The following is a 71,183-nucleotide window of genomic DNA, read 5'->3' on the forward strand; positions in this document are numbered from 1 at the left end:
GGAGAAGCAGTGTAGAGTAATACTGGCGCATGGTTATAGCTCTCTCATAGAAGAGATGGGCGGCCCTGAAAAGGGCCTTTGTGTGCGGATGATATTAGATGCGCCTCAGTGTTTAGCCTCCGAAGCCATACAGAGTGCGTCCCTGGCGCTTGAGAGCATAGACCACATCCATAGCGGTGACAGTCTTCCTCTTGGCGTGCTCGGTGTAAGTGACGGCGTCCCGGATCACGTTCTCCAGAAACACCTTCAGCACCCCGCGGGTCTCCTCGTAGATGAGGCCGGAGATGCGCTTCACGCCTCCTCTCCGTGCTAGACGGCGGATAGCAGGCTTGGTGATGCCCTGGATGTTATCCCGCAGCACCTTCCTGTGGCGCTTGGCGCCTCCTTTCCCGAGCCCCTTACCGCCTTTACCTCTGCCTGACATGTTCCTTCCTGATCACTGCTGTAACTACAACAAACAGAGAATGTCACTGCCCTGAGATCCTCCTCTTATAATGTTTGGGCGGACTTAGAAGAAAACCTCTGTGCTATGAGGGCGGGGTCATTTTCAGCGTCACTTCCTGTTCTTTGTGAAACTGTTTCAATAGGGACAACATTTCGAGTCCAAATCCTCCTGATACATATATTGGAGCTTTCCTACAGATCTCACCCCCCAAACATACACTGATTGAATAGCAGCGTCCATGTGTCTAATGATACGCGTGTCCCTATTACATGGTAAATATGACATCACTGTAGGGATGGACATCGAAAGCAAACCATCATATGATGGCAATGTTCCACCATTGAAACTTTCGATGCAATGGTTACTAACCATCACATCAAAAGTATTCGATGGTGAAAACTATTTATATGACTAGTTCATGCGCAAAAGCCTGCATTTTCGTTTGCAATGTGGGAATTGGGATCGGGGGCAGGGCCAGACTCTGGGCAACATATTACTTTATCACTGGACATTGTGTGTATAATATACATATATAATATACACACACAATGCCCAATGATGAAGTAACATTGCCCCCTCAGTGCCAAATATACAATGCCCCCACTGTGCCAGATATACATTGCCCCCCTGTGCCAGATATACAATGCCCTCACAGTGCCAGAGATACATTGCCCCCACAGTGCCAGATATGCAATGCCCCCACAGTGCCAGATATATAATGCCCCCACAGTGCCAGATATACAATGCCCCCACAGTGCCAGATATACAATGCCCTCACAGTGCCAGATATACAATGCCCCCACAGTGCCAGATATACATTGCCCCCACAGTGCCAGATATACAATTCCCCCACAGTGCCAGATATACAATGCCCCCACTGTGCCAGATATACATTGTCCCACTGTGCGCTCATTGCCCCCCACCCCTTACCGCTGGCTCTGTTTCTTCTATGTGAGGGGAGGAGAGCGTAGCATAACGTCTCTCTTGCCCCTCAATTTTCTTTGATGCCCGGTCTCACTCTCCAACGGCGGCGGGGTCAATCTGAAATGATGCGCCGGTTCGTTAGCCAATCAGAGCTCGCGGACCGCCAGCCAATCAGGAGCCGCGGCTGCCGGTCCATGAGCTCTGATTGGCTAGTAAACCGGTGCCTTATTCAGATTGACCGCGCCGCCGTCGATGGAGAGTGAGACCGGGTATCCAAGAGAATTGAGGGGCAGGAGAGGCACTGCGCTGCGCTCTCCTCCCCTCACACAGAACGAAGCCAGCAAAATGCAGTATTGTGGACGACCCGGCGGTACGGCGTACCGGCTGGGAATTTCTTACAATAATGTGGATGGCAACTTGCTCAGTGCGCGGTTTGCCTTGATGTCTCACATGGGACCAATTCCGATGATTATGGTGTGGAGTTTGTATGTTCTTTCCATAGTTTTTGTGTTTTCTCTTGGTTTTTCCAACAGTCCAAAACATACTCAAGCAAGGACTTTGTCCATAGCCCTCCTAAATTATTCCCCCTGATCAGTGGTGGTGTATAGCTGGAGTGATATAAAGATCAGTGAGGTCACTCTGTCTCCTCTGAATCCTCCTGAGCTCCGAGTGTCTGTGGCTTCTGCTGCTGCAGGGTAAGGTCTGGGATCTGATTGGCTCTCTGAGTCAGTGAGAGCCAATCAGAGCTTGCAGTGGGCCCTGTTGCCTAGCAGCAACCTAGAGAGGGGAGGGGGTGAGGGGACTGCCTGAGCAGGCTCATGTCTGAAACAGACAGCCTCCAACGGACTTAGGAAGTTTCCCTGATAGACACAGCAGCAAGGGGAGGCATAGCTATTTGGAATTAGAAAAAACAAGCCACCATCGGAAGACCATCGAATGACTATCATTCGATGGTGAAAAACATCGGGAGGGCACCATTAAATGCTAAAAACACTACCATCGAAACGAAAACATCGATGGTTCGGAAACATCGACCATCGATGTCCATCCCTACATCACTGTCTCTATGGAGCTGCTGGTTCCCTCCCATCCCCCCTTTCTCATTTTGAAATATCACTTCTCTAGGTGTGAATGAGAACTTGCCTGTGATGGTCAGCAGTCTCTGCGGAGACCTGAGGCTTCTCCTGCGTGTCCATCTCTAGACTGCAGGGTGACCATCATTTCCTGTATACCTGGGTATAGCCTGTAGTACAGATTTCATCATACGATCAGATAGTCTGTGTGAGTGAGAACCTGTACTGGAGGTGTACTGTAGGGAAGGTGTTGGGAACATGTCCTGCTCCCTCAGCAGGAAGAGGATCCACACGATGGGAGGGGGGCACAGGATTTACAGTACACAAAGGTGGGGACCAGCAGCACAATCACGGGTCATTGTGTACTCGGTTCTTCCAGCCATACAATGCGAATCTCACTAAAATAAAGCAATTAGATAACCCTGCACATTATATATCAGCACAAACACATACCCCATATGAAAGAGACAGGGAGAGGTGATGTGTAAGTCGCACAGGATTACATAGTCACTAGACACAAATGTGCCCCCTACAGGGCATGTCGTGTGCCTACAGCTCTGCTGAGAAAGGGTGTGTAGCAGATATTACTACTCTCAGCCCTCTGTCTCTCCAGCTCTCCAGTACCCATCTAGGTGCTGTCAGCTCTCTTCTGTCTCTACAGCCATCACCTCCCCCTTTTCTCTCCTCTGACAGCCCCTCTCCATCTCTCTCACCATCAAGCAAACACCCCCCCCCCCTCCCACTCTGTATCCTCAGACAGGCCACATCTTTCTGTCTCAAAAGGCCCCCCCCCCCCCCCCCCAACACACACACTTTTCTCCCCAGCTACCCAGTCTTCCCCGGTCTAACCAGTCATCACTCTACTGTCTTTCCAGCCACAACCCTTCTTTCTCTATGGCCCTGCATTGTTTCCCTAGCCCCATCCAGTCCCTTTCTGTATCTCTAGATCTCTCAGCCAACACCCCTTCTGTCTGCTTTATCTCTCATCTCAAGCCCTAGTGGGCTCCTCGTCATGACTTAGGGGTAAATTTACTAAAGCTTCTAAACCAGAGATTTGGTGAAGTTGCCCATAGCAACCAATCAGATGCTGTCTATCATTTTCTAATAGGCAATAGAGAAATTATAGCCAGCATCTTACTGGTTGCTGTGGGCAACATCACCAATACTCTGTTTTAGATGTTAGTGTAAATTTACCCCTTAACATTCACCTTCTTTTCTTTCTGCTACTCACCCATCTGTCTAATCAGCCGGCACCCCTTCTGTCTCATCAGCCGGCACCCTTCTGTCTCATCAGCCGGCACCCCTTCTGTCTCATCAGCCAGCAGCCCTTCAGACTCATCAGCCAGCAGCCCTTCTGTCTCATCATCAGGCACCCCTTCTGTCTCATCATCCGGCACCCCTTCAGACTCATCAGCCAGCAGCCCTTCAGACTCATCAGCCAGCAGCCCTTCAGACTCATCATCAGGCACCCTTTCTGCCTCATTAGTCGGCACCCCTTCTGTCTCATCAGTCGATACCCCTTCTGTCTCATCAACCGGTATCCCTTCTGTCTCATCAACCGGCACCCCTTCTGTCTCATCAACCGGCACCCCTTCTGTCTCAATAGAAAGGGTAGACTAGATGAGCCAAGAGTTTATGTGCCATCAAATTCTATGTTTCTATGTGTAAGGCCGCCATTCCCCTTGTGTACAAGTGTGCGACTACAGGTGCAAGGCCTGAGACACCAACATTGTGCAATACTCCTAAATAATTATAGTAACAAACAACATAGATCAATAGATCTGCATATAATGTAAGATTCAGAATGACAGGTTTATCATTTGATTATTAATGCATTAAGAATACATTTAGATGGCAGGCATCAGTTGTCATATTGTGAGTAGCTTTAGCATTGAGAATGAAACCTGCATGAATTGGGGACAATATGATACAAATGGGAAACAATAAATAGTGTTATACAATTGTTACTATTCTGTTGAAACATTAGTGGATACAATATGTAATAAAGTATCACCTTAGGCCACAAGCTAAACATAGAATGTTCATGTAGAAAATACAGGGCTACATCTGTTTAGTAATTTGGATTACACTACAGAGTCTCTTGGTGGAAATATCAATAGTGAGTGCACCGTTTTTCCCCTTGTATTTGCACCCAGACTATGCACTTTATTTAAGAAAGATTAAAAGTCTTGATAGCATTTCTGGCTCAGGTCTGTAAGGGATTGGTACCAGGAAGGACCCTGGTCATGGTGCAGTGTAAACGGGTAAGCCAGGTCAATGCGACCCGGTACCCATTTACTGCAGGATGATGCTACATACAAGTAGCTAAAGGACCCTTGATGTCAGGAGGAGAAGTAAGGCCCAGGGATAGTACTTTCACTACCCACGTCAACAACTACTCCCTTTAGTAACCTTGTGTCAAGCAAAGTCAGGCATGGAGCCCGAAGTGATAGCACCTCTTGATATCTTTAGGTATCTTGATATCATGCTCAGTGCTATTGGCACTCCTCCCATTCACCCTCAGGTGTTTAATTAGCTGGATTCCTGCATTTCAGATCACACACTGATAAGGCCCTATTTAGAGGTAAGTCTTGAATAAATGTATAGAGTGTGATAGTATCAGGAATGTTAGGGACCCATGTGATGAAGTCACCTGGCCGCGGTACATGGGCCCGCATATTTGCCCAAATGTGTGCTAAGAACTTCAATTATACTCCATGTTAATTGTGAGGGTTTATTTAATTTTTTTACTATCAGTGTTCTTAGTGCTAAGAGTGTGCATCTGGATCTCTCTTCCTCCAGCATAGTATTCAGGGTTGGACTGGCCCATAGGGGCACAGGGGAAACCACCATTGGGCCCCACTGCCTGGGGGCCCACCTCCTCCTCTAGTGATCAAATTCCAGACTGTGCACTTGAATTATACATTATACATATGTATAATACTTATACTATATGCTTATAATTAAACTGTAAAGTATATATTTATCAAGGGGCCCAGACTATGCACTCTCTAATATTTAGTCAAGCCTCCGTGGCAACTGGCTAACCCCATCTGGAGACTGGCCACCCCCAAAACATGGGCCCCTACCTCCTGCACCTCCGGTGGGCCCTTCATGCCCCAGTCCGACACTGATAGTATTAGAAGCCTCAGCATGATAGCACCTCTTGATATCTTTAGTAATAGGATGTGCAGTGCAGTCCAGGTCCCCTCCACCCCCACCCCACATCTTTCTGGTTTCGTTTGGTGCATTTGAAATGTCAGAGCTGAGTCACAGTTTTGCAACTTGTGTGAAGTGACATCCAGTCCAAAAGAGTCCAGAGCAGAAGTAAGGGTGCCATTGTAGATGGAAATGGTTATCAGGGCGAGATACAATGGCAGTGGTAGAGAGAAGAATTTTTAGCAGTGATGATGAGGTTTTAGAGCCAGACTTCTTACAGACAGCTTTCTTATAGGATGGGGGCAGAGAGGTGGTGTTACTGCAGGATGGAGAATGGGTGCAGGGATAATTATATGCTAGAAAATTATAGTAAAAAAGAGGGACTTCATGCAATAGTGGTTGGACACACTTAAGCAGAAATTCAAGACTGTTTCAAACATAATTTCATCCAAACAGACTGTAATGGCAGTAGTGGCAACTGCAACCAGGGCCGACTTAATGGCAGTATGGTAAGCCGTGACCACACAAATAAACTAAGGCCACAACTCAAGCTTATTTACAGGATAGCATGCCAGGAGAGAATAAATAAAAAAAAAAAAACATAATAATAATTACCCTTCCTGCATCTACTCTCCACATGTGTCCATACATTAAATTGCTGTCAGCACTCTTATTGGTGAAAAACTCAAGCAATCCACCAATCAGCATGCTGACAGTCATTACACCGTCTGGCTGCATTCATGGAGGCATTATTATGGTTATTTGTTATTATTGTGTGATAAATGGAGGCACTGTAAGGTAATTTTACACTGTCACAGTCTCCTTTACTTAACAATATCTATTTTGCCAGCAAGGTAGGTATCAAGCATAATTTAAACCTGCTTTTGGTTGGTGCAAAGAGATGCAGACTGAGTAAATTATTTGATTATACAGTCCTAATATAGAGTATAGTACACTAAAAGAGGAGTTGTAACTCCAAGTCAACCTTTTCCAACGTTTATGTAGCCTGGTTCCGGCCTATCATGGGGCCTGCTGGGTGACCTGAGCCTAATGCCCAGGGTCACCATATTCCCTAATGGGCCACACTTACACTAGGGCCTAATGCCCTCTATTACAGGCACAGGTCTAATGCCTGCTATTGGCCCCGTGCCTAGTGCCTGCCTACTCCGCCCACAGGCCTGAGGCCTGATTTATCCCCCACGGGCCTAATGCCCGATCCCTGATGGACTAGGGAGGAGAGGGGAGGGTGACAGATGCCATCTCCAAGGGCCTACCAGTCCCGGTGGGAGAGGCACCGGGAGGAGCTTCGTCAGATCTTTTGGTTTCCACCCTTGGTGACCTCTCCGGTGTGGTCCTTCACTCTTCTGCCACTGTCCCATCCTGGCCAGCAGCGCCATCACCTCTTCTCCACGTCCAGCCAACAATGGACATCTTCTTTGGTGTGCCCGGCGTCTTCTGGCCTCTTCCGCGGACTCAGGAACACTTCACGCTTTTCTGTGTGCCCTGCTGCGCTGCTCCTCTTCCTCTGCGGCGTCCACACTTCTCCAGGTCTAGGTGGCATCTGCCATCATGGGGGCGGGGCCCATCAAGTGGCGAGCACTAATTGTCTCGCCACAGCCGTCCGTGATTGGCTGGTGCTGGATTTGAAATGCTGCATCCAGTGCTTCCCATTGGCCGCTTCTGGTTCGGTGCAGGGAACCAATGCATGGTCCCAGCACCGGACACCCGTCACCACTGCACAAGCAGCACTGGGGACAGACAAATTTAGGTTGTGCAAGACATTGCAAAATGGGCATGCAAGCACACTTAAAGATAAAAAGCAGCAATTGTCTATTTTTGGATTACAGAACAGGAAAGGTGCACTGGTCGTGGAAGTACTGCAATATGTGGTTAAAGCATAGAGTGGACATAGCAAGCTCTTTTCCCATCTCCCTGTTCTAAAAATCCATTTAATATATGGCCTCCAGATAGTGGGCGTATCAGAGATTAAATTTATGAGAACAGATACAGTACTACACTTGATCTTAGCCAAAAGCATCAGCGGCCTACCTGCCTGCTTGCCAGTCCCTTCTAATGCCCTGTTTGGATTTTGCACACCGACTCCTATCTGCCTAAGAGACAAGCAGGAACAGTCTTGTGTTTGTCACTTGCTAGCTGGAGGCACAATTTGCATGAGCTCCACCTCTTGCACCAGTGGCAGAACTAGCGAGCGGTGGGCCCAGGTGCGACAAAATGCTTTGGGCACCCCATCCCATCCAAGTCCACCTCCTCACCCCTGGAGAGGATCTGGTGAGGGGGACCTGCTCAGGGCCAGAGAAATGGATACCTAGCAACAGTGCGTAACTAGGCATTTTAGCACTATGTGCAAGAAACGGCATCGGAGCCCCACCACTAGATTCAGAACAGGGGCAGTGCGCGCCGTAGGGCGCGCGCAAAAATACATACTGGCGTGGCTTCGTGGGGAAGGGGTGTGGCCACAAAATAATACCAATTCATAAAACAGTGCACAGTAGTCTCCATTATTCAAATTAAGCTGCACAGTAGCACCACTATACCAGGTAGAGACCCTTTTACAACTTACGGCGGACAGATTCCTCTTTTTACACATTACGGCAGACAGCGTCCCCCTTTTTACACATAACGGCAGACAGCGTCCCCCTTTTTACACATTACGGCAGACAGCGTGCACTTTTTACACATAACGGCAGACAGCGTCCCCTTTTTATACATAATGGCAGACAGCGTGCCCTTGTTACACATAGCGGCAGACAGCATACACTTTTTACAAATAACGGCAGACAGCGTGCCCTTTTTAAACATAGCGGCAGACAGCGTACCCTTTTTACACATAACGGCAGACAGCGTGCCCTTGTTACACATAGCGGCAGACAGCATACACTTTTTACACATAATGGCAAACAGCGTGCCCTTGTTACACATTACAGCAGACAGCGTGCCCTTGTTACACATTACAGCAGACAGCGTGCCCTTGTTACACATTACAGCAGACAGCGTGCCCTTGTTACACATAGCGGCAGACTGCATCCCCTTTTTACACATAACAGCAGACAGCGTGCCCTTGTTACACATAGCGGCAGACAGCGTACACTTTTTACACATAATGGCAGGCAGTGTACACTTTTTACACATAATGGCAGACAGCGTGTCTTTTTTACACATAACGGCAGACCGCGTCCCCTTGTTACACATTACGACAGACAGCGTGCCCTTGTTACACATTACAGCAGACAGCTTCCCCCTTTTTACACATTGCGGCAGGCAGATTCCCCCTTTTTACACATTACGGCAGGCAAATTCCCCCTTTTTACACATTATGTCAGGCAGATTGCCCCTTTTTACACATTATGTAAGGCAGATTCCCCCTTTTTACACAATACGGCAAGCAGATTCCCCTTTTTACACATTGCGGCAAGCAGATTCCCCCTTTTTACACATAGCGGCAAGCAAATTCCCCCTTTTTATACATATCGGCAGGCAGATTCCCCCTTTTTACTCATTGCGGCAGGCAGATTACCCATTTTTACATATTGCGGCAGACAGTCCCCCTTTTTGAAGAAAGAAAGAAAGAAAGAGAGAAAGGAAAGAAAGAAAGAAAGAAATAATTATACTTACCCTCTCCGCTTGCTCAGGCTCCTCGGTGCAGCTTCTGGTCACGATTCCCGGGCAGGAGAGAAGTAGGAGGAGGGAGGTGGAGGAGGGAGCCGCAGCAGCGCTGTGTTATTGGTGGAGGCGCTGCTGCTGCGGGTCTGGGACTCAGGGTCGACAGCACAAAGGTCGACACACTTTAGGTCGATGCCAATTGGTCGACACACCTTAGGTCGACATGGACAAAATGTCGACATGGTCAAAAGGTCGACAGGAACAAGGTCGACATGGAAAAAGGTCGACATGAGTTTTTTATGTTTTTTTGGTGTCGTTTTCTTCGTAGAGTGACCGGGAACCCGAATTAGTGCACCGCGTCCCCTCGCATGGCTCGCTGCGCTTGCCATGCTTCGGGCATGGTGCCTTCGCTCTGCTACCGCTTCGCTCGGCACACTTTACCGTTCCAATCGTAGTCCACGTGGATCGTTAAGTATGAAAAGGTTCAAAAAAAGAAAAAAATCGTGAAAAACTCATGTCGACCCTTTTCCATGTCGACCTTGTTCCTGTCGACCTTTTGACCACGTCGATCTTTTTATGTGAGATTATGTGAGAATGCAACAACAGAGCGACTAAGTACGATATTGCCAGACAAAGTACAACACATGTGAATAAATCCGGTATTATGTGACTGAGTACACAGTAGAACAAGGGTGGCCAACCAGTCAGAAACAAAGAGCCAAAAAATCTTGTTAGGCACGTCAAAGAGCCGACATCAAGCCGCAGGCGCAGATGCAAACATGTGGTGTGGACATGAGCCTGCTAGGCCACGCCTCTGGTTTAAAATATATTTAAAATGCCAGAGCCACATAAAATACATTTTTAAAGCCAGATTCAACATAAAATACATTTAAAAATCCACTTCCACATTAAATAATTGAGAAAGAAAGATCCACATTAAAATATATTGAAAAAGCCACATTCACATAATATACTTCAGCTCCCCCATGTGTCACTCCAGCCAGTACCCTGCTGTGTCACTTCAGCCAGCTGCCTCATGTGTCACTCCTGCTAGCACAATCCTATAGTACAGGCCTGGCCAACCTGTGGCTCTCCAGATGTTGTGAAACTACACATCCCAGCATGCCTTGCCACAGATTTAGCATTCCCTAATAGCAAAACTGTGGCAAAGCATGATGGGACTTGTAGTTTTACAACAGCTGGAGAGCCACAGGTTGGCCAGGCCTGCTATAGTATGTCACTCCAGCCAGCTCCCCCATGAGTCACTCCTGCCAGCACTTTCCTGTGTCATTCCTGCCAGGACCCTCATGTGTCACTACAGACCCCCGAAAACACACCTCGTGCCATTGCAGCAGCCCCTTATGTGTCCTCTGTTTGCCAGTGGGTGTCTCACCTCTAGTATCTGGCTCTCCGTTCTCACAGTCCCCATAGTGCTGCTGCTGCCTGTCTGGCTGGAGTGCAGCCGTTTCCGGATCTGCTGTGGTCACGTAACTTCGAGTGTCGGGAGCCACATTTGAATAAAGAAAAAACCGCATGAGGCTCAAGAGCCACAGGTTGGCCACTGCTGCTGTAGAATATACGTATTGGATAAATACTGTGATGCACTATGTTAGCAGACCCACACACACCTAACCTCTTAGGGTACAGAATATAGTGACAGTTATATCTGGGAAACAGAGTGAAACCACACAGCAGATGCAGGCACACACAGTCATAGGCAACACAGAAATTATTATCACAATAAAGCTGCACTGAACTAATGTGTGCATGTGTGTATATATATATACATATATAAAATCTATCTAACAAAAAAATATGAAGAGGGGCGCTTCATAATGTAAAACAGTTATATTCAGCTGCACTGAACTAGTGTGTGTGTGTGTCTGTGTATTATATATATATATATATATATATATATATATATATATACACACACACTGCTCAAAAAAATAAAGGGAACACTTAAACAACACAATGTTACTCCAAGTCAAACACACTTCTGTGAAATCAAACTGTCCACTTAGGAAGCAACACTGATTGACAATCAATTTCACATGCTGTTGTGCAAATGGAACAGACGACAGGTGGAAATTATAGGCAATTAGCAAGACACCCCCAATAAAGGAGTTGTTCTGCAGGTGGTGACCACAGACCACTTCTCAGCTCCTATGCTTTCTGGCTGATGTTTTGGTCACTTTTGAAAGCTGGTGGTGCTTTCACTCTAGTGGTAGCATGAGATGGAGTCTACAACCCACACAAGTGGCTCAGGTAGTGCAGCTCATCCAGGATGGCACATCAATGCGAGCTGTGGCAAGAAGGTTTGCTGTGTCTGTCAGCGTAGTGTCCAGAGCATGGAGGTGCTACCAGGAGACAGTCCAGTACATCAGGAGACGTGGAGGAGGCCGTAGGAGGGCAACAACCCAGCAGCAGGACCGCTACCTCCACCTTTGTGCAAGGAGGAACAGGAGGAGCACTGCCAGAGCCCTGCAAAATGACCTCCAGCAAGCCACAAATGTGCATGTGTCTACTCAAATGATCAGAAACAGACTCCATGAGGGTGGTATGAGGGCCCGACATCCACAGGTGGGGGTTGTGCTTACAGCCAAACACCGTGCAGGACGTTTGCCATTTGCCAGAGAACACCAAGATTGGCAAATTCGCCACTGGCGCCCTGTGCTCTTCACAGATGAAAGTAGGTTCTGAGCACATGTGACAGACGTGACAGAGTCTGGAGATGCCTGCAACATCCTCCAGCATGACCAGTTTGGCAGTGGGTCAGTAATGCTGTGGGGTGGCATTTCTTTGGGGGGCCACACAGCCCTCCATGTGCTCGCCAGAGGTAGCCTGACTGCCATTAGGTACCGAGATGAGATCCTTAGACCCCTTGTGAGACCATATGCTAGTGCAGTTGGCCCTGGGTTTCTCCTAATGCAAGACAATGCTAGACCTCATGTGGCTGGAGTGTGTCAGCAGTTCCTGCAAGACGAAGGCATTGATGCTATGGACAGGCCCGCCCATTCCCCAGACCTGAATCCAATTGAGCACATCTGGGACATCATGTCTCGCTCCATCCACCAACGCCACATTGCACCACAGACTGTCCAGGAGTAGGCGGATGATTTAGTCCAGGTCTGGGAGGAGATCCCTCAGGAGACCATCCGCCACCTCATCAGGAGCATGCCCAGGCGTTGTAGGGAGGTCATACAGACAAGTGGAGCCCACACACACTACTGAGCCTCATTTTACTTGTTTTAAGGACATTACATCAAAGTTGGATCAGACTGTAGTGTGTTTTTCCACTTTAATTTTGAGTGTGACTCCAAATCCAAACCTTCATGGGTTAATAAATTTGATTTCCATTGATAATTTTTGTGTGATTTTGTTGTCAGCACATTCAACTATGTAAAAAAAAAAGTATTTAATAAGAATATTTCATTCATTCAGATCTAGGATGTGTTACTTTAGTGTTCCCTTTATTTTTTTGTGCAGTGTATATATATATTAGTGATGTGCACCGGAAATTTTTCGGGTTTTGTGTTTTGGTTTTGGATTCGGTTCCGCGGCTGTGTTTTGGATTAGGACGCGTTTTGGCAAAACCTCCCTAAAAAAATGTTGGCGGATTCGGGTGTGTTTTGGATTCGGGTGTTGTTTTTACAAAAAACCCTCAAATCATATAATTTGGGGGTCATTTTGATCCCATAGTATTATTAACCTCAATAACCATAATTTACACTAATTTTCAGTCTATTCTGAACACCTCACACCTCAAAATATTATTTTTAGCCCTAAAATTTGCACAGAGGTCGCTGGATGGCTAAGCTAAGCGACACAAGTGGCCGACACAAACACCTGGCCCATCTAGGAGTGGCACTGCAGTGTCAGACAGGATGGCACTTCAAAATAATAGTCCCCAAACAGCACATGATGCAAAGAAAAAAAGAGGCGCACCAAGGTCGCTGTGTGACTAAGCTAAGCGACACAAGTGGCCGACACAAACACCTGGCCCATCTAGGAGGGGCACTGCAGTGTCAGACAGGATGGCACTTAAAAAAAATAGTCCCCAAACAGCACATGATGCAAAGAAAAATGAAAGAAAAAAGAGGTGCAAGATGGAATTGTCCTTGGGCCTTCCCACCCACCCTTATGTTGTATAAACAGGACATGCACACTTTAACGAACCCATCATTTCAGCGACAGGGTCTTCCACACGACTGTGACTGAAATGACTGGTTGGTTTGGACCCCAACCAAAAAAGAAGCAATCAGTCTCTCCTTGCACAAACTGGCTCTACAGAGGCAAGATGTCCACCTCATCATCATCCTCCGATGCCTCACCCCTTTAACTTTGTACATCCCCCTCCTCACAGATTATTAATTCGTCCCCACTGGAATCCACCCTCTCAGATCCCTGTGTACTTTCTGGAGGCAATTGCTGGTGAATGTCTCCGAGGAGGAATTGATTATAATTCATTTTGATGAACATCATCTTCTCCACATTTTCTGGAAGTAAACTCGTACGCTGATTGCTGACAAGGTGAGCGGCTGCACTAAACACTCTTTCGGAGTACACACTGGAGGGTGGGCAACTTAGGTAAAATACAGCCAGTTTGTGCAAGGGCCTCCAAATTGCCTCTTTTTCCTGCCAGTATACGTACGGACTGTCTGACGTGCCTACTTGGATGCGGTCACTCATATAATCCTCCACCATTCTTTCAATGTTGACAGAATCATATGCAGTGACAGTAGACGACATGTCAGTAATCGTTGCCAGGTCCTTCAGTCCGGACCAGATGTCAGCACTCGCTCCAGACTGCCTTGCATCACCGCCAGCGGGTGGGCTCGGAATTCTGAGCCTTTTCCTCGCACCCCCAGTGGCGGGAGAATGTGAAGGAGAAGCTGTTGACGGGTCACGTTCCGCTTGACTTGACAATTTTCTCACCAGCAGGTCTTTGAACCTCTGCAGACTTGTGTCTGCCGGAAAGAGAGATACAACGTAGGTTTTAAATCTAGGATCGAGCACGGTGGCCAAAATGTAGTGCTCTGATTTCAACAGATTGACCACCCGTGAATCCTGGTTAAACGAATTAAGGGCTCCATCCACAAGTCCCACATGCCTAGCGGAATCGCTCTGTTTTAGCTCCTCCTTCAATATCTCCAGCTTCTTCTGCAAAAGCCTGATGAGGGGAATGACCTGACTCAGGCTGGCAGTGTCTGAACTGACTTCACGTGTAGCAAGTTCAAAAGGTTGCAGAACCTTGCACAACGTTGAAATCATTCTCCACTGCGCTTGAGTCAGGTCCATTCCATCTCCTTAGCCTATATCGTGGCCAGATGTATAGGCTTGAATGGCCTTTTGCTGCTCCTCCATCCTCTGAAGCATAAAGAGGGTTGAATTCCACCTCGTTACCACCTCTTGCTTTAGATGATGGCAGGGCAGGTTCAGGTATGTTTGGTGGTGCTCCAGTCTTCTGTACGCGGTGCCTGAACGCCGAAAGTGGCCCGCAATTCTTCGGGCCACCGACAGCATCTCTTGCACGCCCCTGTCGTTTTTTAAATAATTCTGCACCACCAAATTCAAGGTATGTGCAAAACATGGGACGTGCTGGAATTTTCCCAGATGTAATGCACGCACAATATTGCTGGCGTTGTCCGATGTCACAAATCCCCAGGAGAGTCCAATTGGGGTAAGCCATTCTGCGATGATCTTCCCCAGTTGCCGTAAGAGGTTTTCAGCTGTGTGCCTATTCTGGAAAGCGGTGATACAAAGCGTAGCCTGCCTAGGAACGAGTTGGCGTTTGCGAGATGCTGCTACTAGTGCCGCCGAAGCTGTTCTTGCAGCGGGAGGCAATACATCTACCCAGTGGGCTGTCACAGTCATATAGTCCTGAGTCTGCCCTGCTCCACTTGTTCACATGTCCGTGGTTAAGTGGACATTGGGTGCAACTGCATTTTTTAGGACACTGGTGACTCTTTTTCTGAGGTCTGTGTACATTTTCGGTATCGCCTGCCTAGAGAAATGGAACCTAGATGGTATTTTGTACCGGGGACATAGTACCTCAATCAAGTCTATAGTTGGCTCTGAATTAACGATGGATACCGGAACCACGTTTCTCACCGCCCAGGCTGCCAAGGCCTCAGTTATCCACTTTGCAGCAGGATGACTGCTGTGATATTTCATCTTCCTGCAAAGGACTGTTGGACAGTCAATTGCTAACTGGAAGTAGTACAAGTGGTCTTCCGACTTCCCCTCTGGGATGCCGATCGACTCCCAGCAGCAACAACAGCAGCGCCAGCAGCAGTAGGCGTTACACTCAAGGATGCATCGGAGGAATCTCAGGCAGGAGAGGACTCGTCAGACTTGCCAGTGACATGGCCTGCAGGATTATTGGCTTTCCTGGGTAAGGAGGAAATTGACACTGAGGGAGTTGGTGGTGTGGTTTGCAGGGGCTTGGTTACAAGAGGAAGGGATTTAGTGGTCAGTGGACTGCTACCGCTGTCACCCAAAGTTTTTGAACTTGTCCCTGACTTATGATGAATGCGCTGCAGGTGACATATAAGGGAGGATGTTCCGAGGTGGTTAACGTCCTTACCCCTACTTATTACAGCTTGACAAAGGCAACACACGGCTTGACACCTGTTGTCCGCATTTGTGTTGAAATAATTCCACACCGAAGAGCTGATTTTTTTTGTATTTTGACCAGGCATGTCAATGGCCATATTCCTCCCACGGACAACAGGTGTCTCCCCGGGTGCCTGACTTAAACAAACCGCCTCACCATCAGAATCCTCCTTGTCAATTTCCTCCCCAGCGCCAGCAATACCCATATCCTCATCCTGGTGTAATTCAACACTGACATCTTCAATTTGACTATCAGGAACTGGACTGCGGGTGCTCCTTCCAGCAATTGCAGGGGGCGTGCAAATGGTGGAAGGCGCAAGCTCTTCCCGTCCAGTGTTGGGAAGGTCAGGCATCGCAACCGACACAATTGGACTCTCCTTGGGGATTTGTGATTTCGAAGAACACACAGTTCTTTGCTGTGCTTTTGCCAGCTTAAGTCATTTCTTTTTTATAGCGGGAGGATGAGTGCTTCCATCCTCATGTGAAGCTGAACCACTAGCCATGAACATAGGCCAGGGCCTCAGCCGTTCCTTGCCACTCCGTGTCGTAAATGGCATATTGGCAAGTTTACGCTTCTCCTCAGACGCTTTTAATTTTGATTTTTGGGTAATTTTACAGATCTTTTGTGTTTTGGATTTTACATGCTCTGTACTATGACATTGGGCATCGGCCTTGGCAGACGACGTTGATGGCATTTCATCGTCTCGGACATGACTAGTGGCAGCAGCTTCAGCATGAGGTGGAAGTGGATCTTGATCTTTCCCTATTTTTTTTAACCTCCACATTTTTGTTCTCCATATTTTAATGTGTGGAATTATATGCCAGTATCAATAGCAATGGCCTACGACTATTTATACTGCGCACAACTAAAATGCACCACAGGTATACAATGTAGATGGATAGTATACTTAATGGATGACGAGTGATGACACAGAGGTAGGTACAGCAGTGGCCTACCGTACTGCTATATATAGTATACCGGTGGACACTGTCAGCAAACTGCTAAACTAGTCTAAAATGCACCACAGGTATACAATGTAGATGGATAGTATACTTAATGGATGACGAGTGACGACACAGAGGTAGGTACAGCAGTGGCCTACCGTACTGCTATATATAGTATACCGGTGGACACTGTCAGCAAACTGCTAAACTAGTCTAAAATGCACCACAGGTATACAATGTAGATGGATAGTATACTTAATGGATGACGAGTGACGACACAGAGGTAGGTACAGCAATGGCCTACCGTACTGCTATATATAGTATACTGGTGGACACTGTCAGCAAACTGCTAAACTAGTCTAAAATGCACCACAGGTCACAGGTATACAATGTAGATGGATAGTATACTTAATGGATGACGAGTGACGACACAGAGGTAGGTACAGCAGTGGCCTACCGTACTGCTATATATAGTATACCGGTGGACACTGTCAGCAAACTGCTAAACTAGTCTAAAATGCACCACAGGTATACAATGTAGATGGATAGTATACTTAATGGATGACGAGTGACGACACAGAGGTAGGTACAGCAGTGGCCTACCGTACTGCTATATATAGTATACCGGTGGACACTGTCAGCAAACTGCTAAACTAGTCTAAAATGCACCACAGGTATACAATGTAGATGGATAGTATACTTAATGGATGACGAGTGACGACACAGAGGTAGGTACAGCAGTGCACTCTGCACTGTACTCCTCCTATGTAATATTAATTATACTGGTGGTCCCCAGTCCCCACAATAAAGCAGCACACTGTGAGCACAGATATGGAATGTTTTTCAGGCAGACAACGTATACTGGTGGTCACTGTCAGCAAAACTCTGCACTGTACTCCTGCTATAGCTGCTCCCCAGTCCCCACAATTAAGCAGTGTGAGCACTCAGCACAGATATATATGCAGCACACTGAGCACAGATATGGAGCGTTTTTTTCAGGCAGAGAACGGATAAACTGGTGGTCACTTATTATCAGCAAAACTCTGCACTGTACTGAGTACTCCTAACAGCTGCTCCCCAATCCTCCCCACAATTAGCAATAAACAACCAATCAAATCAATTGTCTTTTACTATATAAACGGAGAGGACGCCAGCCACGTACTCTCCCTATCATCTCCAATGCACGAGTGAAAATGGCGGCGACGCGCGGCTGCTTATATAGAATCCGAATCTCACGAGAATCCGACAGCGGGATGATGACGTTCGGGCGCGCTCGGGTTAGTCGAGCAAGGCGGGAAGGTTCGAACCTGCCTCGGACCCGTGTAAAAAGGGTAAAGTTCGGGGTGGGGGGGGTGTTCGGTTTCTCGGAAACCGAAACCGCTCATCACTAATATATATATATATATATATATATATACACGACTAGCACTACACTATAATTTATTTTAAATAATAGATTACTTTAATTAGCACACTGTGTTGTTTTTAGACTGATTTATATTAAAGTAAAAAAAATAAATAAATAGAATTTATCTGCTTAATAATATTTATTTTAAAAAAATTATGTCTTGAGAATACGGACATATGCTACACTGTTTTATTATCCTTTTATATATATATTGTTCACATAAATAATAAGTATATACTAACAAATGACCTGCACAACCTCTTTGGGATTGGAAGATGAATTTTCAAAATGGATAAATGAGTCGACCTGATATCGGCGGCAAAATATAAATGCAACGCAATGGCACACAACTTCTCTCTGGTTACTATAACGACTGCTGTAAAAGAATCCCCAGCTCGGTCTGAGTGTCAGCTCTGCGCTTCAGTCTCTCTTCTCCCTGTAATAATGAGCGCCGCTGATACTGCACTCAGCCAATCCCGCTCCGGAACACTGCGGCTCAGCCACCCCTGTATCTCTGTTACTATAGGGAGCACGGCTGGCATGTGTGCCTAAGCCAGCATTGTATTGTGCGATCATAAAGATCTCCTTTCATTAAATGCAGCTAAACGGAACCTGATGTCTTATAATGGATTCGGTGCAATATACCTGCAGTGACACCGGAGATTGGATCCCGGTGTTACACGTGCAGTGATACAGTAACAATAGCATTCTACACAGGGCATCTTGAAAGACAAACAACCTTTTAACAACTGTGTTTATAGGAGAGTCAAAGTGATACGAACAACGGGACCAATTGCTACAATCTACTGATACTTTGTAACATTGGAATAAGATACAATAATTCTCTAGTTCTGCAGCAGCTACACGGGCAGTCACTGCTCTATGGATTGCTTTATGTAAGCACTAATGCTGACATCTGTAATATGATGACTATATATGACCGATCTACATCAGGAACTGAAATACATAAGACAGATTTGCAAGCAGCACATATAATAACCATGATAGTCACAGCCCGATTAGAGGAGGTGGGTGGCTCTTAGAAGAGCCTTTGTGTTGATGTGGGTTAGAGAAGGGGGTGATTACTTGGCGCTGGTGTACTTGGTGACAGCCTTGGTGCCCTCGGACACGGCGTGCTTGGCCAGCTCTCCCGGCAGCAGCAGGCGTACGGCGGTCTGGATCTCCCGGGAGGTGATGGTGGAGCGCTTGTTGTAATGAGCCAGGCGGGAAGCTTCCCCTGCAATACGCTCAAAGATGTCATTGACAAAGGAGTTCATGATGCCCATAGCCTTGGAAGAGATGCCGGTGTCAGGGTGCACCTGCTTCAGCACCTTGTAGACGTAAATGGCGTAACTCTCCTTCCTGCTCTTCCTACGCTTCTTCCCATCCTTCTTCTGTGTCTTGGTCACCGCTTTCTTAGAGCCTTTCTTAGGCGCTGGGGCAGACTTTGCTGGATCAGGCATTCTAGAGGATCTTTTCGGCACAATGCAGAAAATCTGTGGGTCTGCTTACCACATCTGTTTTATTTATAGGCAGCTTATGCAAACGAGGCATCACCAATGCAAGCTACACTATTGGGTAGACGTGTCATGTGACACTGGTTGGCATCTTAACCCCTCCCTTCTTTTTGCGGATTGGTCTGTGGATGAAGTTGAGTTGCATTAGTTAGCTTGTAAGCAGACCGTCACCAATCACAGAGCAAGCAGCATGTCGCTTCTGAGTATATATGTAAGAGGAGGGCGGTGTTTTCACAAAGTGTTTTTGTTAAAAAAAGAGCTTTTAATCTCATTGAACCTCGCAAGTATGTCTGGAAGAGGAAAACAAGGCGGCAAGACCCGGGCTAAGGCAAAGACTCGCTCATCCCGGGCCGGTCTCCAGTTCCCAGTCGGTCGAGTTCACCGTCTGCTGAGAAAAGGAAACTATGCTGAGCGAGTGGGAGCCGGTGCCCCGGTCTATCTGGCCGCGGTGCTGGAGTATCTGACGGCTGAGATTCTTGAGCTCGCCGGAAACGCCGCCCGTGACAACAAGAAGACCCGCATCATCCCCCGCCACCTGCAGCTGGCTGTGCGCAACGACGAAGAGCTCAACAAGCTGCTCGGTGGGGTGACCATCGCCCAGGGAGGCGTTCTGCCCAACATCCAGGCCGTGCTGCTGCCCAAGAAGACCGAGAGCCACAAACCGGCTAAGAGCAAGTGATTTTACTGCTAGATACTTGTCCCCGCAACACAAAGGTCTTTTCAGAGCCACCCACCCTGACCCCAAAGAGCTGATTCATTGCTTTGATCTGGGATTCATTAGCCAAGTGTAGCGGGATAGGAGGGAGTGTCATTGTGTGCGCTATAATACTGAAGGGAAGGAAATTAGAAGTAACTTGTAGCATTGCTTTACTGTCCCGCAAACATCCAGTAATTTATTTTATGTAGCGATCTTCCTCCAATACCACTCAAGTCGCTAAATAGAATGAAAATAATATAGCACAGAAAAGCTTTTCATACAATACCGAGAGCAGGAGATCTTGAGTCTGTTTCGAAAGACACTAGAGTGGGGGCCTCTCAAACTATGCGGGGAAGTTTCATAGAGTCGGAGCGGCACAGCTAAAAGCTCGGCCCCCAGATAAAGTACTGGAGAGCCTAGGTGCTAGAACTATAGGTAGAGATCTACTGTAGCTACATCTAGACCGTGTGGATAGCTCTGTATAGCAGACCCCTGACTGCCCATGTGCCCTGACTGCACGCCGTATAGAGGAGGCTCCTTACTGGAGTCAGGGCAGCGGCAAGCTGGAAGGAAGGACGGTGAGGATTATTACAGATCAGGGGCCAGGAGCTGTGTGACTACTAACTATAAGGAAACCGTGCAGAGAAAGGATTTAACATTCTTCCTATTAAACACCAATATGTAGCTTATGCTTCAGCTAGGTTATAGAAAGATTTGGTGGCTCTGAAAAGAGCCTTTGTGTTGTTGCCGTGTATAGGAGTGCCGAGTATCTATGCCCTCTCCCCTCGGATCCTGCGGGCCAGCTGGATGTCTTTGGGCATGATGGTCACCCTCTTTGCGTGGATGGCGCACAGGTTGGTGTCCTCGAAAAGCCCCACCAGATAAGCCTCGCTGGCCTCTTGTAGGGCCATGACGGCGGAACTCTGGAAACGCAGGTCGGTCTTGAAGTCCTGGGCGATCTCCCGCACCAGCCGCTGGAAGGGCAGCTTGCGGATCAGCAGCTCTGTTGACTTCTGGTAGCGGCGGATCTCTCGAAGGGCAACGGTCCCTGGACGGTAACGGTGAGGCTTCTTCACACCGCCGGTAGCTGGAGCGCTCTTCCGGGCGGCTTTGGTTGCCAGCTGCTTTCGGGGAGCTTTCCCTCCAGTAGACTTGCGAGCGGTCTGCTTGGTCCTGGCCATTTTTCTATACTCTAACTCTACAGACTCAGAGCTATAATAAAACGAAGCAAGAATGAAAAGGAACGTCTCTATTTATGCACAGTGTTGAGTTGTCATTGGATAAGTTAAAGACGCCCAATTTCCTGATTGGTTTATGCATTGGGCGTTGTCATTAAAAAAAAAAAAACCGCCAAGACTTTCTGTTGCTCCTTTATTTTATATAACCGGCAGGCGCGGGAACGAAATGAGTCACGAGGTATTATCACGATTCAGCCATAACGATTACACTGTAATCACAGTAAACCTGGAAGTAATTGCTGTCAGTCCAGCATGAAGAGACAACCAGTCAACATACATAGCACACGGCGCTGATACAGGACTCTAGTCTAAGGAGTCTTGGAAAAGAAACGTGATTATAAGCAGTGCTGAATAGCCCCCATCGGCGGGAATAGTATTGTAAGGAAACAACAGAAGTTCCTTACAAGCTGTGCTCAGACTCCCTTCTCCCTGTTCCTCTTTCTTCTCATGGCTTCTGGGCTTTACCTTATTTCGCCAGTCACACCCATTATATTCTATGCTCTGTTTTTCTCATGTCACTATTTTTTGCACCCTTCTCTCTATTTTTATAATCTCTCCTCCTTTTATCAGCACCCACACTTCCTTCACCATAACTCTTTACACAAACATTCTTTCTCAATACCCATTTGTCTTCTCTCTGTAAAAAGTTGGTTGTTCTGGAGATATAGTGTGTATGTCTCAATGTGGGTATGGTGCATACACTACAGGCACTATGGAGACTGTCCTTATGTGGAAATTAAATAACCTTGAACTAACGTTGGGGTGGGGATCCTAGAGCTCTGAAGGGGTGTGGATGCTGGCTACCCTCATTCCTAGTGAGCAACAGCTAGACCAACAGATGTCTGGTACCCTGGTCCTGCCACCGTGGTGGGCACCTCCTTCTGTAACTTTCCCGTGAGCGTCTTGTCCGTATTGGCACTTGGCAGCATGATCAGAGTTTCTGGCACAAGGTAATTATTCTTCACTAGGGGTTTATTTCCTGGCAGTCTGAGAGGAATGGGACCAGGGCACCACAGCCATCTTCCTAGCTATAAGATCGTTGGTGGGAAGTGCCAACCGCACTCTTCACAGCCAGAAAAACCCCAGGGATGTGTAACCAGCAATTGTATCTACTAAGCATACTTACCTTGTCCTAGTAGCTATGATTCATAGACAAGAGCGCCAGCACCGTGTGAGGCATCATGCCTGTGCTATGTACCTGTGTGTTCAAGAGCCAACACGTCATCTTTATGTGTTTTATTATGCATCCTACTCTGCACAGAGTGTGCTGCAAATCACCTTCATTATCTACAGGGCCAGGAGGAGACAGATAGGTCAGAATGGACGTATTAGCCTCACAGTAAAGGAGAGATGTGTTACAGGCCGGGCACTTCCATCCTGCTGTGGGTGAGCTTCCAGTCGCTATGCCTGTCCTCCTTCTCAGCGACTAGGCCAGCAATGGCCATATAGGGTTCGAAGAGACTTGGAGTACGAGTGCGGTACAGAGAGCCGGCTCGCCGCTCTCGTCATGCCCTATAAAAGACTGTTTTTCTGCGCTAGAGAAACACAAGGTGAGAGCAGATCCCCCCAAACACTCAGGAAGGAAAGAGTTTACACGGCTGCTTATTCCGCCAATGGGAGCACAGGAGGCGCCAAGCTCAACAGCCAATCACAGCACAGCAGGCAGTGTATATTAGAGACATCCAGATCTGAGAGAGAGTTTTACTTAGTACTTCTGTATTAGGTATTTTGTTGTACGCTAACATGGCAGAAACTGCACCAGCCGCCTCCGGTGTCCCTATATCAGAGGGCGAGGCCAAAAAGAAGAGGCAGCCGAAGAAAGCTGCAGGGGGAGCCAAGAAAAGCTCCAAATCTTCCGGACCCAGCGTCTCCGAGCTGATTGTAAAAGCCGTGGCCGCCTCCAAGGAGCGCAGTGGAGTTTCTCTTGCCGCCCTGAAGAAGGCTCTGGCTGCCGGAGGCTACGATGTGGAGAGGAACAACTGCCGCATCAAAGTGGGGGTGAAAGGATTGGTGACCAAAGGAACGCTCACCCAGGTGAAAGGCACCGGCGCTTCCGGCTCCTTCAAACTCAATAAGCAGGTGGAAAGCAAGAAGGCCGCCCAGAAGCCCAAGAAACCAGCGGCAAAGAAAGTGGCCAAATCTCCGAAGAAGCCCAAGAAAGCTCCGAGTGCAGCCAAGAGCCCCAAGAAGGTGAAGAAACCCGCAAAAGCGGCTGCTGCCAAAAGCCCAAAGAAGCCTAAAACTGTGAAGCCTAAGAAGGCGGCCAAGAGTCCGGCCAAGAAGGCACTGAAACCCAAAGCGACAAAAAGCCCGGCCAAGAAGGCAGCTAAGCCCAAGAAAACTGCGGCCAAGAAGTGATAAAAGAGCCGCCGCAGCCTCGCTTCCATGTTATCCCCACAAAGGCTCTTTTCAGAGCCACTCACCCTGTCCCGGCAGAGCTGTAGGCGCACGACGTCACCTGTAGAGTGATTAATAGCATACTTGCCTACCTGACCCTCTCCATGAGGGAGAAAATGCTCTGGTCCTGGACTTTCCTGGTAATGTATGATTGCCATCACCTGTGGTGAGCTAGTTAATTGATAAGAAAGGTGTTTCACCACAGGTGATGGCAATCATACATTACCAGGAACAGAGCATTTTCTACCTCATGGGGAGGGTCAGGTAGGCAAGTATGATTAATAGTCGCCAGATATGAATGATTTATTGTCTCAGAGAACACTAATGGTGGCGGTATTATAGGGCAGATACAGTATCTCAGCGCATGAAGGTCGTTATACCCATCATGCAATTTGTTTCATGTAAGTTCCTAAGGTCTCCATTGAATTGTCTCAGACAGGCAGTGGTCTAATCAGTAGACTAAACTAGAATTCGCATAGACATTATTCATGCCAGCAGCAGAGAGCTATTATTCCTACGATCAGACGCTGCTAGTACTGGACGGGTTATTTTTATGCGTGGCAGCTGTATAATGAGTACAGGAGGTAGATGTATTGCAGCGCTGCTCAGTATGACAGTGTTCAGCGCTAATCACACGCTACATAAGCAATGTGTCTGCTGAGCCGTGGTACAGAGAGCAACAGGAGAAAGATCGTGTTACCCAAGATACGCCAGTCACCCGCGCTTATCTACACTACACAAGCTCGCCTCACACAGCGGCAGCTGATTTCTCGTTTCCTCTGCCACACCGTCACAAAGCAGGTCCTGTTCAGACCATCTAATTAGGCTTTATGTTCCCAGAGTACAAAGGGAAGGAATCTTATTTACCTCACGTCTAAATAAACAATTATGGTAAAGGAAGAACGATACATAGAAGCATTTCTTGATAAGTAGTGACATTTCATCTCTCTAAAATGATAAATAGCGTGTTTCTCGGTGGATACATTGTAATGAAACCTACACTGCCGCCTTGGGATAGGAGGGAGATTATTCAAAATGGACCAATGACAGCCGAGCAGAAATCGGCGGGAGGGGAAAAAAATACATTCGCCGGAGTCAGCAATTCAAATCGCAGCCTGAAAAAACCTCCTCTCTCCCATTCTCCCACCGACATTGCCGCTTGTGCCTGGGCCCTATGTGACGGCTAGCAGTATTCCTGGCGCCTGGGTTTGGTTATTCTGGTTAAAGCTCCCAATTGATAAGCGCTAGGGCATTACAGCTGTTGGTCCCTTTTATATCACTGTATAATGCGCCATTTATCCGCATGTGGTATTGTATATAGGGCCAGCTCAATATAAACCTGAGCGCTGCAGCTACTATACTCAGCCGAGTCTCTATCCAGGTCACTGCTGCACAAATAACCCTGGAAGCGGTGTTACTGTTATTCCAGTATAAGGAGCACTCAGAGCAGGTGTGCCTACACAGGAATCACGTGGTGTCATCACTAAACACATTGATACATCTAAATGGATCCTGTTCTCATGAAACTGACTGGGAACAATAGAACCGCAGTGACACCGGAGTTTGCGCCCTGGTGCTATTTCTGCAATTATAGGAATAGACTGACACAGGTCATCGTGCAGTAATTATCTCCAACTGTGTGTATCCGAGATGCAGAGTGATCATAATACTGGCACCAATTGTTAGTGTAAAAAGAGACTTTGTAACATTTTAATCAGATCCAATAATTTTCCAGTTCTACAACTACACGGGCAGAGTATGGCTGTTTTCTGTCAGCACCTACAAGGAACTTTTCTAATGTAAGGAATATCGAGAAACCGTTTCTGAAGGAACAAGAATTATAAACTGCAAGACTCAGTCTATACAGCCTGGGGTACTGTGATCCAGCCAAGTAGACACAGCACAAACCATCATAGTCACAGCCGGATTAGAGAGGTGGTGGGTGGCTCTTAGAAGAGCCTTTGTGTTGATGTGGGTCAGAGAAGGGGGAGATTACTTGGCGCTGGTGTACTTGGTAACAGCCTTGGTGCCCTCGGACACGGCGTGCTTGGCCAGCTCTCCCGGCAGCAGCAGGCGTACGGCGGTCTGGATCTCCCGGGAGGTGATGGTGGAGCGCTTGTTGTAATGAGCCAGGCGGGAAGCTTCCCCTGCAATGCGCTCAAAGATGTCATTGACAAAGGAGTTCATGATGCCCATAGCCTTGGAAGAGATGCCGGTGTCAGGGTGCACCTGCTTCAGCACCTTGTAGACATAAATGGCGTAACTCTCCTTCCTGCTCTTCCTACGCTTCTTCCCATCCTTCTTCTGTGTCTTGGTCACCGCTTTCTTAGAGCCTTTCTTGGGCGCCGGAGCAGACTTCGCTGGATCAGGCATTCTAGAGGTTCTTTACAGCACAATGCAGAAAATCTGTGTATCTGTTGTATTTATAGGCATCTTATGCAAACGAGGCATCACCAATGCAAGCTACACTATTGGGTAGAAGTGTCATGTGACACTGGTACGCATCGTAACCCCACCCTTCTTTTTGCGGATTGGTCTGTGGATGAAGTTGAGCTGCAATTGGTCAGCTTGTAAGCAGACCAATCACAGAGCAAGCAGCATGTCGCTTTTGATTATATATGTAGGAGGAGGGGGATGTTTTGGAGATATTTCTTTCAGTGTTTCTGTTGAAAAAGAGGTCTTTTTTTGTTATCTCATTGAACCTCACAAGCATGTCTGGAAGAGGGAAACAAGGCGGCAAGACCCGTGCTAAGGCAAAGACTCGCTCATCCCGTGCCGGTCTCCAGTTCCCAGTCGGTCGAGTTCACCGTCTGCTGAGGAAAGGTAATTATGCCGAGCGAGTGGGAGCCGGTGCACCGGTCTATCTGGCTGCGGTACTGGAGTATCTGACGGCTGAGATTTTGGAGCTCGCCGGAAACGCCGCCCGCGACAACAAGAAGACCCGCATCATCCCCCGCCACCTGCAGCTGGCTGTACGCAACGACGAAGAGCTCAATAAGCTGCTCGGTGGTGTGACCATCGCCCAGGGAGGCGTTCTGCCCAACATCCAGGCTGTACTGCTGCCCAAGAAGACTGAGAGCCACAAATCGGCCAAGAGCAAGTAACGTGATGCTGGCAGCTTCCACCACAGATCCGATATGTACCCGACACACAACACAAAGGCTCTTCTCAGAGCCACCCACGTCTTCCCAGGAGAGCTGTGTGTACTACCATTGTCATTACTGTATCGCTAGCCGCGCTTTTATTAACCACACTTCATTCACAGACTGTGGTGCAGGGAACAGGATCATTCTGTATTATACATTACACATGTATGAGCTTTAGCTGCTATATCATTTGCTAATGTTACGATGCTCTCACTTCCGGCGCTCTTTCCAATTGTGGTTTAGTCTAGTGATCGCATAAATGTTCCCTCTGCTATCACTGCATTCTGCCATTGAGGCCCCTTCAGCTTTTCTGGGACGTGCACTGATCGTATAGAGCCGGGATTTCCTACCTAAGCTCGGCTTTGTGTGCGAGTGATCTATCTTATCACACGGCGCAATGAGAAAACGGATTCTGCGGGCTAGCTGGATGTCTTTGGGCATGATGGTCACCCTCTTGGCGTGGATGGCGCAGAGGTTGGTGTCCTCGAACAGCCCCACCAGATAAGCCTCGCTGGCCTCTTGTAGGGCCATGACGGCGGAGCTCTGGAAGCGCAGGTCGGTCTTGAAATCCTGGGCGAACTCCCGCACCAGACGCTGGAAGGGCAGCTTGCGGATCAGCAGTTCAGTGGATTTTTGGTAGCGGCGGATCTCTCTGAGAGCAACAGTCCCGGGGACGGTAGCGGTGAGGCTTCTTCACGCCGCCAGTAGCTGGGGCACTTTTCCGGGCGGCTTTGGTGGCTAACTGTTTGCGGGGAGCTTTCCCGCCGGTGGACTTCCGCGCTGTTTGCTTGGTCCTGGCCATATTTCACAAGAAGCAACTGCAAATACTACTGTACAGCTATAACAATGAGAGAAATGGCTACATGCAAACCTATTTATACACAGTGCTGCACCCTGATTGGATAACGCCGCCTCCACCGATTGGTTTTAAATAACCGTTTGAACTATGGGAAAAAAACCGCCATTTCTAGTAGCAGATAATTGTTACAAAAATCGACATGAGAAGGCGTTGATTGTTTTATATATAATTTAACCACTTTAGCCGGACTGCGCAATTTATTTTTCAGTGTGAGCTGGGAATACACCAGCCAGTTGTATCCAAGTCAGTTTAGTTCTTTAGTTAATAATGTACACATTGTGTAGGTTGTAACATGGCATTGGATACAATGTGTATATATACGGTAATGTATTTCCGCTTATAACTCATCGGCTCATACCGCTGCAGCTCAGCTTCCAACTCTGCAGCTATTACATGAGACCTGGTCAAGGCGAAATAAATGTATTAGAGGTGTAATGTCCCGGTGATCACACAGTATAGTGCTATGATCATGTAATGATCTATGTTACTGGGGCAACAGCAGAGTTATTCCTCTCAATTCTGAGTCCATATGAAGGATATATTTTACTATTATTTTTTCACTTCCACAAAATATAGTAGTTCCCCTCCCCAGACCAAGGATTTTTTTTGTGTCTTTGATGAGAACAGGGATTTCTTACATTCAATTGACAAAAGGAACTCAGCGCCGAGAAGACGAAAATCTGTCGAGTTGCGAGCGTAAAACTATACAATCAACAACAACCCGGTGCAAACATCAAATCAATCGATATAAAAGACAAAACAGTTCATTTTGGTGTTGGCACCGATTTGAAATAATGATATTTTAAAGAATTGATAATTTTATTGAATTAATTTTTATATTCTATTTTTTTCCTTCCAGCGCTTATTTTTATGGTAGATTTCTTCTGAAGATTTCCTTAGGGTTATATCTATAGGAGATCACACATTCCTCCTCACAGCTGTGGGTCTATTAAAACAGATCTTGTTATCTAGCAGCGCCCAAAAGGTACCATTTGTTTTATGCAGATACCTAATTATACATCCCCATAGCAGTCTGTCTCCTGTTGTAGTTACTCCTATTCATCTGAGCAATACTAGTTACAGTAGCTAATACTATGTAGACATCATAGAAACACGATTACAGAACCCGCACCAGAATAGAACATTATTACACCTTTAGAAAAATCTGCACAGCCTGTGCAAGTCTATGGAGCACCACTGATACCTACAGTAGTTGCAGAATATAAATGGTGGCCATACACTGATTGAATAGCAGCGTCCATGTGTCTAATGATACGCGTGTCCCTATTACATGGTAAATATGACATCACTGTCTCTATGGAGCTGCTGGTTCCCTCCCATCCCCCCTTTCTCATTTTGAAATATCACTTCTCTAGGTGTGAATGAGAACTTGCCTGTGATGGTCAGCAGTCTCTGCGGAGACCTGAGGCTTCTCCTGCGTGTCCATCTCTAGACTGCAGGGTGACCATCATTTCCTGTATACCTGGGTATAGCCTGTAGTACAGATTTCATCATACGATCAGATAGTCTGTGTGAGTGAGAACCTGTACTGGAGGTGTACTGTAGGGAAGGAAGAGGATCCACACGATGGGAGGGGGCACAGGATTTACAGTACACAAAGGTGGGGACCAGCAGCACAATCACGGGTCATTGTGTACTCGGTTCTTCCAGCCATACAATGCGAATCTCACTAAAATAAAGCAATTAGATAACCCTGCACATTATATATCAGCACAAACACATACCCCATATGAAAGAGACAGGGAGAGGTGATGTGTAAGTCGCACAGGATTACATAGTCACTAGACACAAATGTGCCCCCTACAGGGCATGTCGTGTGCCTACAGCTCTGCTGAGAAAGGGTGTGTAGCAGATATTACTACTCTCAGCCCTCTGTCTCTCCAGCTCTCCAGTGCCCATCTAGCTGCTGTCAGCTCTCTTCTGTCTCTCCAGCCATCACCTCCCCCTTTTCTCTCCTCTGACAGCCCCTCTCCATCTCTCTCACCATCAAGCAAACCCCCCCCCCCCCCTCCCACTCTGTATCCTCAGACAGGCCACATCTTTCTGTCTCAAAAGCCCCCCCCCCCCCCCCCAACACACACACTTTTCTCCCCAGCTACCCAGTCTTCCCCGGTCTAACCAGTCATCACTCTACTGTCTTTCCAGCCACAACCCTTCTTTCTCTATGGCCCTGCATTGTTTCCCTAGCCCCATCCAGTCCCTTTCTGTATCTCTAGATCTCTCAGCCAACACCCCTTCTGTCTGCTTTATCTCTCATCTCAAGCCCTAGTGAGCTCCTCGTCATGACTTAGGGGTAAATTTACTAAAGCTTCTAAACCAGAGATTTGGTGAAGTTGCCCATAGCAACCAATCAGATGCTGTCTATCATTTTCTAATAGGCAATAGAGAAATGATAGCCAGCATCTTACTGGTTGCTGTGGGCAACATCACCAATACTCTGTTTTAGATGTTAGTGTAAATTTACCACTTAACATTCACCTTCTTTTCTTTCTGCTACTCACCCATCTGTCTAATCAGCCGGCACCCCTTCTGTCTCATCAGCCGGCACCCTTCTGTCTCATCAGCCGGCACCCCTTCTGTCTCATCAGCCAGCAGCCCTTCAGACTCATCAGCCAGCAGCCCTTCTGTCTCATCATCAGGCACCCCTTCTGTCTCATCATCCGGCACCCCTTCAGACTCATCAGCCAGCAGCCCTTCAGACTCATCAGCCAGCAGCCCTTCAGACTCATCATCAGGCACCCTTTCTGCCTCATTAGCCGGCACCCCTTCTGTCTCATCAGTCGATACCCCTTCTGTCTCATCAACCGGTATCCCTTCTGTCTCATCAACCGGCACCCCTTCTGTCTCATCAACCGGCACCCCTTCTGTCTCATTAGAAAGGGTAGACTAGATGAGCCAAGAGTTTATGTGCCATCAAATTCTATGTTTCTATGTGTAAGGCCGCCATTCCCCTTGTGTACAAGTGTGCGACTACAGGTGCAAGGCCTGAGACACCAACATTGTGCAATACTCCTAAATAATTATAGTAACAAACAACATAGATCAATAGATCTGCATATAATGTAAGATTCAGAATGACAGGTTTATCATTTGATTATTAATGCATTAAGAATACATTTAGATGGCAGGCATCAGTTGTCATATTGTGAGTAGCTTTAGCATTGAGAATGAAACCTGCATGAATTGGGGACAATATGATACAAATGGGAAACAATAAATAGTGTTATACAATTGTTACTATTCTGTTGAAACATTAGTGGATACAATATGTAATAAAGTATCACCTTAGGCCACAAACTAAACATAGAATGTTCATGTAGAAAATACAGGGCTACATCTGTTTAGTAATTGGGATTACACTACAAATTCTCTTGGTGGAAATATCAGTAGTGAGTGCACCGCTTTTCCCCTTGTATTTGCACCCAGACTATGCACTTTATTTAAGAAAGATTAAAAGTCTTGATAGCATTTCTGGCTCAGGTCTGTAAGGGATTGGTACCAGGAAGGACCCTGGTCATGGTGCAGTGTAAACGGGTAAGCCAGGTCAATGCGACCCGGTACCCATTTACTGCAGGATTATGCTACATACAAGTAGCTAAAGGACCCTTGATGTCAGGAGGAGAAGTAAGGCCCAGGGATAGTACTTTCACTACCCACGTCAACAACTACTCCCTTTAGTAACCTTGTGTCAAGCAAAGTCAGGCATGGAGCCCGAAGTGATAGCACCTCTTGATATCTTTAGGTATCTTGATATCATGCTCAGTGCTATTGGCACTCCTCCCATTCACCCTCAGGTGTTTAATTAGCTGGATTCCTGCATTTCAGATCACACACTGATAAGGCCCTATTTAGAGGTAAGTCTTGAATAAATGTATAGTGTGATAGTATCAGGAATGTTAGGGACCCATGTGATGAAGTCACCTGGCCGCGGTACATGGGCCCGCATATTTGCCCAAATGTGTGCTAAGAACTTCAATTATACTCCATGTTAATTGTGAGGGTTTATTTAAATTATTTTTACTATCAGTGTTCTTAGTGCTAAGAGTGTGCATCTGGATCTCTCTTCCTCCAGCATAGTATTCAGGGTTGGACTGGCCCATAGGGGCACAGGGGAAACCACCATTGGGCCCCACTGCCTGGGGGCCCACCTCCTCCTCTAGTGATCAAATTCCAGACTGTACACTTGAATTATACATATGTATAATACTTATACTATATGCTTATAATTAAACTGTAAAGTATATATTTATCAAGGGGCCCAGACTATGCACTCTCTAATATTTAGTCAAGCCTCCGTGGCAGCTGGCTAACCCCATCTGGAGACTGGCCACCCCCAAAACATGGGCCCCTACCTCCTGCACCTCCGGTGGGCCCTTCATGCCCCAGTCCGACACTGATAGTATTAGAAGCCTCAGCATGATAGCACCTCTTGATATCTTTAGTAATAGGATGTGCAGTGCAGTCCAGGTCCCCTCCACCCCCACCCCACATCTTTCTGGTTTCGTTTGGTGCATTTGAAATGTCAGAGCTGAGTCACAGTTTTGCAACTTGTGTGAAGTGACATCCAGTCCAAAAGAGTCCAGAGCAGAAGTAAGGGTGCCATTGTAGATGGAAATGGTTATCAGGGCGAGATACAATGGCAGTGGTAGAGAGAAGAATTTTTAGCAGTGATGATGAGGTTTTAGAGCCAGACTTCTTACAGACAGCTTTCTTATAGGATGGGGGCAGAGAGGTGGTGTTACTGCAGGATGGAGAATGGGTGCAGGGATAATTATATGCTAGAAAATTATAGTAAAAAAGAGGGACTTCATGCAATAGTGGTTGGACACACTTAAGCAGAAATTCAAGACTGTTTAAAACATAATTTCATCCAAACAGACTGTAATGGCAGTAGTGGCAACTGCAACCAGGGCCGACTTAATGGCAGTATGGTAAGCCGTGACCACACAAATAAACTGAGGCCACAACTCAAGCTTATTTACAGGATAGCATGCCAGGAGAGAATAAATTAAAAAAAAAACCATAATAATAATTACCCTTCCTGCATCTACTCTCCACATGTGTCCATACATTAAATGGCTGTCAGCACTCTTATTGGTGAAAAACTCAAGCAATCCACCAATCAGCATGCTGACAGTCATTACACCGTCTGGCTGCATTCATGGAGGCATTATTATGGTTATTTGTTATTATTGTGTGATAAATGGAGGCACTGTAAGGTAATTTTACACTGTCACAGTCTCCTTTACTTAACAATATCTATTTTGCCAGCAAGGTAGGTATCAAGCATAATTTAAACCTGCTTTTGGTTGGTGCAAAGAGATGCAGACTGAGTGAATTATTTGATTATACAGTCCTAATATAGAGTATAGTACACTAAAAGAGGAGTTGTAACTCCAAGTCAACCTTTTCCAACGTTTATGTAGCCTGGTGCCGGCCTATCATGGGGCCTGCTGGGTGACCTGAGCCTAATGCCCAGGGTCACCATATTCCCTAATGGGCCACACTTACACTAGGGCCTAATGCCCTCTATTACAGGCACAGGTCTAATGCCTGCTATTGGCCCCGTGCCTAGTGCCTGCCTACTGCGCCCACAGGCCTGAGGCCTGACTTATCCCCCACGGGCCTAATGTCCGATCCCTGATGGACTAGGGAGGAGAGGGGAGGGTGACAGATGCCATCTCCAAGGGCCTACCAGTCCCGGTGGGAGAGGCACCGGGAGGAGCTTCGTCAGATCTTTTGGTTTCCATCCTTGGTGACCTCTCCGGTGTGGTCCTTCACTCTTCTGCCACTGTCCCATCCTGGCCAGCAGCGCCATCACCTCTTCTCCACGTCCAGCCAACAATGGACATCTTCTTTGGTGTGCCCGGCGTCTTCTGGCCTCTTCCGCTGACTCAGGAACACTTCACGCTTTTCCGTGTGGCCTGCTGCGCTGCTCCTCTTCCTCTGCGGCGTCCACACTTCTCCAGGTCTAGGTGGCATCTGCCATCATGGGGGCGGGGCCCATGAAGTGGCGAGCACTAATTGTCTCGCCACGGCCGTCCGTGATTGGCTGGTGCTGGATTTGAAATGCTGCATCCAGTGCTTCCCATTGGCCGCTTCTGGTCCGGTGCAGGGAACCAATACATGGTCCCAGCACTGGACACCCGTCACCACTGCACAAGCAGCACTGGGGACAGACAAATTTAGGTTGTGCGAGACATTGCAAAATGGGCATGCAAGCACACTTAAAGATAAAAAGCAGCAATTGTCTATTTTTGGATTACAGGAAAGGTGCACTGGTCGTGGAAGTACTGCAATATGTGGTTAAAGCATAGAGTGGACATAGCAAGCTCTTTTCCCATCTCCCTGTTCTAAAAATCTATTTAATATATGGCCTCCAGATAGTGGGCGTATCAGAGATTAAATTTATGAGAACAGATACAGTACTACACTTGATCTTAGCCAAAAGCATCAGCGGCCTACCTGCCTGCTTGCCAGTCCCTTCTAATGCCCTGTTTGGATTTTGCACACCGACTCCTATCTGCCTAAGAGACAAGCAGGAACAGTCTTGTGTTTGTCACTTGCTAGCTGGAGGCACAATTTGCATGAGCTCCACCTCTTGCACCAGTGGCAGAACTAGCGAGCGGTGGGCCCAGGTGCGACAAAATGCTTTGGGCCCCCCATCCCATCCAAGTCCACCTCCTCACCCCTGGAGAGGATCTGGTGAGGGGGACCTGCTCAGGGCCAGAGAAATGGATACCTAGCAACAGTGCGTACTAGGCATTTTAGCACTATGTGCAAGAAACGGCATCGGAGCCCCACCACTAGATGCAGAACAGGGGCAGTGCGCGCCGTAGGCGCGCGCAAAAATACATACTGGCGTGGCTTTGTGGGGAAGGGGTGTGGCCACAAAATAATACCAATTCATAAAATGGTGCACAGTAGTCTCCATTATTCAAATTATGCTGCACAGTAGCACCACTATACCAGGTAGAGACCCTTTTACAACTTACGGCGGACAGATTCCTCTTTTTACACATTACGGCAGACAGCGTCCCCCTTTTTACACATAACGGCAGACAGCATCCCCTTTTTACACATAACAGCAGACAGCGTGCCCTTGTTACACATAGCGGCAGACAGCGTACACTTTTTACACATAATGGCAGACAGCGTGCCCTTGTTAAACATAGCGGCAGGCAGCGTACACTTTTTACACATAATGGCAGACAGCGTGTCTTTTTTACACATAACGGCAGACAGCGTCCCCTTGTTACACATTACGACAGACAGCGTGCTCTTGTTACACATTACAGCAGACAGCATCCCCCTTTTTACACATTGCGGCAGGCAGATTCCCCCTTTTTACACATTACGGCAGGCAAATTCCCCCTTTTTACACATTATGTCAGGCAGATTGCCCCTTTTTACACATTATGTAAGGCAGATTCCCCCTTTTTACACAATACGGCAAGCAGATTCCCCTTTTTACACATTGCGGCAAGCAGATTCCCCCTTTTTACACATAGCGGCAAGCAAATTCCCCCTTTTTATACATTACGGCAGGCAGATTCCCCCTTTTTACACATTGCGGCAGGCAGATTACCTATTTTTACATATTGCGGCAGACAGTCCCCCTTTTTGAAGAAAGAAAGAAAGAAAGAAAGAAAGAAAGAAAGAAATAATTATACTTACCCTCTCCGCTGGCTCAGGCTCCTCGGTGCAGCTTCTGGTCACGATTCCCGGGCAGGAGAGAAGTAGGAGGAGGGAGGTGGAGGAGGGAGCCGCAGCAGCGCTGTGTTATTGGTGGAGGCGCTGCTGCTGCGGGTCTGGGACTCAGGGTCGACAGCACAAAGGTCGACACACTTTAGGCCGATGCCAATTGGTCAACACACCTTAGGTCGACATGGACAAAATGTCGACATGGTCAAAAGGTCGACAGGAACAAGGTCGACATGGAAAAAGGTCGACATGAGATTTTTATGTTTTTTTGGTGTCGTTTTCCTCGTAGAGTGACCGGGAACCCGAATTAGTGCACCGCGTCCCCTCGCATGGCTCGCTGCGCTTGCCATGCTTCGGGCATGGTGCCTTCGCTCTGCTACCGCTTCGCTCGGCACACTTTACCGTTCCAATCGTAGTCCACGTGGATCGTTAAGTATGAAAAGGTTCAAAAAAAGAAAAAAATCGTGAAAAACTCATGTCGACCCTTTTCCATGTTGACCTTGTTCCTGTCGACCTTTTGACCATGTCGACCTAAGGTGTGTCGACAAATTGGCGTCGACCTAAAGTGTGTCAACCTTTGTGCTGTCGACCTGGAGTCCGGATACCGCTGCTGCTGCCCCTCTGCTTTACTATAGGCTGTTCTCGGAAGACAGCCTATAGTGAAGCAGAGGGCCAGCAGCAGCAGTGCCTCAACCAGTAGTAAAGCGCTGCTGCGGCTCCCTCCTCCACCTCCCTCCTTCTCCTTCTCCCCAGTGCCGCTGCGCTGTTCTTCTCTCCTGTCCGGTCGGCTGTGTGCTGCGGGCAGCTGTTGCCCGCAGCACACAGCGGCATGTAATGAGTCAGTTTGACTCATTACATGCTTTGGGCCCCTGGACAGTGGCGGGCCCCATTGCAACGCACTGGTTGCACTGGGTGTAGTTCCGCCTCTGTCTGGCACACATCTACAAGCCGTCTGACAGGCATCCTACCTGGCCCCGTGACTTTTGTCTGTGCATTGTGATCCATCAGACATTGTGAAATACTTCAATGGAATATTTTCTAGTTCCACAAAATTCTCAGCATTTGAATGCTGTGGCCAGAGGCTTTAAACAGGCATCTAGTAGTTTGTGGAACTGCAATAGTGTTCTGGAATGTCTGTTCTATGATCCAGGTTCTATGATGTGTGTGCTTATGTGCTTTCCATTTTGAAATGTCTTGCAAAGGACTACATTTTTTATTTTGGAAATGGCTTACTTTGGTGCACCTTTACATTCAATGTTTGAGTTGTTCAATGTTTGATATCTTTCTGGTTTTATCTGGTGCATTTGGAATACCAAAGCTGAGTCACAGTTTTGTGACCTGTGTGAAGTGACATCCAGTCCAACAGGGTCCAGAGCAGAAGTAAGGGTGCCATTGTAGATGGAAATGGATTATCAGTGCGAGATAAAATGCCAGTGATAGAGAGAAGAGGTTTTAGCAGTGATGATGAGGTTTTAGGGCCAGACTTCTCGCAGACAGCTTTCTTATAGCATGGGGACAGAGAGGTGGTGTTACTGCAGGATGGAAAACGGGTGCAGGGATAATTATATGCAGTGCTTAAAGTGGTCTTAGAGAGGAGGTGGAACTACCCCCCCCCCCCCCCCCCCTCCTGGCACCCATGCAATGAAGGTATTGTGCTCCCCCCCCAAAAAAAGGGGCGTAGTCTCAAAAAGAAAGGGGCGTGGTCACACAACAGTAATAATGCCCACACAAGTAGCACCCCTAATACACATAGGGGGTCATTACGAGTTTATTGCTGGCTAGCTAGCTTTAGCAGCCATGCAAACACTATGCCGCCGCCCACTGGGGAGTGTATTTTAGCTTAGCAGAAGTGCAAACGCATGTGCAGCCGAGCTCTACAAAAACAGTTTGTGCAGTTTCAGAGTAGCTCTGAACCTACTCAGCGCTTGCGAGCACTTCAGCCTATTCGTGTCCGGATTTGACGTCATACACACGCCCAGCGAACGCCCAGCCACGCCTGCATTTTATCAGACACGCCTCCTTTTTTGCAAACACTCCCTGAAAATGGTCAGTTAACACCCAGTAACGCTCCCTTCCTGTCAATCTTCTAGCGGCCGCCAGTGCGAACAAAAACTTTGCTAGAACATGAGCACAACCACAAAGGGCTTTTTACCTGTATGTCACGCGTGCACATTTCCTGGGGCATGCGCAGAAGTGCCGTTTTTTCATCTGATCGCTGCGCAGCAAAAATTGGCAGCGAACGATCAACACGGAATGACTCCCATAATGCTCACAGTAGTAGCACCCCATAACACACAATGCCCACAGCAGTAGCACCCCTTATACAATGCCCACAGTAGTATTGCTCTTTATGCAATGTCCACTGTACTGGTAGTGTCCACAGTGGTAGTAACATAGTAACATAGTTAATGAGGCTGAAAAGAGGCAAAAACCCCATCGGGTTCAACCTGTATTCTATATTAAGCAGTGCACATTATAATGAACCAGCTGAAATAATGGTTTCATACCTATTGACAACTATATGTAGTGCCCCTTATATAGAGCCCATAGTAGTGGTGCCCTTTATGCAATGCCCCCAGTAGTAGTGCCCCTTATATAGATACCATAGTAGTGGTGCCCCATATGCAATACCCCTAGTAGTAGTGCCCCTTATGTCCTCAGGAGTGATGCCCCTTATAAAGTGCCCCCTTTACAATGCCCTCATTAGTAGTGCCCCTATTAGTAATGCCCTTAATGGTAATGCCCCTGTGTATTATTGACCCCAGTAGTAATGTTGCCTGTAGTAATGCACCAGTCATTTAGCCCCCTGTAGTTTAGCCCCAGTAGTTATGCCCCCAGTAGTTTAGACCCCAGTGGTAATGCCCCTGCAGTTATGATACCAGTAGTTTACCCCCCCCCCCCTTTAGTTTAGCCTCCCAGTTGTAAAGCCCCCAGCAGTTTAGCATCTGTAGTTTAGTCCTCATGTAGTTTGCCCCATGTAGTTTAGCCCCCAGTGACAATGCCCCCAGTAGTAATGCCACCTTGTAGAAATGCTCCCAGTAGTTTAATCACTGTAGCTATGCCCCCCAATAGTATTGCCCCTGTAGTTATGCCCCCAAAAGTGATGTCCCCAGTAGTAATGTGCCCTAGTAGTAATGCCCCTGGTACTAATGTGCCCCTTTAGTTTGCCCCCAGTAGTTAGCCCTCTTGTAATTTGCCCCCAGTAGCTTGCCCCCATGTAGTTTGCCCCAGTAGCTCCCCCCTTGTACTAAGCCCACTAGTAGTTTGCCCGAGTACTTATCCCCCAGTACATTTCCCCTTATATTTAACCCCCCAGTAGTTTGCCCCCTTGTAGTTTGACCCCAGTAGTTAGCTCCCAGTAGCTTGCCTCCTTATAGTTTGTCCCCATTAGCTTGCACCCTTGTATTTAGCCCACCAGTAGTTTGCCCCCAATAGTTAGCCCTCAGTAGCTTGCTCCCTTGTAGTTTGCCCCAATAGCTTGCCCCCATGTAGTTTGCCACCAGTAGCTTCCCCCTTGTATTTAGCCCCCCAGAAGCTTGCCCCTTTGTAGTTTGTCCCCAGTAGCTTGCCCCTTATATTTAGCCCCCCAGTAGTTTGCCCCGTTGTAGTTTTCCCCCAGTAGTTATCCACCATGTAGTTTGCCTCCTAATAGTTTGCCCCTAGTAGCTTGCCCCTTGTATTTAGCCCTCCAGTAGTTTGCCCCCATGTAGATTGCACCCAGTAGCTTTCCCCCTTGTAGTTTGCCCCCAGTAGCTTGCTACCTTGAAGTTTGCCCCAGTAGCTTGCACCCATGTAGTTTGCCCCAGTAGCCTCCCCCTTGTATTTAGTCCCCCAGTAGTGTGCCCCAGTACTTAGCCCCCCAGTAGCTTGCCCCTTTGTAGTTTGTCCCCAGTAGCTTGCCCCTTATATTTAGCCCCCCAGTAGTTTTCCCCTAGTAGTTATCCCCATGTAGTTTGCCTCCTAATAGTTTCCCCCCGTAGCTTGCCCCCTTGTATTTAGCCCTCCAGTACTTTGCCCCATTATATTTTGCCCCCTTGTACTTTGCCCCCAGTAGCTTTACCCCTTGTAGTTTGCCCCCAGTAGCTTGTCCCCTTGTAGTTTTCCCCCTTGTATTTAGCCCACCCCAGTAATTTGCCACATTGTAGTCTGCCCCCCAGTAGTTGGCCCCCATTAGCTTGCTCCCTTGTAGTTTGCCCAGTAGCTTGCCCCCTTGTATTTAGCCCCCCAGTAGTATGCTCCCTTGCAGATTGCCCACCTTGTAGTTTGCCCCCAGTATTTAGCCCACCTAGTAGATTGCCCCCTTGTAGTGTGCCCCCACTAGCTTGCCCCCTTGTAGTTTGTCCCAGTAGCTTGACCAATTGTAGTTTGCCGCCAGTAGCTTGCCCCCTTGCAGTTTGCCTCCTTGTATTTAGCCCCCAGTAGTTTGCCCTCTTGTAGTTTGCCCCAGTAGCTTGCTCCCTTGTAGTTTGCCCCAGTAGCTTGCTCACTTGTAGTTTGCCCCAGTAGCTTGCCCCCTTGTATTTAGCCCCCCCAGTAGTTTGCCCCCTTGTAGTTTGCCCCCAGTAGCTTTGCCCTTTGTAGATTGCCCCCAGTAGATTTCACCCTTGTTGTTTGCCCCCTTGTATTTAGCCCCCAAGTAGTTTGCCCCCTTGCAGTTTTGCCCCCAGTAGTCAACCCCCCAGTAGCTTGCCCCCAGTAGCTTGCCTCCAGTAGCTTGCCTCCTATAAAGTTTGCCCCCAGTAGCTTGCCTCCTTATATTTAGCCCCCCCCCCAATAGTTTGTTCCTTTGTAGTTTTCCCCCAGTAGTTAGCGCCCTTGTACTTTGCCCCCAATAGTTTGCCCCCAGTAGCTTGTGTCTTGTATTTATTCAACCCCACAGTAGTTTGCCCCCTTGTAGTTTGCCCCAGTAGTTAGCCCCCCTGTAGCTTGCCCACAGTAGATACACACACATACTGTATGTAAAACAAAAAACCCACCATACTCATCAAGCCCCTCTCCCGCGTCCGACCGCTGTGGTCCTTCTGGCGTCCGCTCCTCAGCACTATGAGACATTATGACGTCTCTCCCATAGCATACACTGACAGAGCCGGAACCCGGAGCTCAGTAGTGAGCTCCTGCCTCCAGCTGCCGCTGTGGAGAGAAAGAGCCGGGAGCCCACTGGTTACACAATCTCAGCATGCACCTGGAATCTCCATGAGGCGGTGGCACTCAGCGAGTTAGGTGAGACGGAGGAGACAGAACTGCTTTCCGTCTCCAAGTGGAACTGACGGAACAAAGTTCCTCCCGTTTTGGCTCACTTTAACCCCTGATTATATGTAAGAAATTATAGTAAAAACGAGGGACTTCATGCAATAGTGGTTGACACACTTAAGCAGAAATTCAATACTGTTTGAAACATTATTTCATCCAAACAGACTGTAATGGCAGCATTAAAAGCCGTGACCAAACAAATAAACTTGGGCCACATATCAAACTCATATACAGGATAACATGCCGGGAGAGAATAAACTAAAAATATCCCATAATAATAATTACCCTTCCTGCTTCTACTCTCCACATGCGTCCATACATTAAATGGCTGCCAGACCACTAATTACTGAAAAGCTCAAGCAATCCACGAATCAGCATGCTGACAGTCAATCACGGTCTGGCTGCATTCATGAAGGCATTAATATGGTTATGGGTTATAATTGTGTGATAAATGGAGGCACTGTAAGCCAATTTTGCACTGCCCCGGTCTCCTTTACTTACCAATAACTAATTTGCCAGAAAGATAGGTCCCAAGCATAATTTAAACCTGCTTTTGATTGGTGCAAAGATCTGCAGAGTGGATTCTTTGAGTATACAGTCCCAATATAGAGTATAGTACAGTGAAAGAGGAGTTGTAACTCCTAGTCAAACTTTTCCAAAGGGTGTGTAGTCAATATGTTCAGGCAGCATGTTAACATGGTCAGAATTTTTACATTCAACAAGTCAAAATGGTAGAATAATGTATGTTATCTTGAAATACATGTAATCATTTTTTTAAATGCATAGCAAGAGGGATCCAGATGTGACCTTTCCAGCTCATTGAGTGTGTTAGCTCTTTAACTTTGTTTGGGCTTCAAAATTCCTTTGCCATATCCCAGGTCCTGATACCTGGTCCCCTAACCTGATCTACAGTTTCTATGCCTACTCCCTGTGTACCGCACCACGATTCTGTCTTGCCATCACGGGTTGGGTCCCCGGGGGAGATCATATCTTCCAGATGTTCCTGGTTGGACAGGCTCTCATGGCGGCTACCTGGAGTTGTCCAAACCCTACTTCCTGCCCTCCATTCCTCTACGCTGAGCCTCGCTCTCCTCCCAACATGGCTCCAGGAATTACTCGAGGGCACATCTAGGCTGGACGTCACTGGTCGCTGCTTCAGCTGTCATTAATGATTAAAATAATACAAAGAAGATGCATATGAGACATATTCTGTGTCATATGCATCCTCTTTATATTATTCTAATCCCTAATCCTCTGAAAGTGGGGTTGGGAGGCACCGATCTTGGTGCCTCCCGTTGTCAATGGGGAAAGATATGGGAGCAGGGGGCGTGTGCGGGCTGGGCCTAGCAACGGGCAGGAAAAGCCTATTGAAATAACATGGGAAACATATAGGGACGTGCTTTCAACCTATGAAAGCACTCCCCTGTCAGTGAGGCCACAGTGATTGGCCGGCGGATCCGTCACTGGATCCGCTGTCAATCACTGTGTGGGCGATGGTGGCGGAGGAGGTGCGAGTGGCGGGATGCGGCGGTGGTGCGGGCGACGGGATTTTACCTGTACCAGAGTTTGGCAGCGGAGCTGTACCAGTTTCAAAAATGGCACCTCAGCATAATTTCTGAAATTCTAGATGGCCTCCGAGAGCCAATCACGGCTCGCCATGTCATCGCCCCCTTATACAAGTCAGCAAGAGGGAGAGGCTGTCAGTCCGACGGTGGAGGAGGAGCTGTTTAGAGCGCCTGAAGAAAGAAGACGGCTGAAGTCCTGGATGGGCGGCGGCTATGCAAAAGAGCTTAGCAACCGCGACCCACCAGGTGAAGACGCTGGAAACCCTGGGGAAGGCGGCGGCCATGCAAAAGAGCTTAAAGGCCATCGCCTCCCAGGTGAAGACGTCGGAAGCCCTGGGGAGGCGGCGCCCCCCAGGTGAAGATGCCGGAAGCCCTGGGAAGGCGGTGGCCATGCAAAATAGCTTAAATGCTGCCGCCCGCAGGTGAAGTTCCTGCACAATAAAATAATAAAACATTAGGTGTTGTGTTTTTATTTTAATATTTTCTTTACAGGCGGACTACGGGTGCCAGTGGGCCCTTTATGTCCAGGCATGCTGGCACTTGTGGTTCTCCAAGTGCCAGCATGCTGGGGCAGGCTTCCTGGGACCTGTAGGTCGCCTGTAAAGAACAATATTAACATACAATGAACCCCGCATCCGCCGCAACCAGGGGTGCGGGGCATAGCACTGGGCTATCAGCCCAGTGCTGGTTGTTGCTCGGGAGGAGCCCCCTTTCCGAGGAATTCCAGCCCTGGGCTGACTAGCTTGGGGGGTGATTAATGTTGTGGCAGGGGGACCCCACACTGAGTGTCTCCCCTGCTATGGCATTACCCAGGGCTGTTTCTAGCCAATGTGGCTCCCAGTGCGAGATTTAAAAATGCGCCCCTCATGACATAAAAAAATGTGCCCCCCCCACACCTAGATTATAAAAAAAAAACTTGCGTGCGCACCCGAAAAGGGTGTGGCCTCATTTAAATGGGCATGGCCTCGTCTGAAGAGACTACCTCACAATCCAGTTTTTTACCCTGCTCCAACAGATCACGACCACCACAGGAAAAACATATTCTACCATATTAAGCCCAACACAGTAATGCCCCCTGCACCATATTATGTCACACACCGCAATGCCCCTGATACATTAAATCCCCACACTACGGCAGGCAAGAGTCCCCATTTCACACATTACGGCAGGTGTCCCCATTTTACACATTGAGAGAGAGAGAGAGAATACTTACAGAGGCGATTACCGCTCTTCGGCCTGCCTCACCAGTCGCTCCTCGCGCCGGCCTTTCCCTCTTCCTAACTTGGATCCCCCTATGTACTCCGCTCGGGGAGGGGGGGGGGGGGAGTTTTGCGGAGTGACGGGGTTGCGTTGTGATGTAACGACGCAACCGCGTCATTCCGTGAAACTCCGACCCTGAGCGGGTTACTCGGGTAGAAATAGGAGGGAGAAGCAGAGAGCCACAGTTAGTGCCGCGGCGGGCGCCCAGTGCGGTTGCACTGCTCGCCTGCCCCTAGAAACAGCCCTGGCATTACCCCGCCCCCGGCTGGTTCTGCCTGGTGCTGGTTTTAGTGATGGGTGGGGCACAACACTTGTTTTTTTTGCCGGGGTGGTGGTGTTAGCTGCCAGTGCCTCCCCAGCCAGTGACCTCACCGCACGTCACTGGTACTTAAGATTGCTTTTTTCCCTCACAGCACTACATTGAGATGTTAGGTGGGTTAATACTCTATTTTACAATTAATTTTTGGACCAGTTATTGGTCGTTTCACTTGCAGATGTTCAGGGTTTGTTTGTTTTTTATCTTTCACATTTTATCATCATTTTACTTATAACTCTACTGCCCCCCATCAAAACCATTCCTCCCATCTTCTCTCATCCCTCCCTCTCCCTTTTGTTCCCATCTAAACTTATTCTTTTCCTTGTTCCTCCTATTTTGCGTCACCAATCCTATACTTCAAAGACTGATTCTTGACCAGAGAGTGGAGTGGGAGCTACAAGAGTGAGCAACTTCTAGGGGGGGAATTCAAATGTTTAAAAAGTTATTTGGGTGTCTGTGTTTTTCCTATCTAATAGACAGGAGAAAACAGACACCCAACTGACTTTTCAAACAATTGCATGCCCCACCAAGACTAACAATAGCAGCATTATTTAATACATGTCTGGCACCCTGGTCCTGCATCTGTGGTAGGATCCTCCTAACATTGAACCCTGTGTATGTTTTGCACCTTTTTGGCATCCCAGCCTGATCTGAGCTTCTAGCCCAGGTTAAGCTAAAACGAATTGGATGGAGGTGTGTTTCATAGCAGTCTCAAATACATGCAACCAGGTCACCATACCCATTTACTGGCACATCTATCTTACATAAATATATAGGAGCATAAATAATACTGCAGAACATTACCAGGCAGGAATAAACTGTACTTGGCTGTGCTAGGTATTAATCTTGTCATAGTAACAAGAGCTTCTAGACAATACTTTGTGAGGCAACCTGCCTGTGCTATCCTCCTGAGTGTACATGAGCTCACACATCACTTTTATGTTTCACAACGCCTCCAGCTCTGCACAGAGTGTGCCGCAGAACACCTCCATTATCTCCAGGGCCAGGACGAGATAAAAAAGCCCCGGTGGGACATATTAGCCTCACAGTAAAGGAGAGATGTGCTACATGCCGGGCAGATCCAGCATAGTGCGGGTGAGTTCCCAGTGGCTATGCCTGGCCTCCTACTCAACCCCTAGGATAGCAATGATACTAAAGAGTTAGGGCAGACCTAGAAGTACGAGTGTGGTGCAGAGAGCCAGCTCTCCGCTCTCCTCATGCCCTATAAAAGACTGTTTTTCTGCGCTACGGAAACACAAGGTGAGAACAGATCCCCCGTACACTGAGACAGGGAAGAGATTATAGGGCTTACCATTCCGCCAATAGGAGCGCAGGACGCATCACTCTCTGCAGCCAATCACAGCACAGCCGGCAGTGTATATAAGTGACATCAACATACGTAGTTTCTATACTACTACAGGTTGTAGTCAGGCAGTGTCATACAGTCAGAGTCAAAGATTTCTCTGTGTGTTGTAGTTGCAGCTGTGATCAGGAAGGAACATGTCTGGCAGAGGTAAAGGCGGAAAGGGGCTCGGGAAAGGAGGCGCCAAGCGCCACAGGAAGGTGCTGCGGGATAACATCCAGGGCATCACCAAGCCTGCTATCCGCCGCCTGGCCCGGAGAGGAGGCGTGAAGCGCATCTCCGGCCTCATCTACGAGGAGACCCGCGGGGTGCTGAAGGTGTTTCTGGAGAACGTGATCCGGGACGCCGTCACCTACACCGAGCACGCCAAGAGGAAGACTGTCACCGCTATGGATGTGGTCTATGCTCTCAAGCGCCAGGGCCGCACTCTGTATGGCTTCGGAGGCTGAACACTGAGGCGCATCTAATACCATCACCCGCACACAAAGGCCCTTTTCAGGGCCACCCATCTCTTCTATGAGAGAGCTATAACCATGCGCCAGTATTACTCTACACTGCTGCTCGTGGCAGTCTCCTGTTATACACCGGGGAGTGGACTATAGATAAATACATATGAATATACATAAATGCGTTTTATTCCGGGTTGCTGATTGTATCCGATCTCTATGTAATACATGCATGAGGAAACTACTGTAGGTGTCACTGCTGCTTCATAAACTTTTCCACAAGCTCAGTAGATTGTTCTAAAGGTATAATAATGTAATCTGTAACCTTTCGTTTCTAAGATGCCTGCATAACACTGCCGACTAGAACTAGTACTGAAGCAGGTTCACCCTGATACCGGCATCTCTTCCAAGGCTATGGGCATCATGAACTCCTTTGTCAATGACATATTTGAGCGCATTGCGGGGGAAGCTTCCCGCCTGGCTCACTACAACAAGCGCTCCACCATCACCTCCCGGGAGATCCAGACCGCAGTACGTCTGCTGCTGCCGGGAGAGCTGGCCAAGCACGCCGTGTCCGAGGGCACCAAGGTCGTCACCAAGTACACCAGCGCCAAGTAGTTTCCCTTCCTTCTCCGATCCATCAACACAAAGGCTCTTTTAAGAGCCACCCACCTCCTCTCTAATCGGGCTGAAACTGTAAATCGGGGTAAAAGATAGGCATTATGTAGCAGATGTCGCCGTTAGTGCTTAGAAAAAGCAATCCATAGAGCAGTGACCGACCGTGTAGTTTCTGCAGAACTAGAGAATGATTGTGTCTCATTGAAATGTTACAAAGTATCATTAGATTGTAGCAATTGTGTTACGATCACCCTGCCTCGCTGATGATCACAGATGCTACAGGGTCGTGGGTCTCTCAAGATGCCCTGTGTAGTGTGCTGCTAGTGTTACTGTATCATCGCACCTTAACACCAGGATGCAAACTCCGGTATCAGTGCAGTTATATTCTACCCAATCCATTCTTAGGGGATCCGGACGTTAAGTCGGACGCACCAACATCGGCAATGTCTTAGTCGACAACCGAACATCGACTACATAGACATCGACGGGCAACTCTAGTAGACACAGAATACATCGACCAATACTTCTAATCGACAAATGCAACATCGACTAAGACATAAGGTCGACCCGAAAGACGATCGGCAAACAATAGATCGACAATAATTATAATCGACAGTATATAAGATCGACAACGCAAATGGTCGACAATAAAATTGGTCGAATGTATATGTAATCGACAACCGAAAGGTCGACAAAGCAAATGATCTACAATTAGAAAATCGATCGCAAATGGTCGACAATAAAATTAATCGATTGCATATGTAATCGACAACCGAAAGGTCGACAAAGCAAGGATCGGCAAACAATAGATCGACAATACTTATAATCGACAGTATATAAGATCGACAACGCAAATGGTCGACAATAAAATTAATCGATTGCATATGTAATCGACAACCGAAAGGTCGACAAAGCAAATGATCTACAATTAGAAAATCGATTTTATATGTGATCGACAACCGAAAGATCAACCTAAATAAAATAGGCAAAATGTATTTACGACAAAATAAAAATCGAATACAGATGATCGACTTTATTATAATCGACAATAAGTATAATCGACAACTAGTGGATCCCCGTCTAAACCTCAACCCCCATCCGCTACTTCAAGCCGTGGCACTACAGCTCCCAGCCTGCCCTTCAACCCCTCACAGCGTTCCTTCAAATGCCCGGCCCAACGTCCACCCTGCAGTCACATACCTGAAGGCATGGGCACCCCCAGTCTCAGCTCTGCACCCCTTCTCCTGCCTGCCTGCCCCCCTACCCGCTAATTCCAGACGGCCAGACCCAGGCGCGCCACGTCATGCCGTCTATACCTACAGGTCTTTTTTAAGACGGTCCCCGTCTAAACCTCAACCCCCATCCGCTACTTCAAGCCGTGGCACTACAGCTCCCAGCCTGCCCTTCAACCCCTCACAGCGTTCCTTCAAATGCCCGGCCCAACGTCCACCCTGCAGTCACATACCTGAAGGCATGGGCACCCCCAGTCTCAGCTCTGCACCCCTTCTCCTGCCTGCCTGCCCCCCTACCCGCTAATGCCAGACCCAGGCGCGCCACGTCATGCCGTCTATACCTACAGGTCTTTTTTAAGACGGTCCCCGTCTAAACCTCAACCCCCATCCGCTACTTCAAGCCGTGGCACTACAGCTCCCATCCTGCCCTTCAACCCCTCACAGCGTTCCTTAAAATGCCCGGCCCAACGTCCACCCTGCAGTCACATACCTGAAGGCATGGGCACCCCCAGTCTCAGCTCTGCACCCCTTCTCCTGCCTGCCTGCCCCCCTACCCGCTAATTCCAGACGGCCAGACCCAGGCGCGCCACGTCATGCCGTCTATACCTACAGGTCTTTTTTAAGACGGTCCCCGTCTAAACCTCAACCCCCATCCGCTACTTCAAGCCGTGGCACTACAGCTCCCAGCCTGCCCTTCAACCCCTCACAGCGTTCCTTCAAATGCCCGGCCCAACGTCCACCCTGCAGTCACATACCTGAAGGCATGGGCACCCCCAGTCTCAGCTCTGCACCCCTTCTCCTGCCTGCCTGCCCCCCTACCCGCTAATTCCAGACGGCCAGACCCAGGCGCGCCACGTCATGCCGTCTATACCTACAGGTCTTTTTTAAGACGGTCCCCGTTTAAACCTCAACCCGCATCCGCTACTTCAAGCCGTGGCACTACAGCTCCCATCCTGCCCTTCAACCCCTCACAGCGTTCCTTAAAATGCCCGGCCCAACGTCCACCCTGCAGTCACATACCTGAAGGCATGGGCACCCCCAGTCACAGCTCTGCACCCCTTCTCCTGCCTGCCTGCCCCCCTACCCGCTAATTCCAGACGGCCAGACCCAGGCGCGCCACGTCATGCCGTCTATACCTACAGGTCTTTTTTAAGACGGTCCCCGTCTAAACCTCAACCCCCATCCGCTACTTCAAGCCGTGGCACTACAGCTCCCAGCCTGCCCTTCAACCCCTCACAGCGTTCCTTAAAATGCCCGGCCCAACGTCCACCCTGCAGTCACATATCTGAAGGCATGGGCACCCCCAGTCTCAGCTCTGCACCCCTTCTCCTGCCTGCCTGCCCCCCTACCCGCTAATTCCAGACGGCCAGACCCAGGCGCGCCTCGTCATGCCGTCTATACCTACAGTTCTTTTTTAAGACGGTCCCCGTCTAAACCTCAACCCCCATCCGCTACTTCAAGCCGTGGCACTACAGCTCCCAGCCTGCCCTTCAACCCCTCACAGCGTTCCTTAAAATGCCCGGCCCAACGTCCACCCTGCAGTCACATACCTGAAGGCATGGGCACCCCCAGTCTCAGCTCTGCACCCCTTCTCCTGCCTGCCTGCCCCCCTACCCGCTAATTCCAGACGGCCAGACCCAGGCGCGCCTCGTCATGCCGTCTATACCTACAGTTCTTTTTTAAGACGGTCCCCGTCTAAACCTCAACCCCCATCCGCTACTTCAAGCCGTGGCACTACAGCTCCCAGCCTGCCCTTCAACCCCTCACAGCGTTCCATCAAATGCCCGGCCCAACGTCCACCCTGCAGTCACATACCTGAAGGCATGGGCACCCCGAGTCTCAGCTCTGCACCCCTTCTCCTGCCTGCCTGCCCCCTACCCGCTAATTCCAGACGGCCAGACCCAGGCGCGCCTCGTCATGCCGTCTATACCTACAGTTCTTTTTTAAGACGGTCCCCGTCTAAACCTCAACCCCCATCCGCTACTTCAAGCCGTGGCACTACAGCTCCCAGCCTGCCCTTCAACCCCTCACAGCGTTCCTTCAAATGCCCGGCCCAACGTCCACCATGCAGTCACATACCTGAAGGCATGGGCACCCCCAGTCTCAGCTCTGCACCCCTTCTCCTGCCTGCCTGCCCCCCTACCCGCTAATTCCAGACGGCCAGACCCAGGCGCGCCACGTCATGCCGTCTATACCTACAGGTCTTGTTTAAGACGGTCCCCGTCTAAACCTCAACCCCCATCCGCTACTTCAAGCCGTGGCACTACAGCTCCCAGCCTGCCCTTCAACCCCTCACAGCGTTCCTTCAAATGCCCGGCCCAACGTCCACCCTGCAGTCACATACCTGAAGGCATGGGCACCCCCAGTCTCAGCTCTGCACCCCTTCTCCTGCCTGCCTGCCCCCCTACCCGCTAATTCCAGATGGCCAGACCCAGGCGCGCCACGTCATGCCGTCTATACCTACAGGTCTTTTTTAAGACGGTCCCCGTCTAAACCTCAACCCCCATCCGCTACTTCAAGCCGTGGCACTACAGCTCCCAGCCTGCCCTTCAACCCCTCACAGCGTTCCTTCAAATGCCCGGCCCAACGTCCACCCTGCAGTCACATACCTGAAGGCATGGGCACCCCCAGTCTCAGCTCTGCACCCCTTCTCCTGCCTGCCTGCCCCCCTACCCGCTAATTCCAGACGGCCAGACCCAGGCGCGCCTCGTCATGCCGTCTATACCTACAGTTCTTTTTTAAGACGGTCCCCGTCTAAACCTCAACCCCCATCCGCTACTTCAAGCCGTGGCACTACAGCTCCCAGCCTGCCCTTCAACCCCTCACAGCGTTCCTTAAAATTCCATGGCCAACGTCCACTCTGCAGTCACATACCTGAAGGCATGGTCACCCCCAGTCCCAGCTCAGCACCCCCACTCCTGCCTGACCTCATCCCTTTTTATTTCCCCCTAAGTATGTCTCTACCTACCTTTGAACATATTCCGCACAGCAATGTACCGCAATATTCATTTTTCTATTCCCATTTTTTTTTTACTAATTATGACCAATGTCGTAATTCTCCCTCCGCCACAAACACACTATACACTATCGATATATAATCTTCCTAGAATTCATTTCTTAAATATCCCCACCACCACACTGGCGTCAGTCTACAAATTTTCCTTTACAAGTAAAATAATTCAATTAACTACCACAGTAACAAAAACATTGTGAAAGCTATTATCTTGTCCAGGCTCCACTTGTCTTCTCTCTAAACCCATGACTCATCAAACCACATACAAGTCTGCTATCATCGCAGTGTCCTTTCAGCATACTATTCTCACAAATGATTTATGTCCTCTATCATATCTTCCCCGTATTACTTTGTTATATACCCGTTAAATCAACAATCTTATATCAGCAAAATATTCCCCTGTAAAATCTCAACCCCCTATGATACTCTAACCATGGTTCCATACATCTAGTGCCACTGAATGAATCCAACAGTTACATATAGGTTCAATCTTGTCATCCCTATTCTCAAAGTTATCCTCCACCCAAAATTACCAGCCCTTAGTCCACCGCCAGTATTAGCAGTACACCCTTATTTTTCCAAATACTCCAATTCCACTCCTCTACCCTTTTATTTATTTATGTTTAATTTTTTGCACAATGTTAACACACTATTTAAAAAATAGTACTCTTGAAAGATGCATCCTGTTAATAGTGCTTACCTCGATGCCACAGCAACCCTTGGAAAAGCAGGTTAATAATTGAACCTTATTCCATGGTAGTGCTCCTGGCAATTCAAGACCCTACAGCCAGCTTGCAGACATCTAGCTTAATGGAATGGCACCCCCAGTCCCAGCTCTGCATCCCATTTACACCGGGACCCGGTAGCCGCAACTTCTAGCCTCCCAGACCTAGGTTCGTCTCTTCCTCTCATCGATACATACCGTTCTTTTTTAAGACGGTCCCCGTCTAAACCTCAACCCCCATCCGCTACTTGAAGGCGTGGCACTACAGCTCCCAGCCTGCCCTTCAACCCCTCACAGCGTTCCTTCAAATGCCCGGCCCAACGTCCACCCTGCAGTCACATACCTGAAGGCATGGGCACCCCCAGTCTCAGCTCTGCACCCCTTCTCCTGCCTGCCTGCCCCCCTACCCGCTAATTCCAGACGGCCAGACCCAGGCGCGCCTCGTCATGCCGTCTATACCTACAGTTCTTTTTTAAGACGGTCCCCGTCTAAACCTCAACCCCCATCCGCTACTTCAAGCCGTGGCACTACAGCTCCCAGCCTGCCCTTCAACCCCTCACAGCGTTCCTTAAAATTCCATGGCCAACGTCCACTCTGCAGTCACATACCTGAAGGCATGGTCACCCCCAGTCCCAGCTCAGCACCCCCACTCCTGCCTGACCTCATCCCTTTTTATTTCCCCCTAAGTATGTCTCTACCTACCTTTGAACATATTCCGCACAGCAATGTACCGCAATATTCATTTTTCTATTCCCATTTTTTTTTACTAATTATGACCAATGTCGTAATTCTCCCTCCGCCACAAACACACTATACACTATCGATATATAATCTTCCTAGAACTCATTTCTTAAATATCCCCACCACCACACTGGCGTCAGTCTACAAATTTTCCTTTACAAGTAAAATAATTCAATTAACTACCACAGTAACAAAAACATTGTTAAAGCTATTATCTTGTCCAGGCTCCACATGTCTTCTCTCTAAACCCATGACTCATCAAACCACATACAAGTCTGCTATTATCGCAGTGTCCTTTCAGCATACTATTTTCACAAATGATTTATGTCCTCTATCATATCTTCCCCGTATTACTTTGTTATATACCCGTTAAATCAACAATCTTATATCAGCAAAATATTCCCCTGTAAAATCTCAACCCCCTATGCTACTCTAACCATGGTTCCATACATCTAGTGCCACTGAATGAATCCAACAGTTACATATAGGTTCAATCTTGTCATCCCTATTCTCAAAGTTATCCTCCACCCAAAATTACCAGCCCTTAGTCCACCGCCAGTATTAGCAGTACACCCTTATTTTTCCAAATACTCCAATTCCACTCCTCTACCCTTTTATTTATTTATGTTTAATTTTTTGCACAATGTTAACACACTATTTAAAAAATAGTACTCTTGAAAGATGCATCCTGTTAATAGTGCTTACCTCGATGCCACAGCAACCCTTGGAAAAGCAGGTTAATAATTGAACCTTATTCCATGGTAGTGCTCCTGGCAATTCAAGACCCTACAGCCAGCTTGCAGACATCTAGCTTAATGGAATGGCACCCCCAGTCCCAGCTCTGCATCCCATTTACACCGGGACCCGGTAGCCGCAACTTCTAGCCTCCCAGACCTAGGTTCGTCTCTTCCTCTCATCGATACATACCGTTCTTTTTTAAGACGGTCCCCGTCTAAACCTCAACCCCCATCCGCTACTTGAAGGCGTGGCACTACAGCTCCCAGCCTGCCCTTCAACCCCTCACAGCGTTCCTTCAAATGCCAGGCCCAACGTCTACTCTGCAGTCACATACCTGAAGGCATGGTCACCCCCAGTCCCAGCTCAGCACCCCCACTCCTGCCTGACCCCCTACCCGCTAATTTTAGCATTCCAGACCTAGGTGCGTCTCTTCATATCATCCATACATACAGGTTTACTTTAAGACGGTCCCCGTCTAAACCTAAAACCCCACCTCGACTTTTATCCGTGGCACTACAGCTTACAGCCTCGTGCATTCATCAACCGTAATGGATGTGCACCCACTTTACTTTCTGTGCACCCCAAACCCCTTCTAAATCGCAACACGTTTGTTTCTGTAAATAATATTATTTGAAGAAATGTGAAAAAACACAATATTTCGTTTAGATTCAACAAACAAAAGAGTTCCTTTTTTAAATTTTTATATTATTATTCCTCCCTTTTTTTAAATACTACATTTCCATTGGTCCAGTAAGCCAAACGTTATTATTAATAACTCCTCCTTCTTTCTAAGCAATAAATATGAATGTGAAAACACAGTGCGATATATAGTTACATCCATTACTCGTATTCAAGTATTCTGTGGTTTATCCATATCCTACCGATTTTTCTTCAACAATGGCCGAAGAAGCATCTTTTCGTTTTGTTCCTTCCCGTAAAGGAATGCTACTGAACATCGATGGCTACCTTCTTGCAAAGAACAAGCAGCGCGGCGATGTTGTGTATTGGCACTGCACGGAGCGTCAGACGGGACCTTGCGCTTGCTTTGCTAAGACCACCATAGTGGCTGGACAGCATCAGCTGAACACTCATGGCGAACATAACCATGCCCCTAAACCAGAGAAAACTGATGTGGCTTTAGCTCAGGCAGCTATCAAACAACGTGCTCGGGATACCAATGATCCCCCATCTCTCATCATTCAATCTGTAACTGCAGATATGCCATCAACAAGTTCTCCCTGTATGCCCAACAGGGAATGTCTACGACAACTAGTAAAGAGAGCCAGGAGAGAAGATTGCCCTCCAGAACCGACCTCCCTGGATCAAATTGATATCCCACAACATTTGTCCCACATTGATGACATTCCATTTTTGGCAAAGGACACCACTTTCCATAATGAACGAATACTTTTATTTACTACAGAATTCAACTTAAGAAAACTTCATGAAGCAGCTTGTTGGGTTATGGATGGCACATTTAAAACTTGCCCAACCTTATTCCGTCAGATTTATTCCATTCATGCTATGATCGGAACAGACGAATCAACACAAAGATTTGTTCCACTTGTGTATGGATTGCTGAGTAGCAAGACCCAAGATTGCTATACTAGATTTCTTGAAGATCTACAGGATTATGCTTTACAATATGACATTCAGTTTGCTCCACAGTTTATTTTAACTGATTTTGAAAATGCAGCAATACAAGCTGCAAAGGATGTATTTCCAGACAGCACACATAAGTGTTGTCTGTTTCACCTTGGACAAAACATTTGGAGAAAAATCCAATCCTTTGGACTCTCAACACAATATGGACGTGACCATTCATTTTGTTTGAAACTAAGGCATCTTCAAGCACTTGCTTTTCTCCCACCAGACGAAATTCCTGCTGCCTTTGAAGAAGTAAAAAAAATAATGCCACCCAATGTGTCCCCTTTACTGAACTATTTCGAGGAGACTTACGTTTTGGGACGTTTTAGAACCAGTGGCAGAAGTCAAAAAAGATCTCCCCCACTTTTCCCACCTCACATTTGGTCTGTCTATGATAATATGCTTGGTGGTATTCCAAGAACCCAAAACAATTTGGAGGGCTGGCACAGAAGGTGGAACATAGTCCTTGCCGAAAAAAAACTTGGGCTCTACAAAGTAATAATGGCATTTCACAAGGAGCAAAAGGTAACAAAGAGCCTTCTTGAAAAAGTGACATTGAATATTCTCAAAACCCCCCCAAAGCGTGAACAAAAAACTCGGGAGGAAGCTCTCCAGAAATGCATATCTCAGCTTGGGAATGTGGATTTGGTTGAATTTCTCCGTTCCATTGCCTTCTATCTTAAATATGACTAAGTCCCTAGTCACTACCACTTTCTAAATTTTTTATCAAGTTTCAAGTTCATAACACTGTTAATTTTTGGTTTACTTTAAAGAGAAAAAAAAATTTGGTTATTGTTTTAGTATGAAAATCCTATGGATCATACAATGACAGATTATAATATTCTCAGGTAAGTTGAAAAGCAACTAAGTGATATATAATATGTAACTTTATAAAATATTAAGCATTTTTAACTTATTTATCTGTAAAATAATGTTACTTAAGATACGTTATAATGTTTAATTTATTTTTTAGGTTTTTTGGGAAGAATACAGAAAGTTATGTTCAACAGGATCAAACAGGGAATACTATGAACAATCTTCAATCAATACTCCTCATGTATTGATATAATGCTTATTATTTCTAAAAAAATTATTTCTTAAAGTAAATGCTATATCTCATATAAATGTTTGTTTGATTCAAATAAAAAAAATTTTTAGTAGTTTTTTTTTTAATTCAACATTATATAATATAACCACATCCTCCTCTTTGTAGAATAAGTTAATCACGCAATTTCTAGGTAATTCTTGCGAGTGTATGTATTCACAATCTCCATGGGACATTATGATAGTGTCTTTTTCCAAATTATGCTAGCCATACATCAGACCAACTTTTCTCCAACACTCCAAACTTCCAACTTGTCTGTTCAACTAAAACAGTGCCCCACACATCTCACCTACTTTTTAGCAGTGCTCCACACATCTAACCAACTTTTCATCAGACCAACCAACCTTCCAACTTCTGTCCAACTTGTGAAGTCACCGAATTAGGCGGACAGTGCCTGCCTACAGTTCTTCAGTTTTGTTTTGTTTTTTAATTTCAAAACATGCATAAGTGTCTTTTTTTCAGTGAAACTGTGCTTTTCTTTCACCACCATACATTTATTAGATTTACTTATTTTTATACTGAACTATGGATACCAGCATGGTTGGGCTGCCAAGGCAAATAAATAAATATATATATATATATATATATATATATATATATATATATAAGATGTAGATATTCGGCACTCCTAATGTAGTAAAATGTACAGCTTGCCTGGTGCCCTCTTTTTTGGAGGCACAAATATTATTTATATATTTTTAAAATGATTATTATTATATATATATATATTTTTATTTTTAAATGGAATGGGAAAAACCCGAAAAAAATTTGCGTGGGTTCCCCCCTCCAACGCATAACCAGCCTCGGGCTCTTCGAGCCGGTCCTGGTTCTAAAAATCCGGGGGGAAAACGGACAGGGGATCCCCCGTATTTTTAAAACCAGCACCGGGCTCTGCGCCTGGTGCAAAAAATACGGGGGACAAAAAGAGTAGGGGTCCCCCATATTTTTTACACCAGCATCAGGCTCCACTAGCTGGACAGATAATGCCACAGCCGGGGGTCACTTTTATACAGTGCCCTGCGGCCATGGCATTAAATATCCAACTAGTCACCCCTGGCCGGGGTACCCTGGGGGAGTGGGGACCACTTCAATCAAGGGGTCCCCCCCCAGCCACCCAAGGACCAGGGGTGAAGCCCGAGGCTGTCCCCCCCATCCAAAGGCTGCGGATGGGGGGCTGATAGCCTTGAGAAAATTTACAGAATTTTTTTTTCCAGTAGTACTACAAGTCCCAGCAAGCCTCCCCCGCAAGCTGGTACTTGGAGAACCACAAGTGCCAGCATGCGGGAGAAAAACGGGCCCGCTGGTACCTGCAGTTCTAATGGAAAAAAAAATACCCAAATAAAAACAGGAGACACACACCGTGACAGTAAAACTTTATTTCACACATGTCGACACACACATACTTACCTATGTTGACACGAAGCAGTCTGTCCTCTTCTCCAAGTAGAATCCACGGGTACCTGAAAATAAAAGATAATTATACTCATCTGATCCAGCGTCCTTATACGTAATGCCACCCCTGTAGTAGTAGCATCGTTATATGTAATGCCCCCCTGTAGTAGTAGCGTTCTTATACATAATGCCCCCCCCAGTAGTAGTAGCATTGTTATAGGTAATGCCCCCCCAGTAATAGTAGCGTCCTTATACATAATGCCCCCCCAGCAGTAGTATCGTTATATGTAATGCCCCCCCCGCCAGCAATAGTAGCGTCCTTATACGTAATGCCCCCCCTATAGTAGTAGCGTCCTTATACGTAATGCCCCCCCCAGTAGTAGTAGCATCCTTATACGTAATGCCCCTCCTATAGTAGTAGCGTCCTTGCATGTAATGGCCCCCCCAGCAGTGGCGTCCATAAAGCGCGCACACACAGACATACCTCACACACACACAATTTACACATATATACAGACACACACACCCCACCTTGCACACACACACATCTCCACCACACAAACACACTTCACATATATACAAACACACACACACACATATATATACAAACACACACACACACACTCACTTTTCTCTCACCCTCCACTTACCAAGTCTGGCTGGCCGTCACTGCAAAGCTGTCTGGTCCCGTGTAGCTCCGCCCCCTTTTCAGACACCGCACTGCACAGCCCGCTGTCACAGGTGATTGGGGGGGGGGAGGGGGGCTTTTCATGCTTCCGGCACAGTAGGCGGACACTAGCAGGCAGTGTCCGCCTACTTATCGTTCAGTTGGGGGGAAAGTTTCCCCTACACCTGAACGATTGGTTGGGAAAATAAAACAGGTTTGATTTTCCCAACTAGTTGGACAGTCCGTTTCTATCCGTTTTTCAGTGTGTGGGAGCAAACGGCTGATAATTGTTTGCTCCCACACACTGCCAGATTATCTTTTCAACCAGCCAACTAGTTGGCTGGTTGGAAATATATCTTCCTGATGTATGGCCAGCTTAATACATGCTTATCTGAACCCATAACCTATTTAATTCACTTGTATTGTAAACTTTAATATTTACTATGTTCCATGAATCACTAATACATAGTAAGAATTCCTAAAATTTTAACAAAGACACACTCACACACACATATATATAAATATATATATATATATATATTTATATATATAAATATTAAAAGCACTTAAAAATTAAATAAATCATATTTTTATTATTGATATATGTTTTCAGTTAAAGCAATTGTAACAACAGATATCACATATTTAGTAAAAATATCATTACTTAAATAGAATTATTTTAATCATTTTGTAAAAAAAAATAAAAAAATTATTATTAATATTTCCAACATCTTTATTAATGTGTTAACTGTCAAAATGTTAATTCAATGAAAATATCAAATCATTTTTGTATTTATTTTTCTTTGTCGAGTATATCTCTATGTATTTTTCAACGGTTTAGGCTTCCAGATGTTCCTTAAAAAAAGAAAAAAAAGGTTAAAGGTCAAACGTTAATGAAACTCGGACACCCACGTTCAGCCCAATTCTATGTACCTGTATGTCTCCATGTCTGCGTATACACAGGCACTCACCCTAAAGCTACAAAGTAAATATCAAAACAGAACACCATCCCACCCATAGAATCAAACACTATTATGCCCCACAAGTTTACCAGTTATTACTTTACTTTAAAGCTGTATGCAAGGCTATTGTAAATTTAATGTTGGTCATCTGTATGTTTGTATTGCTGTCCTTGATGTGATAATTGCTGCTGTTACACTACATACATTTCTTGCTGTGTTACTTGTTCTTCCCCACCTTCATTTAATTGATGCTCCTCTGTTGTTATTCCCTGATTCGGTAGTGCATATGTCCCAAAAGCCAAATGTGTTGATTGAAGGTGATATTGCCTTGCCATGTTCTCATCTGTAGTGTTAGTTGTTTGTGGTTCTGTATTTTGTCTTCTTTGTTGATGTGGTATTTCAATGTTGGTTTCCCCACGTGTTTGTGTGCTTGTTCCCGATGTCTGTGGTATTGAGGTGTAAATTTCTCTTCCTTGATTGATCATGAGCTGAAGGAGGTTGGCTATCATCCTGGAGTTGGTAACAGAATCATACTGCCATACCACCATATGTTGTATACTCTGTTGAATTTGCTGTGACTGACAATTAAATATTTGCTGATTTTCATTCATATGGCTTAATAACGAGGTAATCGAAGAAAGTGCATTTCCTTGTGACTGCTGTGTGGTTGTTATTTCATCTAACTGTTGCTGCATTTTTGCCAATGTCTGTTGCATGTTATCCAAATGGTTATCTATTCTCTGTATATCTTCATTCATTTTTTGCTCCATGCACCCCATTCTTTCACTGATGGTATCATGGTTTCCATCTGCATGTAAAAAAAAAATTATAGTTTTTTTATTTAATATGTTAAAATTTTACTGTAGGAAGTTTTTAAAAATAATACCTGTCCCATGCAATGTTTCAGTGTTCTCTTGCTCTATTGTTGCGGTCGCCTGCAATGTTTGCAAAGTCTCATGCATTATTCCCTGTTGAACAGTTGACCTGATGTCCTGTACTATATTGTCCTGTTCTGTTATCACTGTTACATGCCTTGAATCCTCCTGGACGTTTTGCCTAGTCTCATGGACCGTGTCCTCATGTGGTGTTGTCCCTGGCAAATGCTGTGATTCCTCCTCTGTTGTTTTCATTGTTTCATGCACTGTGTCTTGATGCAGTCTTATGACATTTTCTTGAAGGGTTTCATGATGATATATTACCTTGCTTTTATGCAATCTGGCCTCCACAAAATTTGTTATGGGCTCATTCTCAATAGCCTCTTGCATTGTTGTTCCGTGCTCATGCACATTTTCTTCTGGAGCCGTTGTGCCTGTGACCTGCACAGTTGTCTCCTGCGTTGTGGTTCTTGCCTCCTTTTCAATGTTCTCCTCCAAAGTGTCCTGTTGTCTAAAGGACACTCTTCTACGTCGCTTGCTCATGTTATCTGTAACAAAAATTTTCATAACATTATCTTTATTAAAAACCATTCTTAAAACCATTAAGACCTTCACGATTTTAGGTATCTAAGAGTATAACAAAACATTATGTATTCAATCAGAGTGGATTGCTGCAGCTAATATGTCAGCAGTTGTGAAAAACAATGTGCATTGCAGTAGTAGTAGATAAAAAATACCATAGAATTGTATTTGTGTCATAATTAATTTATGTAAATAGAAAATACTGACTTCATTACTGTCAAATTGCAATTTATGTAGCATATTATACATACCACACACAAATCTAATTCTTTTTACACATGTTATATCCACTTCTCCCTGCTGTGCATATGGTTTTTTACAATTGATAAAAATTTTGCTGCACCAATCATGTCAGAAATCTGTATAAATTTAAACAACAAATATGAAATTTTGTACGTCAACTGTTTACACGTAAGGATTTATATATATTTAGCATAATAGTGTTTGATTATGGCCTAATTTTTTACATCTCTAATTTTTATAATTTTTTAATTAAAAAGACATTTAATATATAACGTAATAATTGTTTATTAATTTATTACCTTCGGTATCTGACAAAGCTGGTGAATGTTTCTTCTTGGATGAATCTGACTTTGTTGGAGTACCCTTCTTATTTTTTGAAACTGTTTTGCTGCTCTTCTGTTGTTTTGCTGCACATGTAAAATATTAATAGTACAAATGAGTGAACATATATATATATATATATATATATATATATCCAGCAAAGAGAGATGGCACTCAGAGACTGTTTTGAAATGGTGAAAGAAGATATCTGTATTGAGATGTTACAGCATCTAACGTTTTCGGAGCGATTGCCCCGTCCTCAGGATAACATCTACAGCAAAACACAAATGAACAACACATACATAAATACCCTTACCTGTCCCCCGTGTTCCCGCTCCGTCCAGCGCTCAGACCGCACGCCCACCGGAACCACTGCTAGCTGAACTTCCTGGTGCGCGGCCTCCGTTGCTGTGGTAACCGCAGAGCATGCGTTCCACAGTCAGCTTCCTGCGCTCCAGCAGCGCAGCCGAGGATACCGAATGAGGTTACAGCACAAGAGCTGAAGGGAGAAGGAAAACATAATAAAACCAACATATAAAGTACATACCGATATTGCAGAGGATACAATCAGGATCACAGATTGTGTAATTTAACTTAACCCATTCTAATAACATAAGGGATAAACGCTGAAAGTTCACAGTGACAAAAAACCAAATCACAATAAACTGTTCCAATTGATCTTTTCATTGAGTCCCATAGGACTCGTGGTGCCCAGACGAACAATCCAACGTGATTCTTTTAGTAGTAATTGTTTGGCACGGTCCCCACCCCGAAGGGAAACTGGTACATGATCTATGATGTAATATTTTAGATCATCAAGTGTGTGACCTGCCAATTTAAAATGTCGGGATACCGGCTGATCAATATCTTTCCCATTTAGGGTCATATTGATCGCTGACCTATGGGCATTCATTCTCTCCCTGAACTTCCTGGTAGTCTGGCCGATATACTAAAGGCCACAAGGACACACAATAATATACACTACGAAAGTAGTAGTGCATGTGAGGACAAACCTAATATCAAAGATCTTATCAGAGTGGGGATGTTTAAAATCTCTACATGCTACCATATATTTGCAAGTAGTGCAATTAAGGCATTTATAACAGCCTGGGGGTTTGGTGTATACATTAACCAGTTTTTTGATCCCAAGACCTGTAATATCAGCATGGACTAGTCTATCACGTAGATTACTGCCTCGTTTGAACGCTGCCAGTGGTCTCATATTTTTAAAGACAGGGAGTTCCTTATCTGAGCTCACAATAGGCCAGAGTGCATTGGTAGCTCTCCGAATAATAGGACTGGCCGTAGTGTAATTGCTCACCCAGGGGATAACCTTGTCCTGATAACGCTTGACGGGTTGTAATAAGCTGGCCCTATCCATCTGTAGAACCTGCTGTTTTTGTTCCTGTAGAGCTAAAGGACAATATCCCCTATCTTTAAATTTAGATATAAGTCCATCCAGGGCTTCTGGCAAACGATCATGATCACTGGTGATGCGTGCAAAACGCATCATTTGTGATAACGGCAGACCTTTTTTTAATGCTGCCGGATGATGACTAGATGCCCTCAAAAAAGTGTTCCTATCAGTACATTTGGAATAAACCTCAGTTGTAATCTTACCATTATTAACAGTCACCAGTACGTCAAGGAAGTTGGCACTACTAGTACTATGGGTATAGGTAAATTTAATTGGTGAGTCAAAACTATTAATGGAAGTCATCAGTTGTACAAACCGCTCCTCACTGACTAACATTAATGTCACTGAAGAACATATCAGCCTCCTGGAAAAACATAAAAATATTTGCATACGAGGGGGCCACGGGAGACCCCATGGCACACCCTCGTAGTTGAAGAAAAAAAACCCCATCAAACAAAAAATAATTGCGCCTTAATGTTAATTCCAACAAAGTCAAAAATAACACATGATCAAAGCTTGATGTAGGAAGATGACTTTCCAAGAACCGCCTCATCGCAGTAAGTCCACCCTCATGGGGGATAGAGGTATACAAACTAGATACATCCAAACAGCATAACAAGGTGCCACTTGGTATGCTGTCAATGTCCTTCAGATAATTCAAGAAGGAAGTTGTATCTTTCAAAAATGTTTTTTCTTTCAATAGAAGTGGCTGAAGGATACTATCCAATAGTTGAGAGATAGGCTGTAACAATGAGTCCCTGGCAGAGATTATAGGTCTGCCAGGAGGCTCCCTAAAGTTTTTATGTATTTTTGGTAAAGTGTACAGCACTGGCACTTTAGGGTGCTGGACACAGAGAGCTTTAAATACTTTTTGTGGAATTTTATTCTCATTGTATGCCTTCTCTAAGATTTGAAACAATTCTTTTTGATAGACAGCCGTCGGGTCCACACTCAGTTTCATATAAACTTCACGATCTTGTAACTGACGTTGAATTTCCAATCTATATTTGTCAAGGTCTTGAATTACTATGGCCCCGCCTTTATCGGCGGGTCTGATGACAATATCCTGGTATGAGGCAAGATCTTTCAAAGCCAGGTATTCCACTTTAGAGAGATTGGGACGTACTTGACAAGGGGTAGACGTAAATCTGTTCACCGACTCGTCCAGCAAACGATTAAAAGTTTTTAATGAAGCATTAGTAGATATTGGATCATAATTGGACCTTGAGGCTGACTTCAAAAAAGAAGAAAAAACATTATCTTCCTGTATGGAAGTATTTGATTGAAAATGTTCCTTCAAACGTAGTTTCCTGGAAAAGTTGTGTAAATTGACTTTCCAGTCAAACTCGTTATGTTTATTAGTGGGAACAAAACTAAGTCCCAAATTCAATACTCTTGATTCACTAGGAGTCAAAGACCGTCTAGACAAGTTGAAGATCATGTTTTCTTTTTGTTCACCAACGTGACTTTTCTGGGCTCTCTCGTTCTGACCACCCCGACGGGTGGGAGCGATTCGTTTTGACGTCTCGCCTCCTTTTCTGGTTGATCTAAAGGGACCGCAGACTGAGACCCATGATCCTCAGAGTCAGAGAACCTGAAGTCACTGTCGCTACTTGATTTGTTCCGGTCAGCTCTTGCTCCCTGCGTTCTTTTCTGCCAGGGTCTTCGTTTTTTGCCACCATCCATCGTAGATTGTGTAGTCTCACCGCCATATAACCATTTGTATACGCGGTTGTCATCATAGTCTGAATCAACAGCAAATTTCTTGTTCCTCTTGAATTTTAATAAATCTGTGCGATAGCGGTCACACTGAGTTTGTAATTTTAGTAGCCAATCTTGGCTAGCATCCTCTTCAAGCTTCTGACGGTTATCTTTTTCAAAAGCAGTAATTTTTGATCTGATGGCAGTGAGTTCTTTATTTGCTTCATCTACCACTAGGATCATGAGGTCGAATGCGCACTTATTGAGGATAGCAATCCACTTCCTCACAAAGTCAGGATTATTTCTTCCTATCGTAGGGACGTTCCTGACCCTGAAGCCTCGTGGTATCTTATGTTCTCTAAAATAATTAGATAAAGTGACACTATGCAATAAAAAGTCCGTTTCACGTTTTTTCATTTTCAGCAACTGGAAATAGATGTCCTCCGCCTTCAACGCTGGATCTGACGGAGTTAACAACTCTTTAGATAATATGTCTTCAATTTCTGCAGCCGAAAAACTGAAGGTTTCACCAGGTGGAGTGAGTAATAACCCTTGCAAGCCTGATGTTTCACGTGCTTGTGCTGAACTGGCTTGATCCATACTGAATATTTCAAGAAACACACAGTGTCACTAGTGAAAACAGATATAGTGAATCTGTAGTGATGCACGCTGATAAAGTCAGTCAATCAAACTAATCAGACGTCGGTGCCTTGCAACGGGTGCTGTAACACAGCACAAACATACCCATCCACAATATGCCGGCACTCAGTGTATAAATCTCCAACTGCTCCGGTGCCTTTCAGACAAATAAACATCCAGCAAAGAGAGATGGCACTCAGAGACTGTTTTGAAATGGTGAAAGAAGATATCTGTATTGAGATGTTACAGCATCTAACGTTTTCGGAGCGATTGCCCCGTCCTCAGGATAACATCTACAGCAAAACACAAATGAACAACACATACATAAATACCCTTACCTGTCCCCCGTGTTCCCGCTCCGTCCAGCGCTCAGACCGCACGCCCACCGGAACCACTGCTAGCTGAACTTCCTGGTGCGCGGCCTCCGTTGCTGTGGTAACCGCAGAGCATGCGTTCCACAGTCAGCTTCCTGCGCTCCAGCAGCGCAGCCGAGGATACCGAATGAGGTTACAGCACAAGAGCTGAAGGGAGAAGGAAAACATAATAAAACCAACATATAAAGTACATACCGATATTGCAGAGGATACAATCAGGATCACAGATTGTGTAATTTAACTTAACCCATTCTAATAACATAAGGGATAAACGCTGAAAGTTCACAGTGACAAAAAACCAAATCACAATAAACTGTTCCAATTGATCTTTTCATTTAGCCCCATAGGACTCGTGGTGCCCAGACGAACAATCCAACGTGATTCTTTTAGTAGTAATTGTTTGGCACGGTCCCCACCCCGAAGGGAAACTTGTACATGATCTATGATGTAATATTTTAGATCATCAAGTGTGTGACCTGCCAATTTAAAATGTCGGGATACCGGCTGATCAATATCTTTCCCCTTAATTGCACTACTTGCAAATATATGGTAGCATGTAGAGATTTTAAACATCCCCACTCTGATAAGATCTTTGATATTAGGTTTGTCCTCACATGCACTACTACTTTCGTAGTGTATATTATTGTGTGTCCTTGTGGCCTTTATTATATTGGCCAGACTACCAGGAAGTTCAGGGAGAGAATGAATGCCCATAGGTCAGCGATCAATATGACCCTAAATGGGAAAGATATTGATCAGCCGGTATCCCGACATTTTAAATTGGCAGGTCACACACTTGATGATCTAAAATATTACATCATAGATCATGTACCAGTTTCCCTTCGGGGTGGGGACCGTGCCAAACAATTACTACTAAAAGAATCACGTTGGATTGTTCGTCTGGGCACCACGAGTCCTATGGGGCTAAATGAAAAGATCAATTGGAACAGTTTATTGTGATTTGGTTTTTTGTCACTGTGAACTTTCAGCGTTTATCCCTTATGTTATTAGAATGGGTTAAGTTAAATTACACAATCTGTGATCCTGATTGTATCCTCTGCAATATCGGTATGTACTTTATATGTTGGTTTTATTATGTTTTCCTTCTCCCTTCAGCTCTTGTGCTGTAACCTCATTCGGTATCCTCGGCTGCGCTGCTGGAGCGCAGGAAGCTGACTGTGGAACGCATGCTCTGCGGTTACCACAGCAACGGAGGCCGCGCACCAGGAAGTTCAGCTAGCAGTGGTTCCGGTGGGCGTGCGGTCTGAGCGCTGGACGGAGCGGGAACACGGGGGACAGGTAAGGGTATTTATGTATGTGTTGTTCATTTGTGTTTTGCTGTAGATGTTATCCTGAGGACGGGGCAATCGCTCCGAAAACGTTAGATGCTGTAACATCTCAATACAGATATCTTCTTTCACCATTTCAAAACAGTCTCTGAGTGCCATCTCTCTTTGCTGGATGTTTATTTGTCTGAAAGGCACCGGAGCAGTTGGAGATTTATACACTGAGTGCCGGCATATTGTGGATGGGTATGTTTGTGCTGTGTTACAGCACCCGTTGCAAGGCACCGACGTCTGATTAGTTTGATTGACTGACTTTATCAGCGTGCATCACTACAGATTCACTATATCTGTTTTCACTAGTGACACTGTGTGTTTCTTGAAATATTCAGTATGGATCAAGCCAGTTCAGCACAAGCACGTGAAACATCTGGCTTGCAAGGGTTATTACTCACTCCACCTGGTGAAACCTTCAGTTTTTCGGCTGCAGAAATTGAAGACATATTATCTAAAGAGTTGTTAACTCCGTCAGATCCAGCGTTGAAGGCGGAGGACATCTATTTCCAGTTGCTGAAAATGAAAAAACGTGAAACGGACTTTTTATTGCATAGTGTCACTTTATCTAATTATTTTAGAGAACATAAGATACCACGAGGCTTCAGGGTCAGGAACGTCCCTACGATAGGAAGAAATAATCCTGACTTTGTGAGGAAGTGGATTGCTATCCTCAATAAGTGCGCATTCGACCTCATGATCCTAGTGGTAGATGAAGCAAATAAAGAACTCACTGCCATCAGATCAAAAATTACTGCTTTTGAAAAAGATAACCGTCAGAAGCTTGAAGAGGATGCTAGCCAAGATTGGCTACTAAAATTACAAACTCAGTGTGACCGCTATCGCACAGATTTATTAAAATTCAAGAGGAACAAGAAATTTGCTGTTGATTCAGACTATGATGACAACCGCGTATACAAATGGTTATATGGCGGTGAGACTACACAATCTACGATGGATGGTGGCAAAAAACGAAGACCCTGGCAGAAAAGAACGCAGGGAGCAAGAGCTGACCGGAACAAATCAAGTAGCGACAGTGACTTCAGGTTCTCTGACTCTGAGGATCATGGGTCTCAGTCTGCGGTCCCTTTAGATCAACCAGAAAAGGAGGCGAGACGTCAAAACGAATCGCTCCCACCCGTCGGGGTGGTCAGAACGAGAGAGCCCAGAAAAGTCACGTTGGTGAACAAAAAGAAAACCTGATCTTCAACTTGTCTAGACGGTCTTTGACTCCTAGTGAATCAAGAGTATTGAATTTGGGACTTAGTTTTGTTCCCACTAATAAACATAACGAGTTTGACTGGAAAGTCAATTTACACAACTTTTCCAGGAAACTACGTTTGAAGGAACATTTTCAATCAAATACTTCCATACAGGAAGATAATGTTTTTTCTTCTTTTTTGAAGTCAGCCTCAAGGTCCAATTATGATCCAATATCTACTAATGCTTCATTAAAAACTTTTAATCGTTTGCTGGACGAGTCGGTGAACAGATTTACGTCTACCCCTTGTCAAGTACGTCCCAATCTCTCTAAAGTGGAATACCTGGCTTTGAAAGATCTTGCCTCATACCAGGATATTGTCATCAGACCCGCCGATAAAGGCGGGGCCATAGTAATTCAAGACCTTGACAAATATAGATTGGAAATTCAACGTCCGTTACAAGATCGTGAAGTTTATATGAAACTGAGTGTGGACCCGACGGCTGTCTATCAAAAAGAATTGTTTCAAATCTTAGAGAAGGCATACAATGAGAATAAAATTCCACAAAAAGTATTTAAAGCTCTCTGTGTCCAGCACCCTAAAGTGCCAGTGCTGTACACTTTACCAAAAATACATAAAAACTTTAGGGAGCCTCCTGGCAGACCTATAATCTCTGCCAGGGACTCATTGTTACAGCCTATCTCTCAACTATTGGATAGTATCCTTCAGCCACTTCTATTGAAAGAAAAAACATTTTTGAAAGATACAACTTCCTTCTTGAATTATCTGAAGGACATTGACAGCATACCAAGTGGCACCTTGTTATGCTGTTTGGATGTATCTAGTTTGTATACCTCTATCCCCCATGAGGGTGGACTTACTGCGATGAGGCGGTTCTTGGAAAGTCATCTTCCTACATCAAGCTTTGATCATGTGTTATTTTTGACTTTGTTGGAATTAACATTAAGGCGCAATTATTTTTTGTTTGATGGGGTTTTTTTTCTTCAACTACGAGGGTGTGCCATGGGGTCTCCCGTGGCCCCCTCGTATGCAAATATTTTTATGTTTTTCCAGGAGGCTGATATGTTCTTCAGTGACATTAATGTTAGTCAGTATATACTGTTCTTCACCCGGTACATAGATGACGTGTTTCTTCTGTGGACCGGGGGTGAGGAGCGGTTTGTACAACTGATGACTTCCATTAATAGTTTTGACTCACCAATTAAATTTACCTATACCCATAGTACTAGTAGTGCCAACTTCCTTGACGTACTGGTGACTGTTAATAATGGTAAGATTACAACTGAGGTTTATTCCAAATGTACTGATAGGAACACTTTTTTGAGGGCATCTAAGTCATCATCCGGCAGCATTAAAAAAAGGTCTGCCGTTATCACAAATGATGCGTTTTGCACGCATCACCAGTGATCATGATCGTTTGCCAGAAGCCCTGGATGGACTTATATCTAAATTTAAAGATAGGGGATATTGTCCTTTAGCTCTACAGGAACAAAAACAGCAGGTTCTACAGATGGATAGGGCCAGCTTATTACAACCCGTCAAGCGTTATCAGGACAAGGTTATCCCCTGGGTGAGCAATTACACTACGGCCAGTCCTATTATTCGGAGAGCTACCAATGCACTCTGGCCTATTGTGAGCTCAGATAAGGAACTCCCTGTCTTTAAAAATATGAGACCACTGGCAGCGTTCAAACGAGGCAGTAATCTACGTGATAGACTAGTCCATGCTGATATTACAGGTCTTGGGATCAAAAAACTGGTTAATGTATACACCAAACCCCCAGGCTGTTATAAATGCCTTAATTGCACTACTTGCAAATATATGGTAGCATGTAGAGATTTTAAACATCCCCACTCTGATAAGATCTTTGATATTAGGTTTGTCCTCACATGCACTACTACTTTCGTAGTGTATATTATTGTGTGTCCTTGTGGCCTTTATTATATCGGCCAGACTACCAGGAAGTTCAGGGAGAGAATGAATGCCCATAGGTCAGCGATCAATATGACCCTAAATGGGAAAGATATTGATCAGCCGGTATCCCGACATTTTAAATTGGCAGGTCACACACTTGATGATCTAAAATATTACATCATAGATCATGTACCAGTTTCCCTTCGGGGTGGGGACCGTGCCAAACAATTACTACTAAAAGAATCACGTTGGATTGTTCGTCTGGGCACCACGAGTCCTATGGGGCTAAATGAAAAGATCAATTGGAACAGTTTATTGTGATTTGGTTTTTTGTCACTGTGAACTTTCAGCGTTTATCCCTTATGTTATTAGAATGGGTTAAGTTAAATTACACAATCTGTGATCCTGATTGTATCCTCTGCAATATCGGTATGTACTTTATATGTTGGTTTTATTATGTTTTCCTTCTCCCTTCAGCTCTTGTGCTGTAACCTCATTCGGTATCCTCGGCTGCGCTGCTGGAGCGCAGGAAGCTGACTGTGGAACGCATGCTCTGCGGTTACCACAGCAACGGAGGCCGCGCACCAGGAAGTTCAGCTAGCAGTGGTTCCGGTGGGCGTGCGGTCTGAGCGCTGGACGGAGCGGGAACACGGGGGACAGGTAAGGGTATTTATGTATGTGTTGTTCATTTGTGTTTTGCTGTAGATGTTATCCTGAGGACGGGGCAATCGCTCCGAAAACGTTAGATGCTGTAACATCTCAATACAGATATCTTCTTTCACCATTTCAAAACAGTCTCTGAGTGCCATCTCTCTTTGCTGGATGTTTATTTGTCTGAAAGGCACCGGAGCAGTTGGAGATTTATACACTGAGTGCCGGCATATTGTGGATGGGTATATATATATATATATATATCAATATATATATATATATATATATATATATTGCATAGACAGGCTGTACTCTCGGCATTTGAAATAAAGACAGACAGGCAAGTCTGTCTGTCTTTATTTCAAACGCAGACAGTTCTTCCTGTGTCTGCAATATATATCATTGGACACAGCATCTGTTACCATTGTGAGGACACCGGCAATACGATTTGATTTCATGTACCTTTGTTACTTGTGAGGTCTGTGGACTCTGTGCTTATATATATATATATATATATATATAGGTATTTTATTTTTAAATTATTATATCTAAAAAAAATATTAATTCACCTGTACTGCTAGGTGCTGCACTTTCTTCATGGCGTACCAGCCCAAAATAATCCTTAAACTTTTTCTCCCATGTTTTCTGTAACTTATGTCCTGCTTGGATCTTATTGTTAGTTACCCTCCTGCAGTCTCTGAGTCTTTTTTTGATGCTGGACACTGTTCGCTCTGTATTCCCTGCACAAGACACATTTCTTGATATTTTCTCCCATGTTGTAATGTTGAAGCGGTTATGTTCATCTCTAGATTTTGACCCAAATAGTTGTATGTTACATTTAATTACATCATCAATGAGAGTTTCAGTCTCATCATCTGTGAATTTAGGTGCCCTTGTGCTTGTTCCCTCCTCTGCAGATTCCTCTTCCTCCTGTGAATCTCTATTTACATGATGCTGCGTTCTTTTTTCAAGATCATCATCGCTCTGTGTCCTTGGTTGGTTGGTATTTTCTTCTTCATCAGTTAAAGATAGGGAACAATGTATTCTTTGCTCCTCCTCCATTTGTTATAACTGTAAATTAAATTAAATATATT

At 46.2% G+C, this 71,183-nt stretch overlaps 8 protein-coding genes and 2 non-coding genes across 10 annotated transcripts; 4 read left to right on the top strand and 6 right to left on the bottom strand.

The window, feature by feature from the left end:
• Positions 1–112: 112 nt before the first annotated feature.
• LOC134934329 (histone H4) lies at positions 113–424 on the bottom strand. The gene has a single exon (XM_063929787.1). The coding sequence runs from the start codon at positions 422–424 to the stop codon at positions 113–115; it is 312 nt and encodes a 103-aa protein (XP_063785857.1).
• A 7,029-nt stretch (positions 425–7,453) lies between these two features.
• LOC134938201 (U2 spliceosomal RNA) lies at positions 7,454–7,646 on the bottom strand. The gene has a single exon (XR_010180813.1). It is a non-coding gene; the product is annotated as a U2 spliceosomal RNA (small nuclear RNA).
• A 10,774-nt stretch (positions 7,647–18,420) lies between these two features.
• LOC134936410 (histone H2B 1.1-like) lies at positions 18,421–19,677 on the bottom strand. The gene has a single exon (XM_063931441.1). It carries the CDS (start codon positions 19,654–19,656, stop codon positions 19,276–19,278), a length of 381 nt encoding a protein of 126 aa, XP_063787511.1. The 5' UTR covers positions 19,657–19,677; the 3' UTR covers positions 18,421–19,275.
• A 279-nt stretch (positions 19,678–19,956) lies between these two features.
• LOC134936407 (histone H2A type 1-like) lies at positions 19,957–20,491 on the top strand. The gene has a single exon (XM_063931439.1). The coding sequence runs from the start codon at positions 19,997–19,999 to the stop codon at positions 20,387–20,389; it is 393 nt and encodes a 130-aa protein (XP_063787509.1). The 5' UTR covers positions 19,957–19,996; the 3' UTR covers positions 20,390–20,491.
• Positions 20,492–21,164: 673 nt separating this feature from the next.
• Positions 21,165–21,640, bottom strand: LOC134936405 (histone H3). Its single transcript, XM_063931437.1, has one exon. It carries the CDS (start codon positions 21,586–21,588, stop codon positions 21,178–21,180), a length of 411 nt encoding a protein of 136 aa, XP_063787507.1. The 5' UTR covers positions 21,589–21,640; the 3' UTR covers positions 21,165–21,177.
• Positions 21,641–22,656: 1,016 nt separating this feature from the next.
• On the top strand, positions 22,657–24,126 carry LOC134936404 (histone H1B-like). Its single transcript, XM_063931436.1, has one exon. The coding sequence runs from the start codon at positions 23,389–23,391 to the stop codon at positions 24,001–24,003; it is 615 nt and encodes a 204-aa protein (XP_063787506.1). The 5' UTR covers positions 22,657–23,388; the 3' UTR covers positions 24,004–24,126.
• A 1,246-nt stretch (positions 24,127–25,372) lies between these two features.
• On the bottom strand, positions 25,373–26,423 carry LOC134936409 (histone H2B 1.1-like). The gene has a single exon (XM_063931440.1). It carries the CDS (start codon positions 26,413–26,415, stop codon positions 26,035–26,037), a length of 381 nt encoding a protein of 126 aa, XP_063787510.1. The 5' UTR covers positions 26,416–26,423; the 3' UTR covers positions 25,373–26,034.
• Positions 26,424–26,706: 283 nt separating this feature from the next.
• On the top strand, positions 26,707–27,221 carry LOC134936406 (histone H2A type 1). The gene has a single exon (XM_063931438.1). It carries the CDS (start codon positions 26,754–26,756, stop codon positions 27,144–27,146), a length of 393 nt encoding a protein of 130 aa, XP_063787508.1. The 5' UTR covers positions 26,707–26,753; the 3' UTR covers positions 27,147–27,221.
• Positions 27,222–34,336: 7,115 nt separating this feature from the next.
• LOC134938199 (U2 spliceosomal RNA) lies at positions 34,337–34,529 on the bottom strand. The gene has a single exon (XR_010180811.1). It is a non-coding gene; the product is annotated as a U2 spliceosomal RNA (small nuclear RNA).
• Positions 34,530–45,663: 11,134 nt separating this feature from the next.
• Positions 45,664–45,975, top strand: LOC134934330 (histone H4). The gene has a single exon (XM_063929788.1). It carries the CDS (start codon positions 45,664–45,666, stop codon positions 45,973–45,975), a length of 312 nt encoding a protein of 103 aa, XP_063785858.1.
• Positions 45,976–71,183: the final 25,208 nt, after the last annotated feature.

This window comes from Pseudophryne corroboree, chromosome 6, assembly GCF_028390025.1.
Source record: "Pseudophryne corroboree isolate aPseCor3 chromosome 6, aPseCor3.hap2, whole genome shotgun sequence".
In the NCBI taxonomy this organism is placed as follows: Eukaryota; Metazoa; Chordata; class Amphibia; order Anura; family Myobatrachidae; genus Pseudophryne; species Pseudophryne corroboree.

Bases quoted from the DNA above. Each gene is read 5' to 3' on its own strand.
- LOC134934329 (XM_063929787.1), bottom strand. From the start codon at position 424: ATGTCAGGCAGAGGTAAAGGCGGTAAGGGGCTCGGGAAAGGAGGCGCC.
- LOC134936410 (XM_063931441.1), bottom strand. From the start codon at position 19,656: ATGCCTGATCCAGCAAAGTCTGCCCCAGCGCCTAAGAAAGGCTCTAAG.
- LOC134936407 (XM_063931439.1), top strand. From the start codon at position 19,997: ATGTCTGGAAGAGGAAAACAAGGCGGCAAGACCCGGGCTAAGGCAAAG.
- LOC134936405 (XM_063931437.1), bottom strand. From the start codon at position 21,588: ATGGCCAGGACCAAGCAGACCGCTCGCAAGTCTACTGGAGGGAAAGCT.
- LOC134936404 (XM_063931436.1), top strand. From the start codon at position 23,389: ATGGCAGAAACTGCACCAGCCGCCTCCGGTGTCCCTATATCAGAGGGC.
- LOC134936409 (XM_063931440.1), bottom strand. From the start codon at position 26,415: ATGCCTGATCCAGCGAAGTCTGCTCCGGCGCCCAAGAAAGGCTCTAAG.
- LOC134936406 (XM_063931438.1), top strand. From the start codon at position 26,754: ATGTCTGGAAGAGGGAAACAAGGCGGCAAGACCCGTGCTAAGGCAAAG.
- LOC134934330 (XM_063929788.1), top strand. From the start codon at position 45,664: ATGTCTGGCAGAGGTAAAGGCGGAAAGGGGCTCGGGAAAGGAGGCGCC.